Below are 72,089 nucleotides of genomic sequence, written 5' to 3'. Positions count from 1 at the left end.
CGCCGCCGCAAGCCTCTGTAGTCACGAGAAATCAATCTAGGCCCTCTCTGGCACCCTGCCGGAGGGGGCCATCATCACCGGAGGCCATGGAGGAGGATCTCGGAGGGGCCATCATCGCCATGAAGGCCAAGGACCAGAGGGAGAACCTCTCCCCATCTAGGGGGAGGCCATGGAGGAGGAAGCACAAGGGGGAGAACCTCTCCTCCTCTCTCTGGGTGGCGCCGGAGTGCCATCGGGAGGGGAATCATCGCCGCGGTGATCGTCTTCATCAACATCACCATCATCATCACCATCCTCATCTATTTTACGCGGTCCACTCTCCCGCACCCCGCTGTAATCCCTACTTGAACATGGTGCTTTATGCCACATATTATGATCCAATGATGTGTTGCCATCGTATGATGTTTTGAGTAGATATCCTTTGTCTTTGGGTTGATTGATGATCTAGATTGGTATGATTTGTATGTTTTATTTTGGTGTTGTGCTATGGTGCCCTCTGTGTCGCGCAAGCGTGAGGGATTCCCACTGTAGGGTGTTGCAATACGTTTATGATTCGCTTATAGTGGGTTGCTTGAGTGACAGAAGCATAAACCCGAGTAAGGGGGTTGTTGCGTATGGGATAAAGGGGACTTAATGCTTTAATGATATGGTTGGGTTTTACCTTAATGATCTTTAGTAGTTGCGGATGCTTGCTAGAGTTCCAATCATAAGTGCATATGATCCAAGAAGAGAAAGTATGTTAGCTTATGGCTCCCCCTCATATGAAATTGCAATAGTGATTACCGGTCTTGTTAACGATTGCCTAGGATAATTCCGCACACCGACCCATCATTATTCCACACTCGCTATTTATAATATTTAGTAATATATTCTAACTTTATGATAACAGCACCTACTTTTATATTTTAGCTCTCCGATATCATACAAAGTTATCCTCTTCATACCCACAATGTAGTTTTATTTCTCGTTTCTAGTTGGAAGCAAACGTTTGGTGTACGTAGAGTCGTATTAGTGGCAGATAGGGCTTGAGAGAATATTGATCTTACCTTTAGCTCCTTGTGGGTTCGACACTCCATACTTATCACTTCCACCTTTGGAAATTGCTACGATGATTCCCTGCACTTGGGGATTATCAACTCACCATTTACTCGACTGTGCGGAACTTTGCCAGGACTTTGAAGCGGAAACTGGGCGGGTCGAGACGGGTCTCGATCCCATAAATTGCCCAGTCAAAGATGACGTCGCAATGAATGTGCTGCGGCTGGAATCTCGCATGGACAGCGCGGTTGCTTATCTTGCCCACCTGAAGGCGGCGATGACTCGGGTTGATGCTGAACTCTGGCCTCAGACGGAACTGTCTCAAGACCTCGAGTCTCTGATGGCTCGACTGAATCAAATACCTGACCGAGTGCAAGAATGGAAGAAGTCATCTGCTTGCTGCGGCGCTGGTGTCGCCCTGTCCCTGGTCCGAGTGCACTGCAAGGATGTCAAAGAAGACAAGCTGGCGGAGCTCAAGGTTGCTAACACAAAATGGCACACTTTCCAGTCCTTCATGGACAGTTTCCTTGATGCCGCCACTCGCATCACAGACAGCATAGACCTTGACAGTTTCTGCGACCCAGCCAGTCCTTCTCCTAACGAGTGACCAAAAAACATTATACTCCACCTTTATTTGCCTCGGTATGCCGAGTGATTTGTGTAATCGTTAAACTTCTTCGGGCATGATGCTCGAGTACTTTTGATCCGTTTTCCGGAACCTTAGGATTTATCTGAACTTTGTTTATCTCTGAATATGCTTGTGTTTGCCTTCGAGTGGAACTTGTTTTTCACTCGGAATAATCTTTGTACTTGATATGCAGCTCTGAGGAGGAGATTCCAGTCGACCTGCACCTCGTCGACCTTGCGGATCAGGACGGGGCGCACGTTATACTTGTGGCGCGGCTCCGAGGAGAAGGTTGTAGTCGACCTGCACCTCGTCGTCCTTGCGTATAGGGATGGAGCGCACGTTGTATTTGTGGCGTAGCTCCGAAGAGAAGGTTGCAGTCGACCTGCACCTCGTCATCCTTGCGGATAGGGATGGAGCGCACGTTGTATTTGTGGCGTAGCTCCAAAGAGAAGGTTGCAGTCGACCTGCACCTCGTCGTCCTTGCGGACAAGGGTGTGCTTCAAACTTAGGCGAGTGCTGGACTACAGCTAAGCCTCCGAGTGTGAGGGTTGCTCACCACTCGGTAGGATTTTTTAAACTTAGGCAGTGCTGGACTACAGCTAAGCCTCCGAGTGTGAGGGTTGCTCACCACTCGGTAGATTTTTTTTACTTAGGCAAGTACGGGACTGCAGCTAAGCCCCCGAGTGTGAGGGTTGCTCACCACTCGGTAGGAGTTTTTAAACTTAGGCGAGTACGGGACTGCAGCTAAGCCCCCGAGTGTGAGGGTTGCTCACCACTCGGTAGGATTTTTTAAACTTAGGCGAGTACGGGACTGCACCTAAGCCCCCGAGTGTGAGGGTTGCTCACCACTCAGTAGGATTTTTCAATCTTAGGCGAGTACTGGACTGCAGCTAAGCCCCCGAGTGAGAGGCTTTCTCACCACTCGGTAGGATTTTTCAATCTTAGGCGAGTACTGGACTGCAGCTAAGCCTCCGAGTGAGAGGCTTGCTCACCACTCGGTAGGATTTTTCAAACTTAGGCGAGTACTGGACTGCAGCTAAGCCCCCGAGTGAGAGGCTTGCTCACCACTCGGTAGGATTTTTCAAACTTAGGCGAGTACTGGACTGCAGCTAAGCCCCCGAGTGAGAGGCCTGCTCACCACTCGGTAGGATTTTTCAAACTTCGGCGAGTACTGGACCACAGCTAAGCCCCCGAGTGAGAGGCTTGCTCACCACTTGGTAGGATTTTTCAAACTTAGGCGAGTACTGGACTGCAGCTAAGCCCCCGAGTGAGAGGCTTGCTCACCACTCGGTAGGATTTTTTATACTTAGGCGAAACGGATTCGCAGCTAAGCCTCCGAGTGAGAGGCTTGCTCACCACTCGGTAGGATTTTTTATACTTAGGCGAAACGGATGCGCATCTAAGTCTCCGAGTGAGAGGCTTGCTCACCACTCGGTAGGATTTTTTTAAACTTAGGTGAAACGGATTCGCAGCTAAGCCCTCGAGTGAGAGACTTGCTCTTCACTCGACAGGATTCTTTTTTCAAACTTAGGCGAAACGGATTCGCATCTAAGGCACCCACTGGGGGATTTGAAACATACAAAAAAACAACAATCATTTAGGAGACTGTAAAACTGTGTCTTTGATAATCAAATTAGAAGGTATTTCTTATTACATCTCAACGGTCTGAAAGCTTAAGTGTAAAAGGGGCAGAGTAGCTCCGCATTCCAAGCGCGTGGCTCGTCTTTCTTGTGCTCGACATTGTACAGGTGGTACGCTCCGTTGCGGAGCACTCTGGTGACAATGAAGGGGCCTTCCCAAGCAGGAGCAAGCTTGTGTGGTTTCTGCTGATCCACTCGAAGAACCAAATCTCCCTCTTGAAATGCTCAACCCCTCACGTTTCTGGCGTGGAATCGACGCAGGTCTTGCTGATAGATGGTCGACCGGATCAGGGCCATCTCTCTTTCCTCTTCCAGGAGATCAACTGCATCTTGCCATGCCTGTTCTGCTTCATCTTCTGAGAAAAGCTCGACTCGGGGTGCATGGTAAAGCAAGTCAGTCGGAAGTACAGCCTCAGCTCCATAGACCAAGAAGAATGGAGTTCGCCCAGTCGACCGATTGGGAGTTGTCCTCAATCCCCAAAGCACTGATGGAAGTTCATCGACCCAGGCGCCTGCCGCGTGCTTAAGATCACGCATCAGTCGGGGTTTCAATCCTTTGAGAATCAATCTGTTTGCTCTTTGAGCTTGTCCATTCGACTGGGGGTGGGCGACTGAAGCATAGTCGACTCGAGTGCCTTGGGAAGCGCAGAATGCTCTGAACTCATCAGAATCGAAGTTTGGCCCATTTTCAGTGATGATGTTGTGCGGAACACTATATCTGAATGTTAACTCTCTGATAAAGCTGACAACAATACTAGCTTCAAGATTTTTGATAGGCTTGGCTTCAATCCATTTGGTGAACTTGTCGACTGCCACGAGCATGTGAGTGAAGCCGCTCCTACCGGTCCTCAGAGGTCCAACCATATCCAAACCCCAAACAGCAAAGGGCCAGACGAGTGGAATGGTCTTCAGGGCTGATGCAGGCTTGTGAGACATGTTGGAGTAAAACTGGCAACCTTCACATTTGTCGACTATTTCTTTTGCCATCTCATTTGCCCATGGCCAATAAAATCCCGCTCGGTATGCTTTGGCCACAATGGTCCGAGAGGACGCATGATGACCACAGGTCCCCGAGTGGATGTCGTTGAGGATCACTTGACCTTCTTCTGGTGTTATGCATTTCTGGCTGACTCCAGTTACACTTTCTCTGAACAGCTGTCCTCTTATCACAGTAAAGGCTTTGGATCGACGAATGATCTGTCGAGCCTCTTCTTCATCCTCTGGGAGCTCCTTCCTCAGAATGTACGTGATGTACGGCACTGTCCAGTCGGGAGTGATGACCAAAACCTCCATGATCAAGTCGACCACGGCTGGGACTTCGACTTCAGTCAGATCAGTGGCACTCTTTGGTTGTGGGGGCTCTTTAGTGAAAGGACCTTCTTGAACTGAAGGTGTATGAATATGTTCCCTCTTGGAACCTATCTTTGCCAAATCATCGGCTGCTTGATTTTTCAGTCGGGGTATGTGATGGAGCTCTAACCCCTCAAACCTCTTCTCTAACTTTCTCACTGCATTACAATAGCCAGTCATAGCTGGGCTTCTAACGTCCCACTCCTTCATCACTTGATTAACCACTAAATCCGTGTCACCATAGACCATGAGGCGACGGACGCCGAGTGAAATGGCCATACGCAACCCGTACAGAAGTGCTTCATATTCAGCTTCATTGTTGGAGGAGTCAAAATGAATCTGGAGAACATAGCTGAGCTTGTCGCCTCGGGGGGATACTAATACCACCCCAGCACCGGAACCATTCAGCATCTTGGATCCATCGAAGAACATGGTCCAATGCTCCGAGTGAATCTGATTCGGCAGTTGCTGTTCGACCCACTCGGCGAGGAAATCTGCTATTGCTTGGGACTTGATAGCTTTCTTTGCCTCAAACTTGATATCCAAGGGAAGGAGTTCAATCGCCCACTTTGCCACTCGACCAGTTGCATCTCTGTTGTTCAGGATCTCTGACAATGGTGCGTCGCTGACGACTGTAATGGAGTGATCAGAAAAATAGTGTGCAACCTTCTTCGTGGTCATGTAAATCCCATAAACAAGCTTCTGGTAATGTGGATATCTTTGCTTGGATGGAGTCAGAACTTCAGAAACATAGTATACTGGGCGCTGAACTTTATAGGCTTTTCCTTCTTCTTCCCGCTCGACCATGAGTACTGTACTGACAACTTGTCCAGTGGCTGCAATATAAAGCAGTAAAGGCTCTTTGCTGATTGGGGCAGCGAGCACCGGCTGGGTGGAAAGCAGGGCTTTGAGTTCTGCAAACGCTGCATCAGCTTCAGGAGTCCACTCGAACTTACCATATTTCTTCATCAGTCGGTAAAGAGGCAAAGCCTTTTCACCGAGGCGAGAAATGAATCGACTCAAGGCGGCCAAACAACCAGTAAGGTTCTGGACATCATGCACACGCACAGGGCATTTCATCCGGAGTATAGCACCAACTTTCTCTGGGTTAGCGTCGATCCCTCGTTCGGAAATGAGGAAGCCGAGTAACTTTCCGCCAGGAACTCCGAATGTGCACTTTGATGGGTTAAGCTTGATATCATACCTTCTAGTTTGGCAAACGTTTCAGCAAGGTCAGACAGCAGGTCGGAACCCTTACGTGACTTGACCACAATGTCATCCATGTATGCTTCCACATTCTGACTGATTTGAGTGAGCAGACACTTCTGAATCATCCTCATGAATGTGGCTCCGGCATTCTTCAGGCCGAATGGCATGGTGACATAACAGAAGCATCCGAATGGAGTGATGAAAGCCGTTTTTTATCTCATCGGGTCCATACAGTCGGATCTGATGATACCCGGAATAGGCGTCTAGAAAAGACAATCGCTCGCACCCCGCAGTCGAGTCGACGATTTGGTCGATGCGGGGGAGAGGAAAATGATCTTTCGGGCAGGCCCGGTTGATATGCTTGAAGTCAATGCACATGCGAAGTGAGTCGTCCTTCTTGGGGACCATGACAACATTGGCGAGCCACTCAGAGTGGTAAATATCTCGGATGAACTCAGCTACCAGGAGCCGAGCCACTTCCTCACCAATTGCTTTTATCTTCTGTACGGCGGACTGTCGAAGATGTTCCTTGACTAGTTTTAATTTCGGGTCGACTCACAAACGATGCTCAGCCAGTCCCCTGGGTACAGCCGGCATGTCAGAAGGCTTCCATGCAAAGATGTCCCAGTTCTCACGGACGAACTGGATGAGCGCTTCTTCCTATTTGCTGTCGAGTGATGTCGAGATATGAGTAGGAGCAGCATTAGGATCGGTCGGGTGAATATGAATCGGCTTGATTTCACCGGACGACTGAAATGCAGAATCTGTGGCAGGCTTCTTGGAACGCAGCAAATCACTCGGATCTGCATTCTTCCGGTATTCTTGCATTTCAACTGCTGCCATTTGTGCATCGGCAATTTTTGAGCCCTTCTGGAAGCACTCTTCTGCTTTCTGCCAATTGCCAGTGATGGTGATCATTCCTCTGGGACCAGGCATCTTCAATTTGAGGTACACGTAACATGGTCGAGCCATAAAACGTGCATAAGCAGGCCTGCCCAGAATAGCATGATAAGCACTCTGGAAATCCACTACTTCAAATGTCAACTTTTCCTTGCGGTAATTCTTGGAATCACCGAAAACCACATCAAGGGCGATCTGGACGAGTGATTCAGCCTTCTTGCCAGGTATAACGCCATGGAAACTCATGTTGCTTTCACTAAGCTTGGACATCGGAATGCCCATTCCCTTCAAGGTTTCAGCATAAAGGATATTCAGTCCGCTGCCACCATCCATTAGCACTTTGGTCAGTCGAGTGCCCTCAACAGCTGGGTCGACCAGCAACGCTTGCCTCCCAGGGGTGGCTATACGCGCTGGGTGATCTGACTGGTCGAATGTGATGGCAGTCTAAGACCACTTCAAATAACTGGGTGTTGCCGAGGCAACCATGTTCACTTCTCTGTTGATAACTTTCAGTCGACTTTTGCTCTCAACATCAGCAAAAATCATCAGAGTGGAATTGACGTTGGGAAAACCATCATCATCATCTTCCTTATCCTCACCCTTGTCCGACTCCTTCTCCTTCTCATTGGGTAGTTTCTCTCGGAACTGCTGGATCAGGAGTCGACACTGCCGAGTGGTGTGTTTAGGGTAAATGAGATTACCCTCTTCATCTTTCTTGGTATGAATATGTCATGGTAAATCCAACACATCATTTCCGGCTTGATCTTTCACTTTCTTGGGGTTCCAGGGCCCTTTGGGCTTCCCCTTGAACTTTCTTGAGTCACAACTAAAGCCTCACCAGGAGCAGCTGGTTCGGCCTTGCGCTTCTGTTTCCGATTGGAATTCCCTCCTCCAGTTTCCTGGGCGACTGTTTTGTGCTTGCCACTCCGGAGTCGGCCTTCCTCTTCACCATTAGCGTACTTGGTGGCAATCTCCATCATCCGAGTCAGGGACATATCCCCTGTCCGACCGAATTTCAGATTCAACTCTCGATACTTAACACCCTCCTTGAAGGCACAAACTGCTTGGTGATCTGACACATTCTCCACTGTATGGTGCAATGTGATCCATCTCTGGATATAATCTCTCAAGGTCTCATTCGGCTTCTGCACGCAGTGCTGCAATTCTGTTAACCCTGTCGGCCGTTTGCAAGTGCCCTCAAAAGTTCTAACAAACACTCGGGCGAGTTCCTCCCAACTGTATATGCTGCCAGGCGCCAGCTGAGTCAACCATGCTCTGGCCAAGCCTTCCAACATCAGAGGAAGGTGCTTCATAGCCACATCATCATTGCCACCACCGATCTGAATAGCCACTCAGTAATCCTCAAGCCAAGTGTCAGGCTTGGACTCACCAGTGAACTTGCTGACTCCAGTCGCCAACCTGAAGTTGGGAGGAATCACTGCAGCCCTTATGGCTCTGCTGAAGCACTCTAGACCTGAAACATGCACTCTGCTGCCAGTCGGGTGATCTCTGTCATGACCCTCTCTGTGTGCTCTGTTCCTATCAACCAGACCTTGCACGAGAATAGATCTCGCATCAAAGCCCGGCTCCCTTGGGTCGACTGGTACTCTTTGCTCGCCGCTGTGGGGGCGCCTGTCATCATGCCGCCGAGGCACGTATGACCCACTCCTCGGGGGAGGCGTGGGCACTCGACGACGGTTATCGTGGTCGAGTCGGTGATCATACTGCTTGCGGTTTCTGTACTAATCTTGCCGGTATCCACATCCCTCATGCCGCGGGGGTGATCTTGGACTATGAGCCGACTGAACTGTGTCTGCCATCACAGATCTGCTATGAATCCTATTCCGCGACTGAGATACTACTGTGTTCTGCTCTCCTGCTGCCCGGAGTAAAGCCCGGATCAGCATCAAACCTCTGCCAGCTTCCGACTGGGATGGCTGGATCGACTCTGCTATTCGGGCTGCAGCTGTGAGATTTTGAATCGGAGTTCGGTATACCTGAGTTTGAGGCGGAAAAAGCTGTCGTCGACTGGACTCAGGAATCCGCTGCAGAGCACGCTCGTCGAGTGCGTGCTGGAGGTTCTCCAGTCGAGTGCGCTCATCCAAGTTGGCCAGGCGCGCCTCCTCCAAGGCCCGGGCCTCGGGGGTTTCTCCAACGATAGGAGTGTGAAGTGCATCCATATTGCGGCGGCGAAGCTCTTCCCTCTGTTGCGAAGAAAGGGGCTCGGGGCGGTATTCCTCGTGAACACGCGACGGATCGCCGCCGCCATCGCCACCGTTGTCGCGGGGGAAGCCAGGAGGACTGTGTGGTCTGTTGACCATCAAGACTTCCGCCGCGGGATCGCTGCAGTCGCACTCGGATGCGGTCTCAATGGAGCCAGTCGAACATGCCGTAGAGAGTTTCGTCAGGCTGATTTCCGTGACTTGTAGGGTGGCCGACTGACGGGCCACCGTGTGTCTCACCCACCGCTGGAGCCGCGACCGACCGGAATGCTTGCACCGGCGAACAGCGGGGAGCGAGGACACCACAGGAGCCGACCGATACTGGATCGACGGCTGCCGGAGAAGGACGCCGCGGACGCACGCGCGAAAGTGCGTCGCCCCGCCGGGAGCACCTCAACGTCGAGTGGAGCCTCTTGAAGCCAGGCGGAGTCGTCGGCGACGAAGACGAGCGCGCCGAGACGGATCTCGCGGCCCTCAGCCAATCCACCGCCGGAAACCATGATGATGGGAATCGAAAAAATCGCAACTTCACCAAAAAGTCGCTAAGACACCTGCCCCATGGTGGGCGCCAACTGTCGTGGATCTAAGACTGACAGTAGAATGAGGGGTAGGTATGAGGAGGCAAGATCCTAGCTATGGTGAAGTTGTACACACGAGTTTTACGAGTTTAGGCCCTTCGCAGAGGAAGTAATAGCCCTACGTCTCGGTGCCCGGAGGCGGTTGACTGGATTATGCATGTGTGTGTGTGTTACAGGGGGTGCGAACCCTTGTGCCAGAGGAGGAGGGTGGCTTATATAGAGTGCGCCAGGACCCTGGCCATACTCCGTTACCAAGAGTTCAATGTCCATAAAGAGGTGGCGTTACTGGTAACGCCAGCCTTAAATGCCTCAATGGCCTTAAAGACTACAGAGTGGACGCTTGCCCGTTGCTGTTCTAGATGACTCCTGGTCTTCAAACAGGTCGAATGGATTCTTGCATGGTCGAATGATCGAGTGGTCGAGTGACCTAAGGAAGGAGGGGTCTCCGAGTGACTGGTAGGTCGAGTGGATTGCACTCGACACCTTTGTTGGGCCCTCCTTGTTGTCTCTTGAGCTTCTTTGCTTCTAAGATAGTGACCTTGGATAGGACGTATAGGTCAGGCCTGTTACCCTACCCCAGGTCTATGTCCTCATCATCAGCCGCCGTCGTGCCGCCCCCGCTGCACTCTTGCCGCCTCCGCCGCATCTACCCTCTCTCCCCATCTAGGATTAGGAAGCGATGTCGGGGGGCACCCCGTCCGGCCCATCGACCGTGGAGATGATTGGGTCGAATCAGAGGCTGATAATTCATGGATTCCACCTGGGTAAGCATTGTTTTCCTCTCAAATTGATTAGGAGATCCGTAAATTAGGCTATATTTGACCACCGTTGGCGTGAATCAGCGCAATTTATCTGAAATTTTTCTGCCTAACTGCGCCCTCTATCTTATTTCAATCGAATAGGGTTGATCCTGCACTTGCTTTTTGGCTAGCGGTTAGAATGGAAACTAGCGAGCTGCGTGGAACTAAACCGTGTGTGATTTCTGGATTTTTCTATCCTAAAGTGGTAGAAACCAGCGTTTCGTTCAGAGATTTCTGCGAGGCACTCTGTTGTGAGTATCCGTGGAGCCCTGCCGATGCTGTTGAACTGAGATATTACGACAGTACCGAGCAGAGATTTCTCCCAATAACTTGTGATGAGCATCTGGGATTGCTATTTAGTTTGAATGTTGACAGCCGTTTCGGTAAAATCCATATCGGTGTGCTTCAGGCACGCAAACAACGCATCCCGGAGGGTGTTCAGACATCATCTTCTCTACTAATAGCGAGCGTCCTCGCACTCCTTGTAGGTTGAGACCAAGTAAACCTAGTGGTTCTGAAAGCCACAACATGTCGGCTGCCGCTAATTCTGCCACTTCTCCTCTCCCTTCTGCACCTGATGTAGAAGTAGATGCAGAGCCTGACGAGGAAGTGCCTCAACATGATGATGAGGACGAGATTCTATTCCCTGAACTGGTAGATAGAATCACTCAACAGGCAGTGGAAGATGAATATGCAGAGGAGCCTAACAGCCGTGCTAGATTTGATGACACTGATGATGAAGAGAGGGAGGAGAACATCGACTCCTTAGTTTTACAAGAATATGATGGTGAGGACATGCCAACAATTGAGTGGAACAGGGAGAATCCTGACCTTACTCCAGGAACCGTATTCGAATCGATGGTGGACTGTCGTAATGCAGTGACTACATATTGCATTCTCACTAAAAACTCTTATGAGGTTGATAGGAGTGAGCCTGGAAGATTCACTGTCCATTGCCCTTATGATAGGTGTAGGTGGAGGTTGCATGGATCCACTATGCGAAAGAGCAAATTGATTCAGGTATTACAACTGAATATTGTTATCAGATTATTTATCCATTCTATATTCAGATCATGTGTACTGTTTCTTAATTGTATTTGACATCATTTTTCATTTTGTTTCAGATAAAAAGCAACCCACACGAGCACACTTGCCCACCTGGAGGGGGAGGGGGAAAGGACAAATCTAAGCTTGCAAAGACTAGGTGGGTGACAGATGCAATCTTGGACTGGGTGAGGGAAACACCAACAATTGGTCCAACAGCACTCCATGGGAAGCTATTTGAGAAGTACAAGATTAATGTACAATACATGAAGATTTTCTATGCTAAGGAAAGGGCTCTTGATAGGATTAATAGTCCATGGAATGAGAGTTTTCAGTTGCTTTACACCTTCAAAGCTGAAGTGGAGACGGCTAGTCCAGGGAGTGTTGTAGAGATTGACAAGCATACAGTTAAGTACAAATTAAAAGGGAAGGCAATAGAGAAGGAATGCTTCAGGAGGGCTTTTGTTTGTTTCAAGGCTTGCTGGCAGGGGTTTCTGAATGGTTGTAGGCCCTATTTGGCTGTCCATGCGACTGCTTTGAATGGAAGATGGAGAGGCCAGCTAGCAGCAGCTTCTGCAGTTGATGGACACAACTGTCTATTCCCAGATGCATTTGGTGTGTTGGAAGTAGAGAGTGAGGAGAGTTGGGTTTGGTTTCTGCAGCAGTTGCGCAAGATTATAGGTACACCCTCAGGTTTAGTTATACACACAGATGCTTGCAAGGGTTTAGAAACGGCAGTAGAAGTTGTATTCCCTGGAGTGGAACATAGGGAATGTATGCGACACCTAGCGCAGAATTTTAAAAATAAATTCAAAGGAAAAGTTTATGATGAGAATCTATGGCCAGCATCATACACATGCTGCTTGAGGAAGCATGAGCACCATTTGAGAGTGTTGTATGCTCATAATCCTTTGGTGAAGGAGTACATGGATGAACATCATGGAAAGCTATGGTCAAGAAGCAAATTCAATGAAATCTGCAAAGTAGACTATGTGACCAATAACCTCGCTGAGTGTTTCAATGCAAAGTTCAAGTCAGTGAAAGGGTTTTTGTTGTGGCAAGCATTTGATAAGATCAGGCAGATGATCATGGTAAAGATAGATCTTTGTAAAAGAATTGCAGAAACACAATATGTTGGCCATCTTATGCTCCCATCTCTGATTAAGGCATTGCATGCCAAGGTAAGAGGACTAAGAATGAAGGGAGCAATCTTTCCATTTCTTTGCATTTGTTCTCTTTTTTATCGATGGCTAAGCTTATTTTTGTTTAACCCAGCTCTATGATAATTAGAGGCACAAGACAGAAAAGACCTAGAGAGGAAGAAACTTCGGTTGAACCATCATGTGATGTGGAATTTGAAACCATGGCTTACGAAGGTTTTGCAGCTATAAGAGAGGAGGAAGTTATTTTGTCTGAAGTTCCTTTAAAGATTAGTGAGCCTACAGATGACCGTCAATTGGTCATCACTTGCTCGATCAGTCAAAGCTCAACAAAACTGCCACCACCAGAAGTGAAGATCAAAAGCAACAAGACAAAGCTTTCAAAAGCACAAAATATCCCAGCCAGGGAATCCAGAAGCAAGACGGTTAACCCATCCCGGAATACAAGGAGCAAGGCAAAGATTTGAATTTGAACTTGAATGCAAGTCATAACCTTTGAACTTTAAAGATTTGTAATAAGGATTATGTCGTCAATTTGAAGTACTGTGAAAACTTGTAAGGTGTAATAATTCTATATGTAAACTTTGAAATTGAACTACTGAGGCAAATTTTGAATTTTAGGCAAACTTTGAATTTGAACCAACAGTTCAGTCCATTCCACTGTGGTGTGAGTTGCACAGTTTGCTGAACTATTATAAACGTTAGGGTGATCAATCCGATCTCTTCTGCGTCTACAAAACTTGTAGTCATGAGAAATGTGCTCCAAATGAGCTCCCAAGCTAGGGTAAACACCCCCATTTGTAATCAAGTTTTTTTGGACCTACTCCAAATGAGCCAAATATTTTTTTTATTAACACCAAATCAATCTATATAGTGTAGATTCTAAGAATCACTATTTATTGAATTAATCTTTCTATTTTTACATTTTTTTCAAAAAAATATACTTTAATAGAAAAACCATTAAAAACACGTTTACCATATGAAAATGGAAAACTAAGTTGAGATCCTTCTTATTCACTTTGAAATCAAGCTTTGGTGATTTTTTTTTGACTTTTTTAAAAAATTTCAAAAACCGAAGGGAAACCCTACCTCCTCTCCTTGGTCTCTATGAAACATTGTACATGATAGCTCATATGTGTGAAGGTTTTTTCATGAAAATGTCCATAGACAAAGTTTATGATTTTTGGTTGGTAACATGTGACACAAGACAACATTGTGCGCAGGTTTTATATTTTTTTGATTTTTTTAATTAATGGTGCTCATTTTACCTCAATTGTGCTAGCTAGGTTTTTTTTCTCTAAATGTACGTATACCAAGTTTAGTATTTTTCCTCATTAGTGTGTCCTATAAAACGACGAACGGCGAAGGTTTCATATTTTTTATGCTCAGTCAAAGCATTGAAACAGATCAAAACCCCACGGGGTTTCGCCTAACCCTAGCTCCGAACGTCAGCCGTCTGATCATACCCTAGCGCCAAGCAACAGCCCTCAGATGTGGTCTTCTAGAACTAATTCTGAGGGCATGCTGCAACTAGGCTCCGTGCCGTTGGATCACATGGACGGCTCTGCATTGTTGGATCGTGGGGCGATCCGCGAGAGGCGATCCGCGAGAGGCGATCCGTGAGACTTGTTGGTTGTGCCTCCCGTTTCTTCGGGTACCCCCTTTATTCTGGTGCTTATTCTGCAGCGATAAGAGGAGCCACTCCTCCTCTGCTACTTCTTCTCCAGCGACGAGAGGAGCCACTCCTTTGCTTCTTCTTCTCCGGCGACTTTGGGCGATATGTCGAGCTCCACTTCAGCCTCCCGCCCCTCTTGGACGCAGTATGGTCCACTTCCCATGGAGCGATGTCCTGACTGCCCATGCAGTGCGCCACTGATATGGTTGACTTCGAAGGAGGTCAAGAATGGCAACTATGGGCGCGAGTTCGTGAAATGCGAGAGCAAGCCAGAGGGGCAGGTTAGATCTCATGATTTTTCTCTGATTTCTTTTTCTATTTGCTTTAATTATTTTTTGATCTGGGATTTAGGGTTCATTTTTTCGATTCAGATCGTGAAGAAATGCACACATTTTGAATGGCTGGATGACTACGTTAAGCGGATTCAATTCAATGGGGCCCCAACCCGGGAGCTCAATCTGCTGTCAGCAACAATGAATTTGGTCTCTGAAAGTGCTGCTCTGACAATTGGGGATGCAGATCTGAAGGGGGAAATAAAGAAGATGAACAAGAACTTGAAGCAGATGATTCAATTGAACAAGCAGGCGAATCGGATAGCTTTAGGATTTTATCCCTTTTATTTTTGTGTAGTTGCTCTAGGATTTGCTTACTTGCTGGTCATCACTCGTTAGAGATGTTATTAGTGTGGTGTCATGTGCTCTAGGATTTGGTTAAATTTGTGGATCATGTGCTCTACGATTTGCTTAAATTTGTGGATCATGTGCTCTATGCTCTGTGTTGCTTAATTTGTGAATCATGTGCTCTATGCTCCGTGTTGCTTAATTTGTGGATCATGTCAGTTTCGGGTACCCGTCAGTTTTGTACACTTTCAGTTTCTTCAGTTTCGTCAGACAACACCGACCTCAGAAGAAAAAAACCATAGTTCTAGGGCCCAAATTGAAACTAAGCTCTGGTTGGGACGTCTCATTGCGTTGAGTGTCGAAGGCCCACGCGCTGGCTCTGTTTTTTCCCTTGATTACTACCATGGTAAATCCATTTATTGCCATGCCGAACAAAAATAGTGCATGATGGTAAATCGATTTATTGTTGGACTTGCACATGTCAAATTTATTTGTACATATCATGGCAATTTCCTTCTGTATATAGCCTACGACACAACACTTTCATTTTTTGACATGCGGATATTATAAACAAGTTTTTGTTGCAAGAAAAATATTGTATACACGATTTTTTGTTTTTGTTTTTTATTAAGAACATGTCAGACTTAATTATGTAGATCATGATATCCATCTGAAACCACGTCTAAAATAAAGTCCGGTGGCACCATTAGCCAGCATATCCATCTAGAGAGCATGTCTAGGCTCGGCTATGGCACCATATCCATCTAGAGAGCTTGTCTACGGCTCGGCTATGGCACCATATCCATCGACCGATATCTCAGCAAGCATACATCCATAACATAAAAAGTTGCATACTTCTTACACAAAACATAGGGTACCCTAAACCATAGCATAGTCCACAAACTATTCAAACATTAGCTTGTTTTTGTTCATATAATATACGGAATAGGGCCACCAACAATTCAAAAAAATTAACTTTTCTTCTTCTTCTTTTCAACATCAACATGGCTCATTTTTCTAGCTTTTGTTTCCTTTTTGACACTTCAACTACTCCATTATCTCCGCGTGCGAAAACTTGACCCTACTCTAAATGGGCGAAAACTTGACCCTACTCTAAAGGGGCGAAAACTTGCTGGTTTTCATTGAGGAATACTCAATCATTGATTGATTTAGCAGAAGGGCTCGTGTACGGCACCATATCCATCTAGCGATTTATCTCACGTCAAATAAGATAGAAATAGCAAGCAAAAACACTGATAACCAACGACATATCAAATAGGATAACACGACAGAGATTAAAAGTTCATGGTACAATCAACGACATAATTAAGATAGAAATATATAAAAGATAAAAATCCCTAACACCCTAGGGAAAGACAAGCTCATGATCGAGACCGGGACTTCACCCCCATCTCCACTGCTCCCTTTGCATGCCGTCCTGGTCGATGTAGTAGGGGAGGTTGTGCATACCATCGCGGGTGGGGATGATACATTCGAAGTTTGTGAAGATGTTGTGGGTTGTGAATGCGATGAATTCACATCCACACCAAAACACCTTGCCGAGGAGGTAGTACGCATAAAATCTGTTGGTGAAGGTGACGGTGAGCCCTATCGGCGGAGTCCTGGAGTTTGGACGCACTTCCGCCAATCGGAACATCACCGGCGAGCCCGCCGGGAGGTGGGCGAAGCCCGCACGGAGGAACCACTCGGCAAACCCCCTTGCACCCCTCCAGCGTGAGAACGCTCACACGCGGAGCGTCCTCTCCACGACGACGCCAGCCGGATACTGTCTCTCCGGCACGGTCGGTGGGAGCTCGAAGGTGGGGCCGTTGTACTGCATCCTCGCCTCGCTTTGAGAGTGCTCTGGGTTTGGGTGAAGAAGAGAAGGGGGTGGCGCAAATGGATGTGTGGAGAATAGGTGGAGAGGTGGTGGTTTAAATAGGGAAAGGGGAAGGGAAGGGGAATGGCACCGGCCACGCTTTGGATTTGCTATGTTCAAACGAGCCGCGTCGATCGATATGCCACTTTAATTGCCAACAGGTTTTAATTGCCACGTTGAATAGATGCGAGTGGATCAAAAAGTGTGAAACAATGCTCTGCATCGAGGAGACACGCGTGGGAGATGATACGAACCAGCGGCAGCAACCGTCCCTGCGTTTGTGGCGGCTCGCGTGAAAATGAGGCCGGTCAGCGTCCGTGGCGGCTCGCGTGAAAAAGAGGTCGGTCAGCGCGTCATGGCGGCAGGCGGTGGTGCATGCACGTAGGCTAGCTACGTGCATGCATGCAGGCTAGCTGGACATGTCGTGCATGCATAACAGGCTTCTCTCGTTGCAGCACGCGCATAGCCCAAGTCTAACCACGGCCCAACAGGCTAACAGCGGCACCGTCCGCCACGACCCCACTCATCAGGTCCAACGGGCGACACCGTCAGCGCGGCCCCACTCGTCAGAGTTAACGGTCAAAGCACTGACCCGACGACATCCACCGTTTGTGACCAGTTCTGAGGGTTTCGGGCAAGGGAGTGGGGAAAAGTGAGCAAAAGTTAAGAGCGTGGGGATGAATGAGTATGGCTAAGGAATCAGGGGCACAGAAATAAAAATCCCTTTGTTTTATGGTTGTAATTTATTTTGTTGCGATACAAAATTTGTTCTTCACATGCAGCCACCGGCTGAAGAAAACAGTAAGCCATTTTTGTATAGTGTAGGGTGTTCCCTATATTTGCACTGGTGGCGAACTTTGATGCCCAGTGGATGTAATTTGTGCAATCGCCTTAATAGCCTAGCGTTATATTCGGGCTTATTTATTTCCTAGTCTTCTTTTCCCCTGGTTTGCTAGTGGCCGCAACAACCATGGGCCATATACGGACCGTGGTAACCTTGACCCTGCTACAGGCCGTAGGATCCATGGGCCTCCTACGGGCCATCGGATAAATGGGCCTCCAACGGGCTGTAGAATCGGTGGGCCTCCGGCCGTCAGATTAATGGGCCCACATGGGCCATAAACGGACGTAATTGGTATCAGGCCAGCACGATAACGGGCCGTTAACAGGCTGGAAGACAACAAAGGCTTAATCTTGTCACGGGCATAACAGGTCATTAATGGGACAGAATATAGGACGGGCTAGAAATGGCGCAACGAGTTAACAGGCCACAAGCGGGCTTATTCTAACCATGGGCCAAATTTGGCCCATTAGGGGAACAGGCCAGTAACGGGCCGAAAGTAATCGAGGGCCGGAAAGGAGCCCAAGAACATATGGGCCGTCAGTAGGCCGAAAGCTAACACGGGCTGGAAACGGCCCATGTGAATCATGGGTCGTTGATGGGTACAAAGAAATTTACTATTCATTATGGGCTAGAGTCACCGTGGGCCACTAAAGGGCCTAAAGATATGAAAGGCCTCATATGGGCCAAAAGACGTCGTGGGCCATACATGGGATGAAAGTGAGACGGGCTGGTGTTATATTCGACGGCCCACATGACGCTGTTGGGCCGATTTCGGGAAGGCCCTAATGGGCCGTGAGTTACCGGGTCGTCAAATGGGCTATATGCGAACATGGCGTTAACAGGCTTTTCATGGGCCGGCCCGCTAACTTTTGACCAAGTCAAACAGGCCGGCCTTTGTAAGCTAAATGGTCCGGTGTTGGGCCGTCGCACGTGTCGACATATCATAGGCGCCTATCTAACCCAATGACGAGCTGACACGTGTTTCCTTCGGCCAATGAGAATTTTACACGTGGAAAATCCCCATTGGTCCGGGCTGTTAACGGGTTATCGGATCCAAAACCAGACCCGATATCTTAACAGCGACCCGTTATGGTGGATGCCACGTGTCGGCTACCCTTGATGAAAGCACGTCCATGACGTGTCATTTATCATCATGGAAGTGAACACTTCTGTGATGATAATTTTGGTATTGTCATGGAACACTTCTACGACAGCACAGGTATAACTATCTTGACTCTGTCATAAAATCGTCATGGATGTACATACATGACAGAAAAGGTGAGCTACTGTGACAAACACGTATCCACGGAAGTGTATTTTTTTTGTAGTGATGCTATTAATCCTAATATGTCGCAAGTCATTGATGATGTTACTTCTGCCATGAATGATACTCATGATGATGCTAGTACCTTGCTTGATGATAATGTGCCACTAGGTGAATTTCTTGATGAACAACTTGCTAAAGCTAAAATTTTTGAGAATGATGAAACTAATGAAATTATTGAAACTACTGAAGTACTTGAAACTGAAAATCTTGAAACACCTGTTATGCCTAGCACTCCTAGATATGAATTGCCTAAGATACCTGAAGGTTATGTTATGGATGAGGAGACAACTAGAGACTTTCTTGCTTGCAATGATAGGGATGATCTTAAGAAACTATTATGCAAACTGAAGGAAATATCTTTGAATGCTAGAATGAAATTTGATCCTAAGTTTTCTACTTCACCTATCTTTGTTGATGATAAGGATTATGAATTCTCTGCCGACCCATAATTAATTACTTTGGTCGAATCTTATCCTTTCCATGGTTATGAAACTGAAACTGTTGTGGCACACCGTACTAAGCTGAATGATATATCCACCCTTATTGCTCATGAGGATAAAATTCGCTACTATTATATTCTCAAATTATTTCCGTTCTCATTAAAGGGTGATGCTAAGATATGGTACAATAATCTTGCTCTTGGTTGTGTGCGTAGTCCCCAGGATATGATTTACTACTTCTCTAAAAAAATCCTGATCATAAGAAACAAGCTGCCTTATAGGAAATATTTAACTTTGTGCAAATTGGAGAAGAGGGTCTCCCACAAGCTTGGGGGAGGCTTCTCCAATTGCTGAATACTTTGCCTGATCATCCTCTTAAGAAAAATGAAATACTTGATATCTTCTATAATGGACTAACCGATGCTCCTAGGGACTTCCTAGATAGTTGTGATGGTTGTGTTTTCATGGAACGAACCGTTGAACAAGCTGAGGAATTATTGAATAACATATTGAAAAATTAGGATGATTGGACTCATCCTGAACCACCGCCTAAACCCACTCCAAAGGAGAGAGGTATCTTATATTTCAGTCCTGAAGATATGCAAGAGGCAAAGAAATGTATGAAGGAAAAAGGTATTAAAATCGAGGATGTCAAAAAATTACCTCCTATTGAAAAAATACATGGGCTTGATACACCACCACCCAAGGTGGTAGAGGTAAAATCTTTAATGAAATTTGATGAAAATGACGATCCTTATAATATGCATCCTAGTCAATACCTTTATGAGTTTGATAACTACATTATAAAACAAGATCACTTCAATGCAAATGTTATGAAACAATTGAAATACAACTCTGATATGATTGCGCGTTTGAGTGACTTGTTATTCAGAATTGCCAGTGATGTTAGAGGTGTAGGAAAACATGCTTCTATGGTTCAAACTCAACTACAACAAGTTGCTAAATCTCAAAGAGAGTTGCTTGATTAAATGAATAATAATATGAATGATCATGTAGTTAGAGTAATGACTAGAGGATGTAGAATGACTTAGGAACCACTCTATGAGGGTCACCCTAAAATAATTGAACAAGACTCTCAAAGAATTAACACTGATGCACCTAGTCCTTCTAAAAATAAGAAGAAAAAGAAAAATGATAGGACTATGCATACCTCTAGTGAACCTAAGATAGAAAAATCTCCCGAAGCTAATAATGATGTTTCTATCTCTGATGCTGAAACTCAATCTGGTAATGAACATTCATCTAGTGATAATAAAAAGATAATGATGATGTTCATGAAGACACCCAACCAAACAATGATAAAGAATCAGATAATGATGTTGAGATAGAACCTGTTGTTGATCTCGATAACCCACAACCTAAAAATAAAACATATGATAAAAGGGACTTTGTGGCTATGAAACATGGTAAAGAAAGAGAACCCTGGGTTCAGAAACCCATGCTCTTTCCACCCAAATCAACTAAGAAGAAATATGATGAAGAATTTGAACGCTTTGCTGAAATGATTAGGCCAGTCTTTTTGCGTACTCGCTTGACTGATATTTTAAAGATGGCCCCTTATGCAAAATATATGAAAGACATCATCACTAATAAAAGGAAAATACCTGAAGCTGAAATCTTCACCATGCTTGCTAATTATTCTTTTAAGGATGGAGTACCTAAAAAACTTGGAGATCCAGGGATAACAACTATACCTCGCTCCATCAAAAGTAACTATGTGAAAACTGCTTTATGTGATTTAGGAGCTGGTGTTAGTGTTATGCCTTTTGTCGTGGGAAACCACGGCCACCTATGGGGCCATCAGCCCCTTGTGGTTCGGCAGGGGGATGAGCACATTGCACAAAGAGCAGAGGGCGTACCACAACACGACAGAGATCACGCGAGCCGTTTTTACCCAGGTTCAGGCCACCGCGAGGTGTAAAACTGTACTCCTGCTTTGGTGGACTGATGAGGGATTGTGGTGGAGACGCAGCGCTCTAGCCCGGCAAGGTTGCCTGGGGGCGAGAGCAGCTACGTGCGACTGAGTGTACAAGGGTCCGAATCCTTTCTATGGTTGCCATGGCCCTCCTTTTATAGATCAAGGGGTCACCACAATGGTAAATCAGTCATTGTGCACTGATTAGATAGCGAACAGTGCTATCATACCTCACTCCATAGGTAGGTCAGGGTGCATGAAATGCGCCGCTTAGTGTCATATCGTAGCGCAGCCTAGCAAGCCTTGTTGGGCCGTTCGACCACCTTCTCGCTTGCCTGCGTGACACGTCTCTGGACGGGTGTCATTTGGAGGTGATTTCCATAGGTAGTGGCTGCCACGTGCCAAATAATAGCCACTAAGTCACCTTGGGGCTCGTCACCACACCGATCGGTGACTTGCGTTGCTGTGAGGTGGGGCGGTGGAGCTTTGGCGGGGTAGTCCGCCCTCATCGTGCCCGACAGGCCCGCCGGGACGGTCTTGAGACTTGTCTCCGGGGCAACCTCGACCTTACCAGGCTCGCCTGCCCGGCAAGGGAGGTTCTTCCTTAGTGGTATCTTGGTCATCTAGCTTGTCTTGGTCTTCTTGATCCGCCCTTTGATTCTTCAAAGAGCGGATCTCTTCTCGTTTGGTCTGGTCTTAGATGTTGCAACCTTGCTCTTGAGCATGTGTACGGTCTGGGCAACACACCCAGGGTTTGTTGTACCGACAGGAGCCCCGGGGCCTGGCCTGAACGCGTCGGGCCTCGTCGTGGTAGGCCCTATCCAGTGCATAGGCAAGAGGGCGGTAGTGTCTTGTCCTTTGATTTTCTTTGCTTCTTCGTTGATCTGAGATCGAAGAATTTTCTGGTTTTCCCGCGCATCGCGTAACGCCAATCGTAGTGGGGCCATGTCTGTAATGGCCCGTGAATGACTTTAACGCATGGGGGAGTAACTGCCAATTCATCTCATCACGTTCTTATCCTCTTGCCATGTATGCTGCATGCATTGAGTGGGGTAGGTAACGGAGGCGCGTGGTGCGGGAGAGCGTCAGGGCAGGGGCCCGGTCTTCTTGGATTGGTGGAGGAGGATGGCGGTTACCCGCCGAGGGATCAGCTCCCGCCCCAATTGGTCTATAAAAGAGGGGGTGGGGAGGAGCGGGAGTGTTCATCCACACACATCTCCTCCTCATTCCCTGCCTTCTTCTTGTTATGCTGAAAGGGGGAGACCAGGGCTAGGCCCCGGGTTCTAGCTTGGGGTTGATGACGTTGAACGTTCGCGTTGACACCCGGGGAGTGAGTGTGGTCCGGGACCCAAAGGGATGCGGTGGTCGAAAATGTGGGTGTTGAGTCATCCGCAATGTGGGAGGAGTCGCGCTTCTCCAGAATGGAGAAACATTCATCACCCCCACGCGGGATGGTCCTCGGGTGGGGGTGCTAGCCCTCGCTGCCCTGACGACCGGGTTCTTGGAGCTTCTGGCGCCCGTCTGGGATGCAGGGCTCGGGATCATCGGTAATCCCAGCACTGCTCCTTCCAGCAAAACCGGGGTTGATGTGAAGAAGGTGGCGCCTTCCTGCCCGCCAAGGTGGGGAGCGGTGCTCCATGCGCCCCCCGGCTGTCTCGATTGTCGGCCGCCTCTCCGAGGAAGGTGACAGGACGGGGTCCAGTGTCTCCCTGGAGTGGTGGTGATGGAGAAAAAATGAGGGAAGATGGAGAAGGCGGGTGGCATGGCGTCAACTCGGAGTACGATGGCACCGACGCCTTCGTCTCGTATTGCTGGCCCACTGCCTCGTCTTTTCGCTCTTCCCCTCCTACCCTGGCACCATCATCACCGGCCTCTTCGGGACGGTTACCGGGGAGGAGGGCGCTCTCTTGGTGCCTTCGCCTCCTCTAGCAGTCCTCCACCTGAGCCCCGACGGTCTTCCCCGCCGGTGCTTGTGCTGGGGCTTCTTGCTGGCCTTGGGGGTGCTGGCCAGGGCACCGCCGAGCTGCTCCCTCCGTCCTCGTCCTTCGCAGCCTCTCCACTCCCGATCTTGTCAGGCTGCGCTCAACAGGTCCTGACGGGATCGGGGCGGGCATCTACTCAGGCACTCCTTTTGCCCTCTTCACCTTCCACCGTAGTGCCTAGGAGGAGAGGGACAAGAAAGGGGATTACGGGTGACTTATCTTTTTTCAATCTAAAACATGTAGGAACTTTCCAAACTTTAGTCTAAATTATGTAATTTTCTTTACCCATGTTTGTGTTCTGTAAGATCTGTACTTGTTTATCAACATATTAATGAAAAAGACAAGCCTTGCCGGGTACTTGTGCATGTAACGTATCCATGCAGAGGTGAAATGCCTCTATGCATTCAAGTAAACAAGTTTTCCCCGGCAGGCTATCATGCTGGTACCCTCAATCTATTTCCGCGAGGCTAGGCCTGCTGGGCACAAATCACAAAGAGGGACCAGCCCCCCGCTAGACCTTTTCCGCCAAAGGCCACTACAACCGTCCTGACCGAAGCAACGTCCGAGTCAAGGGATGGGAGCTCCTAAGTTTCGAAGGTGGTGAGGTTTTCATATGCACAAATTTCTACTTACAGAACATGTATGGATAATAAAAGGACTTATCTGTTTGGCTTGCCGGGGATCGCAATGTAGGCTTGTCTTCTCTTCTCTCCTTCGGGACCAAGTCCACTGTAAGAGCCCTGCAGCTTAGTGGAGATGAAAATTATGCCACATGCGACCTTATCTACATGATCATGCTATGCTCATGATATGCTTATGCATGCATGCAATCTTCTTTGGGGCCCCCAACGCTTCATTCATTTCTCTGTTGCTCGGGGTCGGCGCTTGGCTTTGTACAAAGGGTTACATGCAACTTCGGCAAAGCTTGTACAAATGGGTGGCTGCTGGGCAGGGCCCGACAGTCGCGCCTTACGGGTAGAGCTTACGAAGATGCTCAATATTCCATGAGTTTTGAAATTGAATGCCATCTCCGGTCTCTAGACGGACTGCGCCGGGTCTGGTGACTCGTACTACCCGGTAAGGGCCTTCCCACTTTGGCGTCAACTTGTTTGTACCCTTGGCAGACTGAACGTGCCTAAGGACAAGGTCGCCTTCCTCAAAACTCTGAGCATGAACCCTGCAGCTGTGATAGCAATGCACGACTTGCTGGTAGCATGCAGCGCTCGTAGCAGCCCAGAGACGGTTCTCCTCAAGTAGCACAGCGTCGTCAGGCTGGTGCTGTTCTTGCGCTACTTCATCGTACGCGAGCACTCAAGGTGACCCGTATATGAGTTCCGTGGGGATAACTGCTTCTACCCCATAGACTAGGGAGAAGGGAGTCTGCCCGGTAGCTCGATTTGGTGTCGTTCTGAGGGACCAAAGAACCACCGGCAGCTCGTCGATCCATCGCCCACCACACTTTTGCAGCTTATCAGATGTTCTTGTCTTGAGTCCTCATAGCACTTCAGTGTTCGCCCTCTCAGCTTGCTCATTGCTCCTTAGATGAGCAACAGAGGCAAATGAGATTTTGCTTCCGAGGGCATGAACATATTGCATGAAGGCGCGGCTCGTGAATTGGGTGCCATTGTCGGTGATGATTCAGGCAGGAATCTCGAAGCGGCACACCAATCAATTCAAGAACTTGATAGCTGACTGTGCAGTCACCTTTCTCACAGGCTCCACTTCCGGCCACTTTGTAAACTTGTCGATTGCAACAAACAAGAATTCAAAGCCCCCGGCAGCACGGGGGTAGGGGCCCAAGATGTCGAGCCCCCAGACCAGAAATGGCCATGATAAAGGGATTGTTTGAAGAGCTTAGGCAGGCTGATGGATATTCTTGGAAGGGAACTGGCAGGCTTCACACTTGGTAACCAGCTTGATGGCGTCTTGAAGGGTTGTGGGCTAGTAGAAACCTTGTCGGAAAGCTTTCCCAACCAAGGCCCTTGATCCAATGTGGGAGCCGCACATACCCTTGTGTATCTCCGCCAGCAGTTTCTTTCCTTCTTCCCAGCAAATGCACTTCAATTTCACACCATTGGGCCTTCTTCTGTACAGCGTGTCATTGACGAACTGATACATACTGGCCCTCCGGGCTACTCTTTCAGCTTCTTCTTGCTCTTCGTGAAGTTCTCCTGTTTGGAGGAAACGGATGATGTGTCGTGCCCAAGTTGGAGCCTGAGGCTCGGCAACAAGGACAAGTGGAACCTCCTCGTTCACGGGAGCGCACTCCTCGACCGCAGAGGTCGGTAGTTTGGCGGGAGGGTGCAGCTTGCCGATCAAAGGGAATTGTTCCTGCCAAGCTCTCTGCCGGGGGCTTCGAGGAGCTCTGCCAGGAGAGGCATGCCGGATTCCAGTTGTCGGGGAACACAAACAGGGGTGTATGTTTTCCCTTGACTCATGCACGGACAGTAAGCCAACAGGCGCAGGAACAAGATTACAATACCAAGATCAGATCGAAGCACAAGAGACCAGTTCATTGAAGATCAAAGTACAGATCAAGAAGACCAAGACTAGCCAGAAAGACAAGATTCCACCACGAGAAGGACCTCCCTTGCCGGATAGGCGAGCCTAGCAAGGTTGGGGTTGCCCCGGAAGCAAGCCGCCAAAGATCACCCCGGCAAGCCTGCCGGGGCTCGCGGAGGCCAACTACTCCACCGCTCCACCCCACGAGCAACGCAGGTCATCGATTAGTGTGGTGTCAAGCCGCAAAGTGACTAAGTGCCTGCTATTTGCCACATGGCAGCCACTTCCTACATAAAATACCTCCAAGTGACACCCGTCCTGAGACGTGTCAAGAATGCAGGCGCGAAGCTGGCAAAACAGCCTGGTAGGGCCTGCCGGGCAAGCTATGATGTGACATTGAGCGGCGCATTTAATGCGCTCTGTCAGCCTGCAAAGTTAGGTATGATAGCACTGTTTGCTATCTAATCAGTATGTAAAGACTGATTTGCCATTGTGGTAACCCCTTGATCTATAAAAGGAGGCCCATGGCAACCGTAGAGGGGATTCGGACCCCCTCACGCTCATACGTACGTAGCCCCTCTCGCCCCGAGGCAACCCTGCAGGGCAAGAGCGTTGTGCGTCTCCACCAGTTTTCCACCATCAATCCACGAAAGCAGGAGTAGGGTTTTACGCCTCACGATAGTCCGAACCTTGGTAAAACTGCCCGTGTGATCTCTGCCGTGTTATGTTACGCTTCTCCGCTCTTTGTGCAACGTGCCCATCCCCCTGTCAGTGTCAAAACCGGAAGATCTCGGGTAGGGGGTCCCGAACTGTGCGTCTGAGGATTGATGGTAACAAGGGACGAGCAGGACACAATGTTTACCCAGGTTCAGGCCCTCTTAATGGAGGTAAAACCCTACGTCCTGCTTGATTGTATTTGATGAGTATAGGGGTTACAAGAGTTGATCTACCTCGAGATCGTAATGGCTAAACCCTAGCTGTCTAGCCTATGAGAATTATCATAGCCTCTACGGACTAAACCCTCTGGTTTATATACACACCGGAGGGGTCTAGGGTTATACAGAATCGGTTCGTGGGGGAAGGAAACATATCCGGACACCAATCTTGCCGTCCACGCATATAGGAGTCCAATCCGGACATGGGGGGAAGCATTCTGCTTGTATCTTCACGGCCCATCAGTCCGGCCCATATCAGATATCCCAGACACCCGAGGACCCCCAAATCCAGGACTCCCTCAGTAGCCCCGAACTTGCCTTCAAATGACGATGTAGTATCCGGCTTCGCGTCTTCGGCTTTGCAAGGTAGGTTCTTCATCATACTTCGGACAAACAACAGTCCGGCCCTGACCTTCACGTTCTGCTTTTATGACTCCTTCCCTGTCGTCGCCTTGATTTCCACACACCGGGCGAATGCGAATGGTCCATAATTATTATTTACCAAAAAACCTGGCCACACAGGGACGTCGCCTATATAAAGAGGCTAGATCCCCAAGTTCCATCTACATCGTGCAGAGAACACAAGACTAGCCACGGAAAACTTCAAAGACATGGCAAGTGCTCCTAGCTCTTCTTCGCGCCCTCATGGCCCTCAAGAGGGTGATTGGCAGAGCTGCTCAGTGTCTCATCTTTAGCTGAGTTGACTCCAGGCGCAGGGATATCTCCCTCTCGCAGATCTAGTCTCTGCGCGAGCGGGTTGGCTTCGATTGGCAACGATGTTCTAGCCGAAAATTTCCCCAACCCCAATAAGGAGGAGAGGGTGTGCTTCGTTTTGTTTCTCTTGCTGGGCTTAGGATTTCCGATCCATCCCTTTCTCAGGGGTCTGTTGGAGTTTTACGAAATCCAGCTGCACAACCTCACCCCAGGTTTGATTCTACATATCTCAGTCTTCGTAGCTCTTTGCGAACTGTTTCTGGGCCGCGAGGCCCATTTCGAACTATGGAGAAAGCTCTTCTGCCTCGCCCCTCGCCATCGAGGGGGCTCCATATTTGAAGTGGGCGGTATCGAAGTACGGCGCATAGCCGGATCAGGCTACCCTATTGGAACTCCCAATGTTCCGACTGCGTTCAACACAACCAAGAAACCTCGAAAACTCGTGTACCTCAGACCTTCAAAAACACTACAGTACCAGTCATGGCAGATCATCTGTGCTATCTCCACCAGTACCGGGGATAAGTCGCAGCACTATTTGCCACCACAAAAAGTATAGAAGCGTTTCCATGTTGTCTTACTCTGGTATTCAGGAACTGAAACGATAGCGAATGTGACAAGAACACCTTGGAGCTCAACTCCCCCGAACACCTCCGAAGATAGGAGGCATCAAGACAAAATTCTGTCACACCAATATTGCAACTATTCCATAAATACCTGCATGATCCTAAAAAAATTTGAGTGACGAGAGTAGCAGAATCAAAACAACTATGCCACAATTCCTCACTAGAGATACGAAGGGGATAAGGAGTAAAAAGAATTCCTACTCTCCGATATATAACTAGACTCAAAATGGTTTTTTCTAGACTCAACATCGGCCAAGTTTCGACCAATCTAGGGGGCTCCAGCGATCGGTAGAGGCTCTGATACCAACTTGTCATGCCCAATATGCGGTCCTATCCTTGAGGAACTTGGAACTCCCGCCAAGGATAGAAGCGCATATCAGAGATGCTTCGCAAGGTGGATCTCATTACAACATACCATGTACTAAATAGATGAGAATACCAGATAAAGGCTTACACTCGCCACAAGCTACAACATGAATACAACAATACATCATACATAGCAATCATCATACAGAAGAGCAGGATCCTACTACAGATGAAATCAAACGAAAATAAGAATGACATCGACCCAGCTAATCCCAGGCTACCTACCAGGAACCCATCCTATGATCAAGGAAGAAGAAGAAACAGAAGAAGAACTCCAAATAGAACAAGCATCGCTCTCACGCCAAAACATCGCTTTAGCTGTACTTGGACATGTTGTTTAGTAATCTGTGAGCTACCGGAACTCAGCAATCTCATTACCATGGGTATCAAAACTAGAAAAGCTTAATGGGTATGGAATGGTTAAGTGGTGAGGTTGTAGCAAGCACTAAGCATTTATATGTGGCTAACTTATGAGTACAAGAATAAGAAGAGTAAACTACGCAAAACGGACGTAAACTAGTAATGATCAAGAAGTGATCCTGAACACCTGCTTATGAGTCATTCATAACCCCACCGTGTTCTCTTCCTGAACATCCCTCAAAAAGAGACGATCACAATTACGCACATGGTTGGTGTATTTTAATTCAGGTTTAGTGTAAAGTTCTCTACAACCGGATATTATAAATTTCCAGGTTGCCACATAACCCCGAAAGCGGCTTTCCGAAGTATATAACCCTACAGGGGTGTCCCAACTTAGTCCATCACAATCAGCTTTGGAAGACATCAACATCTAGATAGCCTGAAGCATCATCGGAATCCTGGTGCACAAGGCACTTTGGCAATGGCAAAACAAAACCAGCAAGACCTCCCGTGTACTAACGATCCCGATAGGAGCCGCACGTATCTCATTCTCAGGGCACACCAGATGGGCAAGACGTCGGGTTGGCTGAGACCCCGGTTTCCCAAGGGGTGCCAGACATTACCTAGTTTGGACCAACACTCATGAGGAGCACTGGCCCGGGTTGTTGATTAATTATCCACGGGGGCTGGCAAGTCCCTATGCAGGTTTTAGTTGTTATTAGGCAAATTTAAAACCAAGGTTGGGCCTTGCTGGAAGAGTTTTATTCCAAGCGAACTGTCAAGGGGGGCATAAACCCCAATCATGTTAGGAATGCTAATCAAGGAACATAGCACCGGTATGATGGAAACTAGGGCGGCATGAATGGAACAAAACACCAAGCAAAAGGCCGAGCCTTCCACACACAACCAAGTATATAGATGCATTAATTAAATAAGAGATATTGTGATATCCCAAGATATCCATGTCCCAAACATGGAACAACTTGCACCTGCAACTAGCAACCCTATAAGAGGGGTTGAGCAAAGTGGTAACATAGCCAAACGACGGTTTGCTAGTACGGTGGAGGTTAGAGGTTGTATCATGACATGTTGGGAGGCTTGGCAAACAAGTGGTAGTTAGTGAGACATAGCAATAGCATCGAGACAACTGGCAAGCAAGGTAGTAGTGATATCCAAGGTAATTGTCATCTTGCCTGGGATCCCGCTAGGAAGAAGATAGAATCCATGAAGTAGTCAATCAAGCGTAGTCGAACAAATCCTCACACTTCGCAATGTTACCGGGAACTATCGAGAAGAATCACAACCAGATTGAAGTAAATGACACGGTAAACACACAAGCATAATCATGGCATGATGCACAATCAAGTATGATGCATGTACGGTTTAATGAGGCATGGCATGGCAAAATGCAACAATCAAATGCTACACATCAAGTGAATATCAATATGCAACGAGTTACATATTGATGAAACTTCACGTTCAATATTCAGTTCCATCCTGTTTATGCTACTCATCAATAGTAAATGGTGTTTAACATGGCAAGAGGGGAAGCATAAGTAAACTACCTATCTAGGCAATTTTAAATGAGGCTAGAAACAACAAATAACAATTCCAAAAAATCACCATATGTAATTTTTGAATTTGGTACTGTTCTGCCTAAAACACAGTTTTAATGTTGTTAAATAGTAAAAGTAAGTGCACCATGTTAATCTACACATTTTCCTAGTCAAATTACATATATAGTTCATTTAATTCAGAGCTAGGGTTATTAAGTTATGAAATAAACTATTTTGACATGTCATTATGCAAATTAATGCAAACATCAATTTAAACATTTTTATCATGTGTGAGAGTTGCATATTATGAATCTACACAAAATTGTAAGAATTTTACATATACATCATTTAAATACATGCACGGTTATTTAGTTACTAAATGCATGAGCTTGAGGGATTTTCTGTAAATCTGCCAAACTGTGGATAATTAGACAAAATCGACAGATAGGAAAAAAACATATACAGGCCGCATCTGGACTTACTGGGTTGAACAGAGTTGAGTGCAACATAAAGAATCGCGCACTGGGCGATGCATAGGGGGGTTGGGCGAGGCTAACAATGGGCTTGGGGTGGTCGGGTCGAGCCGCGCAGAGGCAGGCCAAGGCAGATCTAGGTCTTGTTAGCGCTGGGCCCATACGGCAGTGGTCGACGAACTGGTCAACGCGCATGCGCAACGCCAAAGGTGGTGTGTGCCACTGCGTTCAAAAGCATGCAGATGAGGCAGGTGCGATGTGGGGTTGGGGTTGCTGCTATTCGTCCCAGCCTTGACGTGAGGACATAGGCGAGGTACTTTGCAGGGCGGCGGCTGGGTCCAGCGAGGCTGGCGGTGTCTTGTAGCAGGAGGTGTGCGCGATGACGGTGAGGCAGGGAACCGGCGGAGATGGCTGGATCCGGTCCAGCTTGAGCACATGGGAGGCTCAGGAGGAGCTCTCGATCCAGATCGAGCAGGGCGGCTCGGAATTGTGTGTTAGCTATAGCGAGTTTTGACCGAGGGGAGCTCGGGTGCTGGTTAGTCGGGCGTTGAAAACAAGGGGAGACCAGGTGGCGGCGGCGTGGTGATCTAGAAGGAGCTCGAGGTGGGAGGTGAGGCAGTGTGTGTTCTCGTTGGTTAGGGATGGATCCTGATCTGAGAGAGTGGCGGCGGCGCACCGGGAATGGAGAAGGATTTTAAGGGATTTGGTCTAGGTTATCCAAAAATAGACTAGGGGTTCTTATATATAGGGACGGGAGATGTTTAGGGTTGATTCGGACCCTCCGATCATAATCGGACGATCGAGAATAAGTAGGTTAGGGAGGTCCAAATAAGAAACCGAAGATGTTTGGGGATGTTCGGGTCCGGGGGGAGTTTCGGACGCACACGCGAGGGGGGGTGTGCAATGTGCAGAGATACTCCGGCTTAGGCAAGAGAGAAAACGAAGATCCAGGTTGCAAGTGTGGTTGGTCTCGGAACAGACAACAAAGGCAACGAGGAGAAGCGGGAACTACGAACAGATGCAAGTTTTTGGAAAATGACGATAATGGAATGACGCAGCGATGATGAATGCAATGAACAAATAATTAATGCGGCTATCACGAAAAACGTGGAAGGCATCTGGAGCATCGGTCTCGGGCTGTTACAGTGAGGCAGCTCATGGGAACTTTGTATTGAATCACAAGGGAGAGAAGATGCCATCTAACTACTACTATGGACCCTAAGGTCCTAAAGGAACTACTTGCACATGGTCATGGAGGTCACAGGGTTGATGAAGAAGCCTCCGGTGAGGGATTCCCCCTCCGGCAGGGTGCCGGAATAGGCCTCCAGATTGAATCTCCTCAAAACAAAAACTTGTGACGGTGGGAAAAAACAGAAAAAATGGTACTGAGGATTTTGAGAAATATGGGATTTATAGGCAGGAGAATGGAGCTAAGGCTGGGCACATAGCCTTGGGGCGTGGGTTAGCTCCTGGCCGCGCCCCCGGCTGGCTCCGGTACTTTCTGGACTCTCCATGTTGAGAAACTAAATTGTATTAAATGCCCGTGATGTTTTGGCCCCCGTAGATATTGATTTTCCTGGAAAACTAAACATGTAGAAAACAGCAAGTCGCTCTGGTAACTGAATTAATACGTTAGTCCAGGAAAATAATATAAAATGCTCTAAAAAGTATTCAAAGGTGATATTATAATAGTGTGAAACAATAGAAAATTATAGACGTGTTTGAGACGTATCAAGGAACTAGATACTCTCATGGTCTAAGTAATTGTGCATATGTTGACATCTCTATGGTATATACTATAAACTTGGGACAAAGGATCTCTTGGTATAACATTCAATTTGGGCCAATCCAACACAAGTGTTCTTCTAATGTTGTGTCCTTGTTTCCTCAAAGTTGTAGTCATCCTCATTACACTAACTTGTCCCCGTGATTGGGAAAACGGAACCATCATGTAACATTTGAGCTAGTCTTAGAGGTGAGACGAGGAATATATTTATCATTTATTATTCTAGACATGTCAATTTTTCTCCAAGCCTTGTGATTATTGCAGACTCAAGAACCATTGCAATTATAGCACAGATAATAAACATTAATTGCGAGCATGGAAATAAATAATAACTTTTATTATTGCCTCTTGGGCATATTTCCTTCAGTATCCCACTTGCACTAGAGTCAATAATTTTGTCAATGCTAATGCACTTTATACCTATGGCACACCGGTGTAAAATATGATTCGCTTGTGGTATGGACTTCGTTCAACGGATCTGATAAGTTCAGGTCCATGTGTATCTTTGCGTATCCACGCGCCTTCACGCTTTCGCAAAATTCATAATTTATATGGTACTAGCTTTGTATATTAAGAATCCCTTGATTCTTTAGACTTAACTATGGAGCCACTATCCTCAGTAGTGTTCCATTGGCATAAGCCATCTTGAAACCGCACTAAGTTCAGAAATGAACTATTTGATCCAACACTCTCCATTGCCGCTTCTAAAGTGGCACTATAATTAGCCTTTGTTATAGAATCCGCCACATTAACCTCTTTGGAATAATTCCAGCTTACTGTTATACCATTTCATGTGTAACGCAAAACCCCTTATTCAAATTGAAAATCGCTTGGAGCAATCATGAAGCTTGTATAAAATGTGACTACTTACAATGAGTCTGTATCAATGTAACTACTTACAACGATCTCTTCATTATCTTCATATGCGAGAGACATGCCATTAGTAGTACTTTAGTACTTAACAACATTTTCACTGTTGTCCCATGAGCAACACCATGATCACTTTGGTAACTTAGTTGCACCTTATTTGGAGTACTCGACATATCTGGTTGTTCATAAACCATGATTAATCCAAACACAAATGTGAGTGAAATCTCAGTCATGTATTTTGCTCATTAGTGTTATAGGACACCAGATCTTGTGAAAACTCCTTCCATATGACCTTGGCAAGAATTTGTTTCTTGGTGTTTTCCATACTCAACTACTTTCTTATGCCTAATACTAAGGCTTTCTAGCCTGAGTACTTCATCGAAAAATAATTTTTCAATGAGGTCTTTATTCGTACCAAGAAATTTTAAAAAAATCCAATCAACAATGTGTCAAGAACACAAAGTATTAGAAATATTTTTATGCGCCTACATACTTTCTTGTGAACACAACAATCTTCGCTATCCTCAATGAAAACAAACTCTTTGAGCATTTCATCGAAACAAAAATTCCAACTCCCTTATGCTTGCTTCATTCCATTCTTGGATCTTTGGAGTTTGCACACTTACTACCATCCCCGGGATCAACAGAATACCTTGGACTCTATCATATACATATCCTTAGTTATATTTCTATCTCACGAAAATCCTTTTGGTGCCATATGTAATATGTCATAGTTGAAATATGCGGTAACTGCTAATATTACCCAAAATGACTTTAAGCATTGCTACGGTGAGACAATCTCGTCGTAGTCAACTCCTTGAACTTGTCATAAACTATTTGCAACAAGTCGAGCTCAATGGATAAAACATTTTATCTTTGTCGGTTTATAACTTGACGCTTGGGGTAGAATTCATGGGGATGACCGTAGGGTGCTCCTCACCACCTTCGCCTCCTTCACTGGCTTGTTCTGGTGCACCTAGAACTAGTACTCCACATGCACAAGGTGCAGATTTTCCATCGGAAACCTCGCCATGGCAGCCTCACTCCGCTGGCAAATGTCGCATTGATACAAGACGATTTGTGTCTCCTCCACGACGGTCTTCATATCTATCTCGGGACCGGTGAGCTCCGCGTCTGCCTGAGTTTTGATCTCCGAGAAGTTCAAGTCTCGCTTTGGTCGTCCGAGCCGCAAACACGCTTTGTCGAAGGCGTGGGCGGCGATGTCCGACGAGTCATACGTGCTGAGCCAATACAACACGCCCTACTACATGATCTCGGCTGAGAAATAGCCGGAGTCCCGTCGACGAATGCCGTGGAAGCTGGTGGAGCTCCTTGGTCGGCGAAGCATGGCATGGTGGATCCCGGCAACAGAAGTTCCCGATGGTCGGAGAGAGGAGAGGTGGCGGTCGATTTGCGGCGTGAGGGTCGACGGCGATGGATTTGGTGACGGCGAGGGCGCAGGCGACCGGATTTCATGGCGGTGGAGGCGGCGGGCTGCGAGTTACGTGGTGGCGATGTGAGGGATGCACCAACCGGAGAGAGGCATGGGGTGTTGGATCTGCGACGACGCAGCGTGCCGCGGCAGACGGTGGTCGTAAGCCTGCAAATTTGGCGACGACGATGCCATGACTAAAAGTCAGGAGATTTGGCAAAGACGGCGCGGCGAAAGGGGAAGCAGACACGTACGCGGCTGCGGCTGGAAGTTTCAGCCACGAGGTCGCGGGTCGGCAGCCGGTTTTGTGTTTGGGCACACAACCGCGTGATGCAAATATACATCACTTGGGACTGGTTTTTGGGCAACCCTAAAACGGGACCACATATTTTTGCGTTTAGGACAGCTGTTGGAGCTCATGTGTTTGGGCACGCAATTGGGTGATGCAAATATACATCACTTGCGACTGGTTTTTGGGCAGCCCTAAAATGGGACCACATATTTTTGCGTTTAGGGCAGTCGTTGGAGCTCATATATTGTTCGTCGAAGGATGCAAAAAAATTGTGTTTTTTTCTTTGGGCAACTAGAGATGCTCTTAAGGTACTACAATTCCATCTCAAGATTAGAAAAAAAATAGTCACTTGCTAGGCAATATGTGCACTCATTTCATGTCCATGAGTTGCGTCCAAACCCTACCCAAGTCATGGGTAAGGTTACGAGTATAACATTTTTATCAAGGGCATGCCCTAACATTGACCCAATAAGCTGACTTGTTACGGCAAACTATGGTTTCGTGTTCAAACTATTAAAATCATGCGCTTCAATCGTGTCTGTGTGCTTTGCATGAAGCCCTTTGTTTAAATCATTGAAGCCCTCTGTTTGAACTATCGAAATTCTTTTCTTGACAATGTCATAAAAACTGAGTTTAGCTTCAAATTTTTATTAAAAGATTATTGTTGATTTACATATATTTCAATGAAGACCTACATTCGATGAGGTTACAAATAAATGATAGCACAGTTGTCCAACCCAGCGATAATGTAACTTAGATATACTCACTCCTTTTCGGTTTTTCGGTTTATAGGGCTTATCTCAAAATTCTAGGTTCTCGTTTTGTAAGTCGCAATTTGATTGTTCCTCATAACATGTTCAAATTTTAAGATACATTAATTCATTGCATGCAAAGATTAAGAGAAAATTGACCAATGCATTATTTCATGCATACATGCATTGCAATTAATGCATTAGTAAGCACAATTCTTTAAAGAAAACGAGTACATCAATTAAGTGCTTTTACAAACTACAAAAATTATTACATCACTCATCATCTACCTTGGTTGATGAGATTTTTAAATTGAGCCCTATTAATGAAAAAAAAGGCATGTGACAACATAGCTAGTTACTGTAACATCACACATACCAAGATAAGATGAATCTACAACCTAATAAATGAAGTGTTGCATGACACCACACATATGTTACTTCCTACTATAAAGGTAATAACATAGCCTAGTAATATATGCATGTTACTAGTCTAAATAACTACTTATTATGACTAGTCTAAACCGAAAAGGAGGTAGTAGTTACTGCTCTCTTATATAAGAACGTCTTTGACACTATACTAACATAAAAACGTTCTTACATTATAGGACGAAAAAAGTACTGGTATCGTAAGAGTGAAGCAGGTATCGTAGTAGTATCCCTCATAAAAAAAAGTACAAGTGAAGCATCGGTCGCACCTCCTTTAGTAATGATCTGCTCCCTCCTGTCCATATTAATTATTAATTGACACTGGTTTAGCACAAAGTAGAAATATGGGTCGGAGGAATCTGAATGTTATTCATAGACAGCAAGATGTGTACGGCTCGCTTGCTCTCTTGTCGTCGCCAGCTAGATGTGTACAGCCGCAAAAGTAGCACACTTGTACCATAACTCTTTTTCTACCTATCAATGGAATGATAGGCAATCTTTGCGTATTCATGAAAAAAATAGACAGCAATTTAGGTCAGCAGCCTGAAACCAAACTCATATATCAACATCCCCTCCGGAGCTGGGTGAATCGCCATCACTGCCGTCACTACCACTGGTGCTGCTGCCGCTCCCGCTGCCGCTGCTGCTTCCACTTGAACTAGAGGTGGCCTGCTCCACCTGCCGTCCTTCTGCATTGACTTGAGCTCGCAGCGCCTCAGCTGCATTAAGTCCCTCCTCAGCTTCGTCATTTACATCAACATCAGCAACCTCATCATCCATGTCGAGCTGATTTGGTAAGTTGATGTCAAAACCGTGATAAGACGTCCCTTGTGCTGAGGCCATATTATTGGGTGAGCCATTGTCATCATCGCCGAGTATGTCTAGGTTTTCATCTTGGTCATTGGGATCAGGCGAAGAGGAAAATGGGTCTGTGGTGACTGGTTGATATGTAGAGCTCCTGTTACTGGTTCTTGGTCCTGTCATTAGCAAGGGGCAAATGAAAATTTATTACAATCTTGGCCGGCAAATCAAGAAATTTAGCATATCATAAATAACACAATCTTTGGCAACACTTTAGAGTATAAATGTTTTTTTCTCGTTGCTCCATTTGAATCGGATGGCAAACTTGATTGTAGCATCGGATGCATGGTGAAGAATCACCATGATCACATTATTTAAAAGAAAAGGTCCACTTATCAACGCTCAAGGAAGGCAAAAGTTTACTTTTCAACCCTGAACTCCAAAACCATTTGAAACGCAACATTGAACTATTCAAACAGTCCACATTTGACCTTAGAGTGGTTCCACAAGTGCTTTCGGATGACGTGGATACCACATGGCTGCTATGTCATCGTTGGTACTAATCTATATCTATATCTATACCTATTAATAAAGAGGCTATTGCTTCTTACCACCGTAATTTCGTCCGTTAATTTCATCGGTCCACCTCACCCGGTCGGTTTTTCCTCCTGCAATCTCATAGATTGCACCGGTTTCTGTGGTCCGCATGCACGTCTTCTGTATTATTTTTTTCGTCCAAACGCAGTTTCCTCAACTCAATTTGTGGACCCTGACTTGACTTGGAATCTGTCTTAACTAACGCCTCAGATTTTAGGGCATGTATGATGGTGCTATATCTTAGGTGTGCCACGTAGGATAGATGATGAAGTGGAGGAGAGAGAACTCATAAGAAAAGGCTTGTCTTCTCAGAGACAAGAGATGATCTCTTAGCACAATGTGTCTCACCATATTTTTAGAAATGACTAGTTATTGAAGATAAGACTAAGAGATAACCCATTGTAGACTTTTTTTGTCATCTCTAAATTTGATGCAAGACTTAAGATAAGTATCTTATCAACAACTGTACATGCCCTTAGATAGAGAGGAGGGGACGGGTGAATCCCGCGGGAAGCGGGGGAGCGGCGGACGAGGTCACAATGAGGTGTATGTCAAGGCCTATCCCATCGGGAACTACATCGACCGCCGTCGCCTCTCCTGTGAGCGTCCGGGAGCCCCTCCTCCCACAAAGACATAGCACCGTCTTACGCACGTCCGCCCCTCGCTGCCGCGGATGCTGCAGCTGCTGCCGCCGGCTGGTCGACATCTCCCTCACCGGCATCCCAATGAATCCATCGGCAGCAGCCTTCCTCTCTTCGACCATGACGTCCGTTTCGTACGTCGTCCCATGCCGTACGTCGCGCACCTCTCTTGATCCAGCCCCCTGCTCCCTGACATGGCAAGGAGATGGACGCTGCCAAGGTCAGGTCAGGCACGACAAAGCAGACCAGACCCGATCCAGCCCATCCTCCGTGCTGCGGCAAGGAGACGGGCGCTTCACAGGCGAGGTCGGGCCCAGCGAAGTAGGCTGGATCGATCTGATGCACGACTGAACCCCATCCATGGATGTAAGGTCTCCGTGCTCATCGTCGATGGTTGCACCCTCGCCAAGTCGCTCATCATTCGTCTGGTCTGGTCGGGAGTCGCGTCCCACGCCTTCATCCGGATTCAACACAACCAGAGTACATGGCTGATGCCGACGGGCGGAAGGATTCTACCACCGTGGAGAACATGAACCGCAAGGGCGTCCATGCCATACTACATCCGACACTGTGAGGGGCTGGTGCAGCTGACATGTACGAGGGTGCCGACGGTTGACGGGGACGAGAGCACAGAAGAGGCTGCCGCCATCGAACCCGGTCAGAGCATGCCACGCCGACCCACGGAGCAGGCTGCCATCGTTGAACCTGGCCAGCCACGATAGTGCATGGACAAGGGCGCCGCAATCGAACCCAGTTTGGCAACCGGCATGCTGTGTGAGTGAAGCCATAGAGTATCAAGGTGCAGGTCAGCGTGCATTATGTTCACCCCGGGGGTAAAGTTCACATGGCGATGGGCCGATGGAAGCTGCCACGCTACAAGATGCACGTTGCACATCCGCGTGGCCATCATGCACGAATACACTTTCGTAGCCAGGTACGGTCGCATGAGCTCCTCGGAGGCGTAGATATACAGCGAGCATGCATGTAGTACGCACAAAGCGTCAAAGCATCAGCCTGACTGACAGTTCTTTTGTGGGTAGAGCCTGACAAATAGTTGTAGCTCCTCAACTGATCTATGTCTAAAGTTTCAAAAGCAAGGATCAATATGCAAGTCAAAAAAAAAATCAAGGATCAATATGGCAGCCAGATTACACTGCTAAAATTTCAATTTGCTCTGACCGATGTTGCGTGTTTGTCCAGCTGTTTTGTAGCTATGTACAGACAGACAGGCTTCATGCTTAGGCATTTGACATGAACGATGGAAATTTAATGCAGAAACTCAATGAGATCATGACTAATTACCGTCACATGCAATTACTGGCTACTGCATTCTATTTATCATGCATAGAGCCACAGTGGGAAGCTTCTGTTTCGTGGAAGAACTATGAGTGCAAGTGGACCAAAAACACACAATACAGTGGGCTAACTATTGTCCCGTGGAGGTCCTAGCTGCAGACTGCGTACTCAGCAAGTCAGCAGAGCACTGCATGCTATGGAAGCTCATTGACATCTGCCAAATCTATAATACCTAAGTAGTTCATCCCCACTAAACTAATTCTCTTCACGTGCAGGCCATCCACATCACCAACCTAGCCACATCAGCGTTTCCTCATCGGCTTACAGGTGGAGCCCAGCAGCGTTCAGTTACCACCGCGAAGACCCACCATAGGCTGACCACGGGCATCTTTCTCCCTCACGGGCCGACCCTCACAAATTCTTGGTGGCTCTCTCCCATCGAGGGAAGCGTGCTCCCGGACCCGGACGACACCATGGTGCGCGCCCGTGAGAAGATCGGCTACGACGCCTGCTCACAGGAAGAGCGGCTACGAGTACGGCACCTTCTCGGCGGCAACTCCCTGCGCAACGACGACAGCGTCCCGACCACCATCACCATCACGGTCACGGGGGGCTCGACGACGGGAGGCACCGTCCCTGCCGGCGCAGCCGTGGGTCCCGCGGGGGCCGCCGCCACGGTTGCTCTGAACGTGCTCGCATTGTTCTGATGAAGCCCGTCGACGTCGCTAGCTTCTGGCCAGATCGATGGATCGGCGACGACGGCACTCCACAACACGTCGTTGTTCAAGGCGGGGCCGCAATCTACCTTGGCAAACAGATGGTGTACCTGCAGATGAAGATGTCGCTAGCCATCATGTGCAGGTTCTAGCCCGTGAAGGCCCACCCCGTCAATTACCGCATGATGACCATCTTCTCCATGGCGCACAACCTCAACCTCAAGTTGCAGATTGGGCTACCGACTATTCCAATCTTCTCTAGCATATTGTGTCGATCGTGTTACTTAAGGTAACTCCAGTTCCTCAATTTTGTTAGCAGGATTGCACTGATTTTCTTGAAGATATGTCAAGAAATTAGCTTCCACCAATCTCCTTTGATGGTATGGCTTTGATAATCTATTTTGTCGTTCAACATATCTTCTATTTGTGATTACTGATGTATCTATAGATAATCAAAATAGTGTTTGCACGTTACCTTTATGGGCAATTCTAACCTGCTAGCCACGTATGGTGATACAAATCTCTTTTGATGGTTGTTAAGGTACCGGATCGATCTATTACACTCTCAAGAATTCAACTCAGTTCATACATCGATGGTGTTCTTGCGGGGGAAGGAAGGAAGGGGAAAGTAGGTGAGGAAGAGAGAGCCGCCGTCCTTTGCCTGATCCCTATGGATGCCGATCCAATCGATGCTTCCGGACTAAGTAGCTGGTGGCGACGCGGTCAGCGGGTCCAGCCGGGCCCGATGAACCTTCTGTTGGGCTGAATGATTCTCTTGGGCCTGCTGGACATCCTTCTCGCCATGTAGCCGTCTTGGGCCTGTTTCGCTGCCATGGTAGTGCTCTGGTCTCCTGTCGTCATGGCAGCGGCTCCCTTGCTCTGCTTACTCGTCGTGGCGCTGACATCCCCCCCTCTTTGAGAAGTGGCTTGCCCCCAAGCCAGCAGTGTGGGGTAGCGTTCGCGCGTGGCCTTGGCGTCCTCCCATGTGGCGTCCATGATTGACGGGTCGGACCAGCGCACGAGTAGTTGTTCTCGCCGGCCTTGCGGGGTTTGGCGCCATCTTGTGTCGATGATCTCCACCGGCTTCAATGGCTCGTCTGTGGGTACTGGTAGCACCGTCTCGACCTGGGTGGTGGGGGAGAGAGCTCGGCGAAGTTGAGACACGTGGAAGACGGGGTGGACCTTGGCGCCGGCGGGTAGCTCGAGTTCGTAGGCGACGGGGTTGATGACGCGGATGATCTTGTAGGGGCCGAAGTAGCGGAAGGAGAGCTTGTAGTTGGAGCGGCGTACCACTGTTGTTTGGACGTAAGGTTGTAGCTTGACAAAGACAGAATCGCCCACCTGGAAGGAGCGCTCGGTGCGCTTCTTGTCCGCCTGGGCCTTCATGATATTGCGAGCGCGGTGGAGGTGCTCCGAGATGACCTGTTGCATGTGCTTTCGTTCTTCTAGCCAGTCTTGGAGCTGTGGAATCTTGCAAGTGGAAGCAGCTTCAATTCCCCAATGGCGAGGCTCGTGGCCGTAGAGCGCGACAAAGGGGGAAGTGTTCAGTGCAGAATGGAAGCTGGAGTTGTACCAGAACTCTGCAAGGGCCAAGTACTGATGCCACTTGCGTGGGTTGGCGTGTGTGAAGCACCGGAGATAAATTTCCAAGCACTGGTTGACGCGCTCCGTTTGCCCGTCAGTTTGCGGGTGGTACGGCGTGCTCATGTTGAGTTCGGTGCCAATTGTCTTGAACAGCTCGCGCCAGAAACTACTAGTGAATACTGGATCTCTGTCGGAGACGATAGCTTCAGGTAGCCCATGCAGTTTGTACACATTCTCCAGGTAAGAGTGAGCAACTTTGGCAGCCGTGAAAGGGTGACTGAGGGGCAAGAAGTGCGCGTAGCGCGTGAACTTGGATACAATTGAACTTGCCTGATGATGGTAGTCCGTCGATGAAATCCATGGTTACCACTTTTCATGCGCCGTCTGGAATTGGAAGTGGTTCGAGCAAGCCGGGGTAGCGCACACGCTCTGGTTTGGCCTGCTGGCAGATTGAGCAGGACTGAACGTACCGTCTGGTGTGCTCTTTCATCTTTGGCCAGGCGAAGAGGTGGCGGAGGCGGCGATAGGTAACGGGCACGCCGGAGTGGCCACCCACTGTACTGTCATGGAAGGCCTGGAGCATGCGTTGTTGGAGGGTAGGGGAACCACCCAGCCAGAGCCTGTCTCTGAAATACAGCAGGCCGTCGCGCATGGAGAAGCGCTGCTTAGGGTCCGGTCGTCGCTTGAGATCACTGATAATCTTCTGAACTTGGGGTTGTGTTCATAGCTTGCTGCGATATCATCCAACCACACTGGTTTGCAGACTGAAATTGCTGTCGCTGTTGCATCAGGTGCTCGTCGCGACAGCGCATCTGCAGCTGAGTTCGTAGCGCCTGGGCGATAGCAGATTTTGTAGCGCAAACCAAGGAGCTTAGTGAATGCCTTCTGCTGCCACGGGGTGGAGAGTTGTTGGTCGTCGAGGTGGAATAGACTTCGCTGATCTGTCTGGATTATGAACTCTTCATTCTGCAGGTAGGGGCGCCATTGCTCTATGGCCATAAGAATCGCCATGCATTCTTTTTCGTATGTGGACAGCCCTCTGTTTCTGGGACCGAGGGGTTTGCTCATGTACGCTATGGGGTGACCTTGCTGAAGAACTGCACCCACCCCGTAGGCGCAAGCATCTGTATCGACAATGAAGGTTTTCTTGAAATCTGGTAGTTGCAGTACAGGAGCTGTGATCAATTTTTGCTTCAGAGCATCGAATGCTTGCTGTGTATCACTGGTCCACACAAACTGATGATTTTTCTTGAGCAGATTAAAGAGCGGCCGTGCTATGATTCCAAAATGTTGGACGAACTTTCTGTAGTACCCTGCCAGTCCTAGGAACTCGCGCACCTCCTTGGCGCAAGTGGGTGTTGGCCAGTTCTCAATTGTCTGAATCTTGCTGGGGTCAGTGGAAACGCCATGTTCGTTGATGACGTGTCCAAGGTAAGATATCTATCGCTGTGCGAATGAGCACTTGGATTGCTTCACTTGCCAATGATCTGCTCGAAGCAACTGCAGCACTTGCTTGATGTGCTGAATGTGCTCTTTCATCGTCTTGCTGAAGATGAGAATGTCATCAAAGAATGAGATAGCACAGACACGGTTGACAGGGCGGAGAGTGGTGTTTATGGCGCCGTTGAATGTAGTTGGTCCTTCGGTGACCCCGAATGGCATGACGCGGTACTCCCAATGGCCAGAATGGGTTTGGAATGTTGTTTTGTACTCTTCGCCTTCTGCCATTCTGGTTTGATGGAACCCCGCGCGCAGGTCCAATTTGGAGAACCACTTGGCGCCCGCAAGCTCGTCCAGTAGCTCGTCGATGAGGGGAATTGGGTATTTGCTGGCCACCGTCATGGAATTGAGTCGTCGATAATCGACGCAAAGACGCCAGGTACCGTCTTTCTTTTTGACAAGTAGTGCTGGAGAGGAGAACGGGCTGGAGCTTTTTTGAATGATGCCGGCATCGAGTAGCTCTTGTACCTGCCGCTCGATTTCTGTCTTGAGTTCAGGCTTATATCTGTATGGCCGCAGGTTGACTGGTTGTGCTCCCGCCATCAAGGGAATTCTATGATCACATTCGCGTCGCGGGGGTAGGCATCTTGGATCTTCAAACACATCAGTGAACTGTTCCAGCAAGCGCAAAACTTCAGTTGGTATTGGGGTGTCAGTTTTGCTGCTTCCATCCAGTGAATTCAGGTGTACGACATGGGCGACCGAGCCTTGTTTACAAGCTATGAGCAGTTCTGGAGCTGATATGACGGAGCATTGCGTCTGGTCTGAAGAAATTGCAGTCAGTTTCAGTTGGCCTTCGGGTGTAGTGATTGTCATGTATTGCTCGATCCAGTCAATGTCCATAGGGTTGTGCTTGTGGAGCCAGTCCATACCAAGGATAGCATCGTACGACCCCAGCTTGAGGATTTTGAAATCTGTTTGGAACTCGTGTCCTTGTGTGACCCAGTGACATGCAGGTATGTAACGAGTGCATGGAATGGTAGCTCCATCTGCAACTCGCACGCGGCATGGTCTCGGCAAAGAAGTAGCTCCAGTAAGCTTGGCCGCGAGGGTGCTGTCAACAAAAGATGTTGAACTGTCGGAGTCCACCAACATAAGTATTTCTTGCCCTTGCACCCATGCTTGCAGTTGCAGGACACTGGGGTCTGATGATCCGTCTTCAGCCTGACGTGAGATAGTGCACAGGTTCTCTTCTTCAGAAACGGGCGAATCAGGTGGTGAATCACCAGTTGGATCATCCAGGCTGAACATGGCAAGCAGTTCGTCGACGATGTGCATTTGTACCGTTGGTGGGCACACATGGTCCTTGCCCCAGCGTTCGCCGCATTTGAAACAAAGCCCTTTTGCTCGTCGGATTTGAAGCAGTGCTGCGATCTTGCTTGTTTCAGATGTGGCTCGAGCTGCATCGGTCCCACGCCTATCTTCAGAGCCATCTGCGGGTGTCGCTGGTCGACTGAAGAAGGAGGGTGGGGTCGATCTGACCGCGTGGCTTGGCCTTTGGCTAGTGTTGGAGAAGCGCCTGTAGGGGGCAAGTCGCCGTCGGCCACTTCCTCCTGAAGTAGGGCCAGCGAACAAGCCGTGTCCAGGTCCGGTGGTCGCTGCACAAGCACCACCGCGCGGATGTCCGGTCGCAATCCCTCGACAAAACGTGTCAGGAAAAAATATGGGTGAGTACTTTCAGAATAGGAAATGAGGTGATTCATCAGTGATTCAAATCGCTCGATGAAATCCGCGACAGTAGTATGCTGTTTGATAGCGTAAAACTGACGGATGAGCATCTAGTGTTTGTCACGCCCGAATCAAGTGCAGAGTAGGGATGTGGACGACTCCCAATCTAATCCAATCAGTTTCTTCTGAACTGACTGGAGCCAGATGCCCGCAGGGCCGGAGAAGTTCAAAATTGCCATAGGAACGCGGTATGCATCATGAACGGCGAACATCTGGAAATATTGCTCACAGAGCGTTTTCCAGAGCTACGGGTTCTTGCCGGTGAACAGAGGAAAACTCATGGGGGTGGATTCTACCCCAAATTGGCGAGGAATGATGGAGATATGGGTTCTGGAGGGGCGAGTGTCAGGTGCTGAGACGTACCCGTGACTGGGAGTGCCGCCGGTGACTCGATGGTCACCGACGGGAGCCCCCCGGTGAGATCGACGTCGCCGTGGCCACTGGGCCCGTGGAGTATTCCTCGCGCTTGAAGCAGCGGTGGCGGAGGAACTTGGGTCGTCACTCCACTCGACGAAGGCGGTGCGGCTGGTTGGGGAGGGGTCGCCCGCATCAGGGCGACTGTGTTCTCCAGCTTGGTGAAGCGGGCTTCTAGATCGGGTTTCCAGCGGAGAAGATCTTCGATCTGCGATGTCTGCGCTTGCAGCTGCTTGAGGACGCTTGCGGAGTCGCTCTTCGCGTCCTGATGGAGCTTGTCGAGGTACTCCTTGAGCGTCGGATCCATGGCGGCGAGGAAGACTTGCCGAGCGTGGACGCGTTGACGAGTTTCTAGGATGTCGCGGCGGAGATTGGTGGTGGTGGTGGTCTCTGATACCAGGATGTTAAGGTACCGGATCGATCTATTACACTCTCAAGAATTCAACTCAGTTCATACATCGATGGTGTTCTTGCGGGGGAAGGAAGGAAGGGGGAAGTAGGTGAGGAAGAGAGAGCCGCCGTCCTTTGCCTGATCCCTATGGATGCCGATCCAATCGATGCTTCCGGACTAAGTAGCTGGTGGCGACGCGGTCAGCGGGTCCAGCCGGGCCCGATGAACCTTCTGTTGGGCTGAATGATTCTCTTGGGCCTGCTGGACATCCTTCTCGCCATGTAGCCGTCTTGGGCCTGTTTCACTGCCATGGTAGTGCTCTGGTCTCCTGTCGTCATGGCAGCGGCTCCCTTGCTCTGCTTACTCGTTGTGGCGCTGACAATGGTACAGCTTCCACCCTTTGTAGTTCAACACATAATCTGCTAACCTATGAAGAAATTAGCTTGCACCAATCTCCTTTGATGGTATGATGACTTCCATAATCTTATTTGCCGTTCAACACATAATCTCCTGTGATTACTGATATATGCTGGATGTATGTCTAGATAATCAAAATATTATGTGTTTACAAGGTTTTTAGTTGTTGAAGTTATCCTGCTAGACATGTTATGGTGATCCAACTTATTTTCCATGTCTATGCATCTCTTTTTTTATTGTTGAACAATTATAATTGGACGTTATCTCAATTCAGTCCATGGCTCATACTACTCTATGGTCAAATCTGTCACATTGTCGCAGCAGAGTTAGCCAGAGATTTTTGTCGCTGTTTCCAAGCTCAAGGCGGTCAACTTGGATACTATTTAATTAAGTATCCTTCCTTTGGCTATTTAATCAATTGGGAAATGTTTTTCTCGGTTCATACATCATGTTCATATTGACTTGAAGTTTGTACAGATAGTAGTAGTGGTTCACGTGAGACATCTTCAAGCTCAAGTTACTGAACCTAATTGGTTTGGTGTGTAATTCGTCTTGATATCATATCATGAAACTAAATTTTATTTTTATTTTTGGGCACATTATATCAATATAAACGTGATATTACTTACTCCCGAGGACATAAATTATGCCATTATTATTGGGACCATACCATATGATTTATGTGTCTACATTGATATGTTAGAAGTCACTCATTACTTTTCTGAACCAGAGTCATTTATATTTACAGTACGTGGATGAGATCATACGTTATGTCCTTTCTCTCCAATATTAGAAACTTGGAGAAGTCCGAGGTGATTTGAGAACACATAGATGCATTTTAGTTGTCTAGCTATGTTCAAAGAGGTACCATGTTTAGATCAAATTTTTAGATTTATCACTTTCGTCCTTTAGTTATGTTTTTGCTTGCTGCAAAAAAAAGTTATGTTTTTGTTATTTTGTCATTTCTTTTGCTGATTTGAGTAATTGGTTGTGATGTGATTCTCGTGGTGTTGCCGTAGGAGGATGGGATTGTGATGTTAGTTACTCAACTCAGCTTCAAGACAATTGGTTGTAACATGCTGGTTTCAAAGTATGTTCTGACAAAAAAATTTGTTGCTCTTCAAGAATGGGTGAATTATAATGCATGATTGTGTAGTTTAGTTGGTTAGTGAAGTGAAGGATTCAGAGCAACCATTTATCTGTTTGTTATCAAACTGATGAATTCAGAGCACCATTTATGTGTGCTCCATCTTTGTGAATTGCTCTTTTGTCTCACATAGTGCATTTCTTGTGCTTCTTCGGCTTTAAGATTAGAACAATGAAGACTCCATCTTTGCTTTGTTTGATCAAACCTATATTTTGTGTGCACCCCATCTTTTTGTTTCCAACTGCCTACTTTTCTAGGACAAAAGGGAAAATTACTAGTTACAATGTGATTCAATCAGTGCTGGGACATTCAGCTACCAACTACTCCCTCCGTCTCAAAATAAGTGTCACAACTTTGTACTAAACTTAGTACAAAGTTAAGACACTTATTTTGGGACAGAGGGAGTAATTCGCATTGCCATTCTTTGCAAACATGAACTACTTATAGGTGTATTAATCACCTTAAATAGAAATGCGACTGCCGACTACTTCCATTTATCTCCCATGAATACATGCTTGGTCTCTAAAGGAGTCCTTTTGCTTGATATCTTCTCTGAGCTATGGGTGTTTTCATAGATTTGCGTTTATACTCCTATATTAAGAAGTAAACTCTCTCTATTCATGATGTATTGTACCCTGCCTTGCTTGCTTAACAAGTGTTTCAAATTATTTATATTCCTTTGTCTATATCCATTTTTTTCCTACAATTTCCGCAGCAACGCGCGGGGTATCATCTAGTATGGTAAAATTTTAAGCAGATCCTATTGTTTTACTTTGGTCTTCCTACTCTTCTTTTTCATATATCCTTCTATTCTCGGCCATGATAAAGGAGCACACAATAAAGTTATTCTGATATGCTTTGCTTGACACCTTCTTTGGGTCATCATAGACATGAGTAATTAAGTGTTTAATTTTATCTAATTTGATTTAGAGGACCTGAAACATCCTGCAGTTTTACAACAAAAATTGGACTGGTCTCTCATGCCTAATATTATGTCTTAATTTCTTAAATAAATAGGATATTGCACATAGACAATGCTTTAGTCGACATAACTGCGAATCAACAAAGGAGTGGCGCAGCATGTGTCAAAGCTTTTACTGTTTTTATGTTTCTCAATGTTAGTCCACAAGGAGTATAGATTGATTACGCTCTTGCCTTTTTTTGCATCGAATATAGGAGCTTTATTAACGAAGTATCATACAGTTATAATCCGCCCGTAGGCAAGCAACAAGAAAATCTGGGCTAACATCTAGCCAACTCTCAGTCCCATCAAGTGAACAAGCACGTCAAGCACATGAAAAAGCATCACCTCGAGGGTCAATTCTAGACATGAAAAAGCATCACCTAGAGGGTCTAAAAATTAAGGCAATGTAATTCAAAACTTTCAGTTTAGCATGGAGTTAGTATGTGGTATTATTGACACCTAACAGATAGGAAAATAGATGCCTTGTGTAAGGATCTGAAGGAGAACTGCGGGATGGGATTGGATTTCGAGGATGATTGCCGCTTAGGTTTGTTGTGCATACATGGCTGAGGTGGTGGACGACGATCAAATATAATAATTCATTATTTGTGTAATCTCTGGAAGTAGCATAAATCTGCCATGATTAATCAGCTTGATCAATAAGTTATTCTTTATAGGCCAGTTTCACATCCATACCTAAATAGTACCATTTTTTGATTATTAAGGATTAGCGTCGCATCTTGATAGTGGCATGGCTTCCCAGTAGTTTCAGACAAAGGGAAGTTCAAGCAGAAGCAGACGTGTTGGAACCTACAAATTGATACTGCCGGCAGGTAAACTCTTGATTACCACACGAGTTCTTAAATTTATTTCATACCTGTTGCAACGCACGGGCCTTTTTCCTAGTCTAGTCATAATCAAGTTGTGGATGCTGTACAATAGGCATGAAAAATTAGCTACCCATGCATATGTCAGCAGCTGTAGCTTTTCATTTTGCTGTATACAACTTGCCTAAAGCTTCTAGTCCAGCTATATCACAGCTGCATGGTAGTAAGTGCACTCAGAAGTAAGCTGACTGCTAGTGAAATTCATAGCACAAGCGCCAAACTATCTATTAGTTGTAGAAGAGTAAACAGATAGTTGGGGCTAGGATAGTTTATAAGTCCTACATAAAAGGCTGTGTACCCCCTGGCCTGTGCTACATTGAGAAGATAAATACACAAACATATCAAGACAAAGAGAGGAAGGTGTGTGTGTGTGCATCACATCCTTTAGAAAAAGGAGAGTCCTTGGGCGAGAGCTTGTCTAGCTACTTCTAACATTTGGTATCAGATCAATTTGAAACCTACATGGACCCTCCCTCCCCCGAACTCTCATTTGTGTAGCTGGTCACTGACTTCGGCCCTGTGCTGGACTCTGGCCACCCTCCTTCCTCACTCCCGCTGCCAACCAGAATTTCTTCCTTTCTTTCTTCCGGGCAAATAACGCGGCGGCCATATCCACATTAGCTCTGGTTGTAGTCTCGCTGTTTGTGAAAAGGGAGGACATGTTTTGTAATCTTAGTTTTCTTTCAGGGTCCTTGGTGCGGAGCACCCTTCGGACATCACCATGTCAAGAGCCCCATTGTCAAGACCCGCGCAACATCTACTTCAAAGATATAAAGGTGAATCTTCATACATGTGTCTTCTTGTCCCCTTCGAGGATGGTATACTACTTGATCCTCCTACCTCGTGCATACATAGGTTTGAGCGGAGCTTCACACATGGCAAGGAGTTCATGCGGAAGAGTATGACTACACCATCCATGAGGGAAGCATGGGAACGAAGACGGAAGAACAAGAGAAGGACTGTCCTGCTCAGCCGCCGGACATCCGGACTCAAGCCCGAACATCCAGCCTGCCCACATCCGGACTCAAGCCCGGATATCAGAAGGTTCGGCCCTCAAGCCAGCATCCCCTGCCTGCGTGCAGTTTCGGGCCCGAGGTACATGTATCCCTCTCCCACTTACCCCTTCATGGACTAGCCTATATACATATATATCTCCCCCGCCTACTCATTAGGGTAAGCTAAGAATTGAGAGAAAAGAGAGCTTAGCTCATCTACCTCCCCTATGTGACGCCCCCGATTTGACCGTACACTAATCATGCACGCAAATGTGTACGACCAAGATCAGGGACTCACGGGAAGGTATCACAACACAACTCTAAAACATAAATAAGTCATACAAGCATCATAATACAAGACAGGGGCCTTGAGGGCTCGAATACAAGTGCTCGATCACAGACTAGTCAGCGGAAGCAACAATATCTGAGTACAGACATAAGTTAAACAAGTTTGCCTTAAGAAGGCTAGCACAAACTGGGATACAGATCGAACGAGGCGCAGGCCTCCTGCCTGGGGTCCTCCTAACTACTCCTGGTCGTCGTCAGCGGGCTGCACGTAGTAGTAGGCACCTCCAGTGTCGTAGGTGTGGTCGTCGACGGTGGCGTCTGGCTCCTGGACTCCAACATCTGGTTGCGACAACCAGATAGAAAGGAAAGGGGGAAAAGAGGGAGAGAAGCAACCGTGAGTACTCATCCAAAGTACTCGCAAGCAAGGAGCTACACTACATATGCATGGGTATATGTGTAAAGGGGCATATCAGTGGACTGAACTGCAGAATGCCAGAATAAGGGGGGGATAGCTAATCCTGTCGAAGACTACGCTTCTGGCAGCCTCCATCTTGCAGCATGTAGAAGAGAGTAGATTGAAGTCCTCCAAGTAGCATCGCATAGCATAGTCCTACCCGGCGATCCCCTCCTCGTCGCCCTGTTAGAGAGCGATCACCGGGTTATATCTGGCACTTGGAAGGGTGTGTTTTATCAAGTATCCAGTTCTAGTTGTCATAAGGTCAAGGTACAACTCCGGGTCGTCCTTTTACCGAGGGACACGGCTATTCGAATAGATAAACTTCCCTGCAGGGGTGCACCACATAACCCAACACGCTCGATCCCATTTGGCCAGATACACTTTTCTGGGTCATGCCCGGCCTCGTAAGATCAACACGTCGCAGCCCCACCTAGGCTCAACAGAGAGGTCAGCACGCCGGTCTAAACCTATGCGCGCAGGGGTCTGGGCCCATCGCCCTATGCACACCTGCACGTTGCGTACGCGGCCGGAAGCAGACCTAGCCCCTTAATACAAGCACGAGCTTACGGTCCAATGCGGCGCGCGCCACTCAGTTGCTGACGTCAAAAGAGCTTCGGCTGATACCACGACGTCGGGATACCCATAACTACTCCTGCGTAGATGGTTAGTGCGTATAGACCAAATGGCCAGACTCAGATCAAATACCCAGATCTCGTTAAGCGTGTTAAGTATCTGCGAACGCCGACCAGGGCCAGGCCCACTCTCTCCTAGGTGGTCTCAACCTTCCCTGTCGCTTCGCCATAAAGTAACAGTCGGGGGCCGTCAGGAACCCAGGCCCACCTCTACCGGGATGGAGCCACCTGTCCTTTCAGCCCCCTCATCAGAATCACTTGCGGGTACTCCTCGAGCCGACCCGACTTTAGTCACCACATGTGTCATGTATATAATGTATATAGTATATACCCGTGATCACCTCCCAAAGTGATCACGGCCCAGTAGTATAGCGTGGCAGACGGACAAGAGTGTAGGGCCACTGATGGAACACTAGCATCCTATACTAAGCAGTAGGATAGCAGGTAAGGGTAACAACTGTAGCAACAATGACAGGCTATGCATCAATATAGGATTAACCGAAAGCAGTAACATGCTACACTACTCTAATGCAAGCAGTATAGAGAAGAATAGGCGATATCTGGTGGTCAAGGGGGGGGGCTTGCCTGGTTGCTCTGGCAAGAAGGAGGGGTCGTCAACTCCGTAGTTGAACTGGGCAGCAGCTGTGTCGGTCTCGTAGTCTACCGGAGAGAAGAGGGGGAAGAAACAGTAAATACAATGCAAACATAAACATGACGATGCGTGACATGACAATGAGCAGTGCTAGGTGTGTCCTAACGCGACAGTAGGTGGTACCGGCGAAGGGGGGGAACATCCGGGAAGTATTCCCGATGTTTTGCGTTTTCGGACAGACGGACCGGAGGGGGAAAGTTGCTAGATCGATAGGTTAGGGAGGTGTGGTGGACGAACGGACTGCGTATTCGGATTCGTCTCGTCGTTCTGAGCAACTTTCATGTTGAAAATATTTTAATCCGAGTTACGGATTAAAAGATATGATTTTCTAAAGATTCTATTAATTTCTAGAATTTAATTAATTATTTAACTTAATTCAAAAATGGATTTATGACATCAGCATGATGTCATGCTGACGTCAGCAGTCAACAGGGGTTGACTGGGTCAAACTGCCGCGTGGGTCCAGTGGGACCCACGTGTCATACTCTGTTAGGTTAATTAGGGTTTAATTAAACTAATTCTGTTTAATTAAACTAACAGGTTAATTAGATTAATTCATTAGGATTAATTAACTTTAATTAATTAATATTAACATGATTAAATAAGTTAATTAATTATCTTAATTAATTAATTATTTATTTATTTATTTTTATTATTTATTCTTATTTATATATTTATTAATGTTTATTAATTAATTTATTACTTTTATTATTATTATCTTTTATTTTTATTTATTTATTTTAATTTTTTTATCATTTTTTTCGTTCAGGGGCTAGGCCCACTTGTCATAGGCCCATGGGGCCAACAGGGTTAACGGGCGCGGGGTGTGGCATGGGCGCCCGTGCACCCGAACGGGGCATCAGGGGGGCGCCGGTGGTGGCCATAGCCCGGCGCGGCGGGACGAGGCTGTGGCCTCGGCGAGGCTCGTGGGCCGGTGCGGGAGGAGCGGTGCGGGGCGGCGGTGAGCGAGTGAGGGACGTGGGCCGCGGCGCCGAGTGTGGGCGAGGCGGGGCGGTGAGCATGGCGGGGCACTGGGCGCGGCCAGCGATGGGTGGGGACGAGCGCGAGCGAGGGGCTCGACCACAGGGGCGCGCGAGAGCGCCGACGGGCGCGGGCGCGGCGCGGTGGGGGAGAGAGGAGGAGAGGGAGGCGCTCACAGGGGAGCGGGAGGGGCATGGCAGCGGGCTCGGGGGCGACCCGTGGGGAGGAGGACGGCGACGAGGTCGGTGACGAAGAGGGTGGCGAGGAGGAGGAGGCAAACCGGCGAGGACGCCTTCGGCGACGGTGACGGGGAGCACCGGCGTCGGAGAGAACCGCGGCGATGGCGTCAGACGATGTAGCTTCGGCGACGGCGGGCGCGGTCGATCCGGGCGGCGGGGTGGTTCTCCTTGCGACGGCGGTTGGCGAGGTGACGGCGAAGGTCGCAGCAACGGGGTCGGGGAGCCGTTTCCCTCGATCCAGATCGGGGGAGCAGAGGAGGAGTGGGACGAGGGAGAGGGAGTGCGGGGGGGGGGGGGTTCGTGCGGGAGGAGTTGACCCGATCTAGGTCACGGGGGGGAGTGGGCATTAAGGGGGCGCCGGCTGGGCCTCGGGTTAGTTGGGCCGGTGGCCAGCTGGGCCACTTGGCCCGGGGGGGTTCTTCCTTTTTTTTGCTTTGTTTTATTTCTACTTTTTTTCTTTTCTGCTTTCTTTTATCTATTTAGTAAATTACAGTTTTACAAAAGTAAAACCCGTACCTAAAATAGAGTTACAACTCCAACTACTTTCACAGAAAGTTTTACCCCTGATCAAAATAGTTTAGCAATTTATAATATTCAAAAGGTATTTATTTAATAGTTTTACCTACTATTTTAATCATTTAAGTGTATTTAAACCTTTTATAAAAATGTGGTTTCTCCACAATAATTACCTATGCATTATTTGGCAACACCCCAACATTTTAGTTTTAATATTTGAAAATCTTTACCGTTTGACTTTATTTTTAGTTTGAATTTCGAATCGATTTTGAACTAACAAAAGATTAACAACAGTAATCGTGGTGACATGGCATCATTAACGCGGGATTACTGTAGTCTAATTATCCGGGCGTCACACCCTAGTGGGATTCCTCCATTGGAGATGAAGGCTCCCAAGTGGAGAAGAACCATCCATCGTTGTCAAGGCCTCCTAAGGCCTTGTTCGGTTGCAACAAAATTGAAGGGGATTGAAGTGGATTGGGGTGGATTAAATCCCATACAAGTCAAAATCTCACTCAATCCCCTCCAAACCTCTCCAATCCCCTCTAGGAGAGGTTTAACCGAACAAGGCCTAAGGGAGAAAGGATCCTCTTGTAGATTATCAAGACCCATCTCTCCTATAGATTTGGATGAACTGCCTTTATATCTTTTCCTTTGTTGTTGTTGAATGCTTGAGAACTATCCCTTGGGCTTCTGATCTGAGTATCTTGTGTGTGGATCTTGTCAAAAAGAGTGTTTTCCCCTTGTGCCTTGTTTTTCTCCCCAAATGCACCTCCAATTCATGAAGATCTGGCAAAAGGGCTTGGCCCTACATCATTCCTCTTTGTGGTGTACCGTCATTTTTGATATATGAAGCAGCTTCGGGGACATTCTGGTCCCCTTTCCCGTGTTAAAAAAATATTTGGTATCAAAGCTACGGTGTGTTAGCTCAAGAAAGATATGGAGAAAGGAGTGTTAGAAATAAGCTGAAGTATAGAAGTAGAGGGGAGCTGGGCTGAACACAGGATAGTTTGTACGGCTGCCTTCTGGGTCTACAGAGTACATGGGGAAGTCGGTTCTAATGCTAAACCGACCATGCAGCTCTAGCCGCTGCTAGTACATGCAAAAAACAAAATGACTACTAGTTGTCTAGATGCATATGCATATACTACCTTTTACTGACTAAGGAAGGTACAGCCGACCTGACTACCACTCCCTAGCAAAGTAAATGTAACACAAGGATTACTCCTAACATTCTCCCCCTGATCCTTGTGTGTCTACTTGGCGCTGATCTTGACCATTTCAATCCTTGTGTTAAGCTCATGGAAACGAACCCGCCCTAATGCCTTTGTTAGGATGTCTGCAAGCTGGTCCTTGGTGCCAAAAAAATCAGCAGAGATGCTCCCATTCTCCATGCATTCACGAATGAAATGATACCGGACGTCGATATGCTTGCTCCGCTAGTGGAAAACTGGGTTCATGCTGAGTGCCAGTGTGGACATGCTGTCCAACTTGAGCTTGACGGTGTCAACTTTCTCCCATTCAGATCACCGAGCAACCGTGCTAGCCAAATGGCTTGAGTTAAAGTTTGGATTCAACTGTGGATCAAGCCACGAGTGGTTTCTATGTATAATGGACTAGCACGTTCACCGCTTTGAGATCCAACAAGAAACAGAAGGATTAAGACTTTGCGTGATGCCTCACTTAGGGTATGAGCCCTCTCTCTCTCTCCCCCCCCCCCATCTTAAAAATCCTAACCATAAGAATACATAAGCTACTTATCCCGCAAACATTGGAACCGATGCTACTTGGCATGCCTCGTTTTTTATAACAAAACATTTGAGGTTATCACGAATAGGTATGCCAATATCCCGTAAACGCAAAGACAATGTTCGGAACAAATGCTACTTATCCAAATACTCATGTGCAACTGTTTGGGCTTGGCATGGCTCGTTTTCTTCTACAGAAACATTCAAGGGGCGATAAAAGAAACAACATTGCAGGGCCACAACAAGTTACAGATTTAAATAAGACCAAAGGAGTGAATTAGCCTATCTCAGGAAAGTAAAACCTGAAAAACAGGACTGCAAATTGCAATGACAGACTTACCTACAAGCGTTCAATACAATCCTACAAAATATACTTAAAGGATCTTCTAGAATCAAAGAGGCCCGTATTCAAGGCAGTAAAAGAAACTAAATAACTTAATTTCCACATCATGAACATATACAAGAATAAGCAGATTAAAGCAGTTACCTGGATTTTCAGGTTCACCAATGTCAATGTGCTCAACCTCAAACTGCAGGATAGTCAGAATCATGATTAGATACAAGGGCCTCTTGAAATATCTAGTATTAGACTGAAATTGTACAGCATCAAATCATGAAGGTCGGCTAAGATTCCAGACAATACTTGTATAAACCATGTCCACAGATTCATCATCTGACAATTTTAACTATGAATTTAGGGCGCACACTGATGCACATTTGCAGGTAAATCTAGTCACAAACTCACGATACAATATTGTGTTATAAATATTGTGCAAGTGCAGTTGCTACTTGATGCAGTTTGAATATAAACTCAGTCAAATGAACTAGCGTGCACAGGCCTGTGAGGTGCATCTACGAGAGAAAGGAGGATTTGTGCCACAACATGCAATACAGGAGGACGACTGCGGCATTGTAGGAGGTGAGCGTGAAATGGCACGACAACAAGTAGATGAGGCAGCAATGGTTTTGTGAATAACTGTTGTACTGTAGTGGCAATGGGTGGGAGGCTGGGAATCACTGTTGAACTAACAATACTACCTCTGTTCCAATTAACATGGCGCACACATATTTCGAGGTTCAACTTTGAACATCAATTTGACAAAGGGTGGATTATGTGTCACAAAAATTATACCGTCCAATTTGTAGTAAAATAGTTAGCAATGGTGTAAGTTTTATGACATATAATTCATATAATTAATTATTACTGGTGAAACTGATAGTCAAAGTTCAAACACGAAAAACAAGGGTGCCATGTGAATGGGGACGGAGGGAACCGAAAACACTGATTCGGAAAATACTCAGGAATGGGTAAGGAATCCAGGTGTTAAAACAGAGGAAAAACACAGGGACATAAAAGAAACTGGCGGTTGAAACAGAGGAATACCAACACACAGGAATGGTAAAAGGGTAATTAACTTTGAGCAAAAGAAACAACCATAACATAGATATTCAGGCAGCACCATCTATGCACCAGTGGTCTAACGTTCACCTATTCTTCAGCATGGTCTTTGTGAACCAGCCATCCTATCCCCAAGATCCAATGCAATTGTTGTAGGAGGGCAGCCCATGCACTACCCCCGACTTGCCTAGACACAAGCCATGCACCGGCGCACGTGCACACTACACTCGCACACGCCTCAAACCTGAACCACGCCCATGAGAAACAAAAGTTGCATTTGTGGGATCTGAACTCTATCTTGGTCTTTTGGACTTCCGCAAAACAAGAGCTCGGACCTTAATTCCGGTGAAATTAGAGGGAACCACGTTGTTCCTATGACCTGCAACAGCGTTCCTTTGGATTGATTCCTGCAAAGTGCAAACCAAACAGCACAACAGTACCTATTGCCATGGAATAGAAATTCCTATGCACAATGATGGAGATCTTATATTCCAAATAGGACCCTACGGTTTACACAGCAATCAGCGGGACTGTATTTTCAATAAGCAACTCAAGGTTCAGTTAAAAATGCAACCAATATTTGGGTATGTCATAAAATAGCACGATGAAATGATTTACTTAGCAAATCACAAACATAAGACTTATCTTGTGCAGTTCCAAAGGCTGTTGGCAATCTTTTGAACTGATTAGTATTGAACTAAGGCAAAAGTGTGACTTTTTGTTGGCGCTATTTAAAATGCATCATATAGCCCTATTGTGTTTTAGTGGTTAATGACAAGGCAAATAAGAGGACTAATATTTTATCAAGTCTATATCAGAAAAATAGTACTTGGTAATAAGGGGGAGTTTGGTTCGAAGGCGAGAATGGATGGGCTGAGGGTATCCCTGTCCGCCTGGTTAAGGATAGCCAATTTCATTTGTTGGTTGGAAGGATAAATCGTGGTTGGGGATAACCAGTTTTATGTTTGTTTTGGAAGGATGACAAGTGGATGGGTTGTTCAGTACCTCAGGTGAGAATACGCTGTACAAAAGATGAAAAGAAAGAACTGAGCATGTGGGTGACGACCTTGCATGGTGTCACGTTAGTTTGTTTTTCTTTGCGTAGTAGTAGGGCCGAGTCGTGCTTCTTTTACGACGGGCCAGTAGCTGCATGTGTGGCCTTGATCCATAGGACGTGGGATGGCACGTTCAGAGAGGGCCTGGTGATCGGATCGCACGTCCGTTACGCAAGGAAAACAAGGGAAGGATAACAGCAAAACCGCAAGCAAGTTGCGCGGCGAACTTTTATGTTCGTGAGCTGTTCGTCATGAGTACGTCGATCACTGTCCTCCTCCACGGTTGATCCAAGGAAGAGAGAGAGAGAGACCAGGAAGAGAGGGCACGCAGCACCAGACGCTGCCACCGCTGGCGGATCACCCACACGTCGAGAGAAATGGAAAAGGTAGAGAAGTAGAGGGGCAGCACCTACTTCACCGCGCCGCCACCTGATGCGAAATCGCCGCCGCCGCCTACTTTCCGTTCGCGGGCGAGAAAGAAAGGGAGGGCGAGAGATAAGAAGATAACATTTCGGCAGGTGCCGAGCATGGGTGGCTGCCATCATCCACAAGATTTTCGTGGATGAGGCCAACCAGCTTTTGACAAGAGTATTCTGAAAATCTGGTTATCCCTAGCCACTCTATCCCCTCAACCAAACGCGCGGTACCATCTGAAAATCTGGCTATCCCTCAACCACCTATGGATGGCCAGCAAACCAAACGCCCCTAAGTGGAAACATCGTTGGCGAGTGGCGACCCCTATATTTGTGCTACCAAGTGGTTGCCTCCTAGCTCATGCATGTAATTTAAAGGCTTTTGGTGAACCCAAAATGCACAATGAGTCTAAGGACAACCATACTATCAATAGCGGCACAAGCAAAATAACTAGGTTCGAACTCCAAGCCAAGATCCTCAACCAAAATCCCGAAGTATTCGATTTCTACCACTCAACTTCCTTTGTTTTCCCTATCCCCGTTATTCCGAGTATTTCTATGTGGTACTACATGTTAAAGAGTATTAGTATTGGTCTAGGTCTCCTTACATATCCATATTGGTCCAGATTCCCATATGGTATCATGAACCCAGGTTTCGAGGGGGGGCTGCCGCAACTCAGCCTCCGAATGGAAAAAAATCGGTATCGGCCTCTCCATTTTGATAGAATCTCATCAGCATATCATGTCGTTCACATCTTGAACCACCCTGCTTTGATCTCATTTTCCTCAGTCTCCTCCGACCAATTTCTCTAACCGGTTCCCCAGAACAGTTCTACTGTTGCTTCCCGCCTGCATCACCAATGTATTGTGATTCCTCCCGCCCGCTGCTTCACCCTCGTTCAGATCGGCCATGTACACCCAATGGCTATCTGGCAGAGCTACTCCCAATCAAGCAGCTACGCCTCACTCCCTCTGTTGTGACAATATGTCCTAGTCTTCAGAAGCGATCTAGCCTATCGCTACCTCCCCTAATCGTGCCCTGCATGTAGGGGATCTCACCTGCATATGTATCATGTACAATAATTTAATGAATATATCAAGCACTTCCATATTCCTTTTTGGTAATCAAAGCCACGTTCTCGTCCCCCCTCTCCCATGTCGACCTCCGGCACTGCCGCAGCTGTCGTTTCCTCCCCCCGATCCTACCTCCCAAGCAAGCCACGACCTTGGTGCTGAGCTTGGAGCTGGGAACCTCCCTCCTGCATCTGGTGCCCCTTCGCCTCTGCTGCCCAGCCCCGTGCCTCGGGCACCGATGATGCTCTCCTCGATGGACCTTAGGGGATTCATCCAATTCAAGATGGGCCTCGACGCCTTCAACTTCACCCAATGGCATAGCTCCATCAACTTCCTCCACGCTCGCCACCATGTGCAGGATCATGTTCAGCATGGGCATGCAACCGCCTCACTGATCCCGAAATGGATAACAACATCGTCTTGTGGTCCCTCTACCATCGAGGGGGCCTGATCAACGTCGTCGCTCTGCCGGAATCCTCAGTTTACATGATCTAGGCCCGACTACACGAGTACTTCGACAACCAGGCCGGCCGCACGCTGCACTTGGGCCAAGAGTTCCACGCCACCGTCCTCGGCGACCTCTCCATCAACGATTATTGTTGTTGTCTGCAACACGTCGCCATGGCCCTCCTGGGTTTGGGCAAACCAGTCAGCAACTGCACTCACCCTCCAGATGATCGACGGGCTCGAAAAAAAGCTGAGAGGCCTTCGTGATCCTCCAGTCGACGACGGCGCTGCCCTCATTCACCCAAGTGCGCTCCTGCCTTTTCCTTGCCCGGGCTCCTTGTCCCGGCTCTGGAGATCGTGGTGACTGCGCACCCAATAGTGGTCCTACTGGCCGACCACGGTCACAGAAACCATTGTTTTAAAGGCGTATGTATCTCGTCGCTATAGCAAGGGGGTCAATCGCCATACAGACCCAGGCTCGCAATACCTTTATGGTGTCGCTATATCGTCGCTATAATGCTATAAAGGGGGTCGCTCACCATAAAACGCAATACGCCATTAAAACAATGACGGAAATACAATGGTGGGCTAGACATGGTCACGGAAACGCGCCAGGCGGACACGGCTCCGGGTAGCAGTCATGGCTTGGGTACTTCGCCCCATGGGGAGTTGCACATAAATGAAACTATGGGGATAACCATGGAGTTGCAGTTTGGTTTCTCGTGGAAAATCAATGGTTGTTGTGAAGGCATGCCTTTATTTTGGTGGTTTGTTCAGAATGCATTTTCTACACCATTTTATGAACCTAGAAGGAACGTGCTGCACCTAATGGATTGGTGGTCCACTCTTCCATTTCTACAACCAGCTAATCCTATTTTGATGCTACTCTGCATTTGGGGGCTGCAAAACATTGGGATACCAAGATGCCTAATTATGTTCCTATTAGGGTTTACATCCAAATGGTGGAGCACACTTGCAGCATGTGCATGTGCATGGCATTGTCTTGCACAAATCATTCTGATGCTTGTGCATTATTCTGGACTCATGACACTATTTACAATGATGAAAAAAATTCCCACTACAGAGAGCAGCATCCTCGCCTCCCAGAGCGTATGGTTGTACCCAACATGTGCAGAAACACAGTACAGTTTCACGCTGCAGCTTCCGGCCCACCAGCTGACAACAAAGTGTTGGGATCATGGAACTCTGGTGCAGCTACAGCTACTAAAAATCAGTTTGGAATCAACAACAATTCCTTGATACGATATGATGTTACAGGTACAATGCGATCATGCAACCCACCTCTTTTTGCACTCCATGGAGTTCCCAGGTTTCATCCTTGCCATTTCATGTGGTACAACGAGTGCTTCCTAAGTGGGATGATGGAATCTTATATCTTCATTGTTGGGCACCATTGCAAATGAGGAACGAGTGCCTATATGCAAGTGCAGATAGGCCCATGTTGGAGTTGCCCTTTGGAATAGACCATGGTTGGGACCTGATGCTTCTCGGCCATAATCCACATGGCTTGAGCCTTGAAGGTTGCTTCCTTGACCACCCTGGTGCTTGTGTTCAGATTTTAGAGTGATGGTGTGATGGTGCTACACTGGCTCTTGGATTTTGTCCAGGCATTATTGGTCTACCTGTCCAAACACAATGGGATCCTGGCGGATATGATGTTTCTTGGAACTACGTCCTTGGCTTGAGGACAAGCCGCAATTTAAGAGGGCGAGAATGTCATGCTCCAAGGGTCATGCCCCTATACTCTTCATGGGCCTACTCTTCAGAATGGGCTATTGAAACTTGGGCTTAGCAAGGCTATGCTGCAACATCACCTATATAGAAGGAGAGGCAACTCACCGCATGACAGCGAATGGATGAATCGTCTTCAAACTTCTCGTTCCTCTCCCCCTACTGCTACTGCATCCCATCCTCTGCTTGCTGATTTGTCATCCCAAATCTCCCTTGTATCTCCCGACTTCTATATAAGATTGTTACTGATCCGTCTGTCCGTTCCATCTCTGTACTGGTTGCTGGAGGTCGGACGGAGGTGTTGATAGTCTAATTTGGATCTGGTTTGTATGGTCGCCCAAATTATTTAGTTTTGGTAGTTAAGCTAATTGGTTGACACATTGTTTGAGAATGGCCACAGGATTGCAGCTCTAGAGGCCAGGTGCAGCAGGCTAGATGCAGCAGAACTGTGTGTTGGAGCTCACGTATGAAGAGAAAGCAGGAAAATGATCCGGTTTAGAATACTTGAGATAGAATAGAAATATTTTGCATAATAAGCTGTTCGGCCAGAGCAGAGCTAAGATAGAGGCCGTACTAGTATTTGGCTCAGGCCGATGCTTTTCGAGATCTGGCCAAACTAAGTAAAAAATTAGGAATACCCTCCGTTTTTAGAGTGGACTCTAAAAAAATAAGGGATAGAGGGTAGGTTAGGGAATCTGCTAGAGTGAATTTTCACCCTGAATCCTTTAAAATGGCAGTTTTTTAGATGGGAGGTGGGATTTAGGGAATCTACTAGAGTTGCAAGTACATATAGATGAAGCATCGATGGTGACAATGAACTCTGGACAAAGACACTATGTGCTTTAATATTTGTTAGTTTAGAAAGTACCTATAATTAAATAACGGGATACCTATTGTCTCGTGTCCTCTTCTTCCCAGGTCTAAAAATGAACAAATGATGAAGCAATTACCTAAATTTAGCTAGGGCATGTAACATGCTAACAGAACTTACCGGAACTGAGTGTATAGAAGGTTTGTTCGTTGCAGGCAACTTGCCAACTTTCGCTAATGGAGGAGAATGAGATTCACCCATTCCAGTAGTTGTAGCTGCCAAGGAAGTTGCTACAGACTCTCCCGGAACCCGGACATGCCTTAATCTCTTGACTGCCCGGTGCAATCGTTCCAAGCGAAAGGTCTCACCATCAAAAACAAGACACCATCATTATCCTTGTACTCTTCTTGGCTTCCCTCGAATGCCACCTTTGGCCTGCCAGGCTGATTGTTATGAAATTCCACAGTTACCCGGTTATCTTTGCTCTTCTGCAGAGAGCCAGCTTGAGTCTTGTCAATAGATGTTGGCTTAAATTCATCTGCAAGATCGAACAAACAAAAATGATTTAATGCAAAACAAAACATGATTGATACCGTAAGACAATAAGAACACATGAGCATTGATGGATCAACAAGAGTACTCGGTTCTGTTAGATACTATAGAGGAGGAAGCTTGCCTGCTTCCTAGTCAATGATGAGCTATGCTTACCTTGATAAGTGTGTAGCAAGAAATTCACAGAAGATGCATAAAATATAACTTGAGGAAACATGGAGTTAATAATTGGAAAGATTAAATGTCACTAATTAATGCCTAAACATCACCCCATGGCTCAATACTTAGATCACATGAAGCATGAAAACAGAAGAAGGTTATGTAAGATCAATATGAGGCCCAAAGCATTTCCATGGCACGTGACAATTTTAGAAAGAAAAAAGCATGATACACTACTCGGTTGTGAAAAGTTTGACTGTCACATGGAAAGGAAATTCCTGGAAGACAGGCAACTAAAGCGAAAAAGTGCTTGCACTGGATTCTCAACAAAGCTACGTGACCAAGGACACTGCAGGATGATAAACACATAGGAAAGCAATTTGCTACTCTCGCCACTCTGCAACCCAACAATGGCCGCCATCTCAAGCCATCAAAGAGAGGAAACTTCCTTAGACAAACAATTGCACATAGTATGGGGGACACAAAATTAGACTGTTTAGGTTAATCAATTGAATTATTTCTTGGGGATTTTTGAAAAGAGAAGGTGAAATGTCTTTAATATGGCCTTGTAGTACGAAACAAAAGACGCTACAAAAACTACTGATAAGAGCTCCACTTCAAATTGTTTGTGTAAGAAAATACACAGGAAAAAAGGTGCCCAACCTTACAGAAGCTACAATGCCCAAGACTTATTTTTGTTAAGATCTATGAAAAATAACTTCGATATAATTACAAAAGAGCGGGTTTGAGATAAATCGTAACGCACAGTGATGCCATTTCAGAATCTCCAATTGAAAAGGGGCTACTTCCTACTGAAAATCAGGATATGTATATAAGGGCAAAATTTGGAAATAAAAGAGAGCAGGAAGGAGAAACACTTAAACAATAAATTAACTCCAGGTACTTAGAAAGAGAGTAGAAAGGATAAACCTTTCACCTGTTGTGTACTACCAGTGGGAAGCCCAAACAGAGAAAGAATAAGGATGTGTCTGGTTGAGGTCCTGAGATGGAATATAATGGGCCGGTTCTAGATTTGGAGATTATTCACGTGCTTGGTTGAGGTGGTGGAATGGAATGAGTTGGTTCCTTGAAGCGGGATATTCCATGTAGATGTGGAATGCAGTGGTGGCTCCAAATCGGTCGGACGGACTGTTTCCGGGTAAAAATTCTCGTCATGTGCTCTCATGTGGCCACTATATCTAATTCTCTCTAACATGCAACTATGCCAACTCAACATGTGACCATGCATGAGAAAAGACCCACCTTAGCAGGCACCATGCATGAGAAAAGACCCACCTTAGCATGCACCATGCATGCTACTGATATATGATAAATATTCTACAACTATAAAATCAGCAAATATAACAAATTATATGTATTATAGTTTCAATTCTCATTACTATTCCAAACACTAATGTAGTAATGTTTCATAAAACCAAAGTGCATTGAAATAATTGCAATCAATTCCATCAATAACGGGACAAAGAAATAATGAAATCTTTATACCAGAGCACTGAACCAGAACAATGAAATGCTAAATAAAATAAAGCTGATTTATATATGAATGAATGCAATAAAATGCAACATATTGTTGGCCAAAAGAATCTAAATTGTGAAACTAAATCTTTAGGCCTTGTACAATGCAAGGTGCTTAAGAGAGGTGCTTAGAGAAATAAACCAGATTTTTTTAAGCACCTGTGCTTATTTGTAGAGGGTAGATGCCTAATCAGGCAACCCCTCCTATAGAGATAAGCACCGGTGCTTAAGAAGAACTCGGTTTATTTTACTCAGCACCGTGCATTGTACAAGACCTTGCGGTGCTTCTTTTGCTATTGACATCAAACTACTCCATAATTTCAACAACCGCTATCTGATCAACAAGACAAATTCATCAGATCAAAACATATTAGCAGAAGATAATAATAAGCCCACAAAAGTGATTGGTAGTTCCATTTGCACTAGATTCCTACTTATCTCTTCCCATGTACCTGTGTGTATATTGGTCTTGACCCTATGCAAAAGAGATAAAGTTGTTATTCCTCTAACAAGTTACACGTCTCCACTGTAATCACAACCCAAATATCGTAACAGGACACCCTATGGCAACCGATTCGATGAACTCCAGAACTCGAATACCAAAACAGGCATCACACACCATACCAACAATTGGTTGAAGAAAACCCCTACCTCTCGTCGAACTAAACAACTAATAATATATCGAAATAGGCTTTCACCCCGCTTTATACATAAAGCAACCATCCATACAACGAGTAGCAAGCTGCGAAATAAACAAAGTGAGGAACAGCACAAGCACGCCCAAAGAAAAGCGGAAAAAAGACCACCAAGTGGCCACATCAGCGTGCAGAACTTGGTGGTAAGGGTGGGGTCGCGGTAGGAGGACCCCAATCAAAGGTCGTACCACCGATTCGGTTGCGGCGCCGTGCTCGGCTCGCCGGTGTTGCTGCTCGCCATCCCCACGCCGCTACGGGGCTGTCAGGTCGTAGTCGATCCACCACTCAGGGTGTGTTCGGTAGTTCACCACAGCTGCAAAATCCTCAACTCCGTCGCCCAGATCGAGCAGCCAGCTTCCCACCAACTCCAGGAGTGAGCGATCCGTTCGGTGCTGCAGCTTCTCGTTGCGAGCGATTGACGAGGTAAAAAGGCCAGAAAGTGCCTGCTCGGGGATGGGTGGTCGGGGACGGAGGAGACGGTCCGTGAAGGCGGCGAACCACCGGCGGTGGAGAGCGCGGCTGCCGGCGCTGAAGGTGCAGACCCGCGGTGGAGAGCGCGGCCGCCGGCGCTGTCGGTGCAGAGCGGCGGATGAGGGCGAGCAGGGCGGGGATTGGTGATCGGGGACGAAGGAGACGGTCCGCGACGGCGGCGGACGACCGGAGGTGGAGAGCGCGGCCGCCGGGGCTGAAGGTGCGGAGCGGCGGTGGAAAGCGCGGGCGCCGGCGCTGTCGGTGCAGAGCGGCGGCCAGGGCGGGTGAGGTGGAGGGGCCTCGAGGGAACGGTTGGTGCAATTCATCGATCACTTGGCAGTGGCATACGCCCATAATTGTTGCCGATTCCAGCTTCCCAGTTTTCCACTGAGCCAGCTATTTCCAGCTCCGCGATTTTGCACGTAGCCTCGAGCCAGCTTCTAGGTCAAAAGTTTCGATTTCAATTAGATATTTTTTTGCTTTTTTCAGTAAATTGGCATTTGAACTGGTCGGCGCGACTCCAAAAGTATCAGGTGATACGGGAGTCGCGCCGACCGGTTCAAATGCCAGTTTACTAAAAAAAGAAAAAAAATATCTAATCAAAATCGAAACTCCAGAGGGCTACCGAACACGCCCTCAATTGAGACACGGATTGGAAAGGAAATTGACAGGTATAAGCTGGGAAAAATATCAGGTGATACGGGAGCTAAAATGCTCCCATGCTATGATGTGATCTCGGCCGTTGGATCTCACATCCAACGGCCAATATCTGTGGGTTGTGGATTAGGGCACGGTTATGGGCTTCCCGAACAGCTTTTCTGAAAATATTCTGGGGCTGACCATTGGATGTGAGATCCAATGACGACTACACATTGTAGCATCGTATGAGTAGATCGAGGCCAGGTCCGGCCGTATTTTTCATATACACTAGGTCGTTGATGGGTGCATTGTTGCGCCCGTCCATTTTAAAATAAATATAGATAATATTAAAAAAATGGATGATATATATATACATAAACACTATTCTGATCACGGGATCAGAATAATATTCTGATCACAACCTGAACTGCCTGAGTAACGCGTCTGAACTTCCCTCTGTACGAACCCGACCTTCAGGTTATCTTCACAATCGTGGCTTCCCCCGCGAACTATTCTGTTAGTCGTGTTCTATATGATGTTAGTGTAATCTAGAAACGTTTTTAGCAACTAAATACCGTTTTAAATAGGAATCTCGCTCATTGGCGGATTTTGTTCTCGGGTCGTGATGAAATTGTTTTTTTGCAATTTTATTGTCCGACTTGTTCGACCTGAACTTCTCCCACTTCTAGGTTGAACTTCCGTCAACTTTGCCCAAATGGAGCTTGCGATATACCGTTGGAAAGCTATGGACACCAATATCATGACCCAAGTTAAATTTTTGGCAAAATGTAAGCGGTTTAAGAGCAGTTTTGAAAACCGTTTTTTCTTCATACAAAAAACGTGAATCGTATTTTCGATCGTATTTCTAAACCGTTTACCAGAATGAGGTAAACAATATGGCATTGGAAAGCTGCTGCAAAACCGCTTTTTCCACATGTTAAAAGTTTTCTCTAATTTCCTATGGTTAAAGAGTAATATGGAAAATCGTAAACTTTTGCAAACTGAACAACCGAGTTAGTATTTTCGATGGCATTTCTAAACGGCTAATCCAATTGAGGCAAATGATATGGCGTTGGAAAGCTTATGAAAATGCGCTACTTTCTCTTGTTGAAAGTTTTTCTAATATTGAACGGTTTAAAAGTAATTTAGAAAACGGTACAAGTTCCACCGAGTTCGTATTTTCAAGCTAATTTTTTAACCGTACGTCCGAATGCAGCAAATGATATGGCGTTGGAAAGCTTGAGTAAATGTGAAACTTTTTGGTATATATTATTTCTCCCAGTTCCTTTCTGTTTTAAGTCAATTTTGAAAATGGCTAAAAACGAATTTTCGTTGTAATTTCTACAAACATTACCGGAATGGGGCAAATAATATACCGTTGAAAAGCTACGAAAAATGCGAAAAAAAATTATGTTGATGGTTTTCTCTGATTCCTAACCGTTTTCAAGTAATTTCAAAAACGGCGGGATCATTCGTTCTGCCTTTATTGCGAAGCAGATTCTTCGAATATGCACCTCGTGAAGAACTTGTACTTCTCGGCATGTCTACCTGAAGTTCACTCTGTTTTTCATGTGCTTTTTTGCCCGTAGATCTACATCCACTCACCAAAACACTCACCGGAATTGAGCAAGTGATATACCGGTGTAAAGCTTCTGTAAACATGCAACTTTCCCATGTTGATCGTTCTTTCATACTCGCAACGATTTTAAAAGTTTTTCATCTGAAATCCATCCACTTTAGTAGTTGAACTTCCTGCTGTTTTCAGTTGAACTTCCGTGACGTATTTTCCTTTGTAATTTTCTCATCTATTCATTAGTGTTACACATATGATATTCCTTTTGTACATATCACTCCCACAATAATTTTTTAACTTTCTCCGACGGAGGACTTGAACTTATAACAACAACAAAATTAGCCTTTGCTTTTTTATTCTTTTCTTAATACAAATGCACACCATGTAGTACGTGAACTTCTGGCAGTTATCAATATGAACTTCTCTCGGTTACAGAAAATATCTGAGTTTTTTTATGAATTTTAATATGATTTTCTTAATCCTTTTTATGAAATTTTCAAGTGCTCTATTTTTTAAAAGTTGAACTTCTTGTTATTTTATTTTTGAACTTCTTGTTTCCATTCTTTAATAACGAGGAAAATCTGAGTTTTCTATAATCATCGAACTTCTCAATCTTTTTAATATGGACTTCCTGGTTTATTCGTTAGTAACGGGACAAATTCTATTTTTTAATAAATATCGAACTTCTCTGTTTTTTGGAATTGAACTTCTTTGTTTAATCGTTAGTAACGGGAAAATTTTGAGTTATATTAATATTAATTTGAACTTCTTCTGTTCTTCTTGGTATATAAACATCGAACTACTCTGCTATTTTAATTTGAACTTCTTGATTTATTCATTTAGTAACTAAAGAAATCTTTTTTTTAATTCTTTCGAGTATGTAAATCTTAGGTTTTTATAAAAATCAAACTTCTCTACTTTTTTAATTTGAATTCTTAGTTTTATTTCTTAGGTAAAAAATCAAATTTTAAGAAAACATCGAACAACTTTTCTAAATTGAACTTCATACTTTCATTTTTCCTAGAAACAAGAAGAATTTGAATATTTTGTACATAGAACTCCTCTGTTATGTTAATTTGAACTTCTTAATTTCAATTTTTTGGTAATGATGAAAATATGTTTTTTATAAAAACACCAAACTCCTTAGCTTTTTTATTTGAAGTTCTTGGTTTATTTTGAAAAACATGAGAAATATCGCTTTTTATAAAAAAAATTTAAAATTGTAAAAAACTTGCACATTAAACATTCTTAAAAAAATTCAAACATTTTTTGTTTTCTCGCTAAACCATCAGCTTTTTGTTGAGTGAACTTTTCAAGGTTTCCGTTTTGCGGAATTTTTTAGTTTATGTATTTTTAGTTATATGTCATATTAATGAAACATCCATTTTTTAGGTGATCTCACTTTTTTTATTTTTGAGGATCAAAGGTGATCTCACTTTCTTCATATAGAAGTAGTGGGTTCAATTAAAAAAAACATCAAACAATGTGTTTACTTTATCGTTCTTCTTTGTTTTTCTTTTAGAGAATTTGCAAATCAACAAGAAAGTGTGTGTGTTTGTGCGCGTAGCCATAAGAGCTGCTTTTTTGAGCTGTTGTTGGTGTTTTTCTGGTGGCGGTTTTTGTTTTCACGAGCTCTCCAAATTTTAGAATGTATGCTTTCACTATGAAAAATGTACTTAAACCAGTTTTACTATATATGAACTTATGTTTTTTTTATTTGAACTTCTCACGTGAATTCTTAAGTGAACTTTAGAGAGAGAGAGAGAGAGAGAGAGAGAGAGTGATTGAAAATTTTCTTTCTCATATTAGCTGAAATTAAAGACAACAAAATCACTCAGCTCACCGTCTGCTTTTTTTATTATACGTCTTACATGCATTTTTTAAAATAGGACTCGGTTAGCAAACATATTTCATTGTTTTTGTCCAAGTTTTCTACAGAACACCATAATCATCTGGCCAAAGCATGTTAACATTTTCAAAGAAGAAAAGTCCTTTTTCTATATCTAAACATCATGCAATTTCATATCTGAACTTCCACAGTTGTTGTTTTTCCTGAACTTTTTAAGTTGTAAACATTAGAGATTGCGCATATGCATTTTTGCTAAGTAGGCCCAGAAGTGTGGAATAAAAAATACACAGGAACTAGCAACATTTCATCACATATTCTGCAAATGATTTAGAACACAAGATGCATTCCCTGAACACACAACCTAGGCCACTGTAATAATCTGAAGGTAGGTGGTACAGTAGAGCAATCACTCTGTTATCTGAAGTTAAAATATCTAACATACTGAAGTTCAGTTAACTTCATAGCCATGGGGAGCAGGAAAGGGAGTGGACGGCGCGAGGGGCATCAGGGGTCGTCCACATCGGAGCCCGGGGCGTCGACTGGGGAAGGGGAGATGTTGGGCGGCGCTGGTGGACGGGAGACCCACACCACACGAATTGAGCAAGAGCTCCCCTCCTCTGTCGCCAGCGAGCTCTGGCCAGGAAGCCCACGACAGGTAACCTGCACCAAAGGAAGAAGGGAGGAGGTTGTCGGGTGAGGCCCGGCGAGCCTGTCCCAGCGCTAGCGGCTCTGACATGTGTTCCTCCGTCCTGGAGTGGCCTCGGGCAAGACTGGATCCGCGCGTAGATGGGTGTATCCTAGTGGTGGTGGGGGGCGGCGCGGGATCCTGGTGGTGGTGGGCGGCGGCGCGAGATTCTGGTGGTGGCCAGTGGCAGCGCAAGGTCCTGGTGGTCGCTGGGGCTCGCAGATCCGGGAGAAAGGGGCGGCAGCCCACTAGAGGGTGGGGGCAGGCCAGCGTCGGTGGGTTGGGCGGCGGTGACGGGCGGAGGCGACGGGGATCCACGACGGCGGCGATTGGAGGCGGTGGCGATCCGCGGCGGCTGCGGGTGGAGGCAGGCGTGGGAAGGTTGGGGGAAGGTGCGCCGGTCCGGGGTGTTTTTCTTTTCTCGGGGAGGACCTCGTGGCCCGGGGCACCGTGATCCGAATAGTTATTCTAATCCTGGGATTAAAATAGTGCTACTCATATTTTATAATGAAGGTTAGCCATTAAAAACTACACAAATCATTCCATGAAATTGCACAAGGACAAGGTAGCTACATCCAATTCAAAGGCAAAAATACAGAAAAGAGACCCACCTCTAAGTTATAACACCATTATGGAGTATCTTTTCTCTCAACATAGAAAACATTTACATTCATAATCTCTACAATCTTCTTGGACAACAATATTTTTGTACTTTCTGGCTGAGAAATTCAAGCCATGGATCTGTGAGACAGTTGCTTGGTCGCGTAGGATACAGGTTGTTGTTGGCCGCTCCTGCCGAATATGTTGGAGGTGATGGCAAGTAAATCTGGTTTGACTGCATGTACTACAATCACAAGTTAGGTCACGGCGACATGAGTAGGGACATGCATGTAAATACGTCGAGGGTTCCGGCCGTCCAGACCTCGTCTTGTTCATGGACATTCTCAAGTGATAAGCTGACCTCACCGTGAACACACCGTTTTTAGTAAAGTTCCACTCCAAGAAGTCCTCACAATTTGGCCCTCCAGC

The 72,089-nt window shown here is 46.6% G+C and overlaps 1 pseudogene; it reads right to left on the bottom strand.

Moving 5' to 3' along the window:
• Positions 1 to 36,914: 36,914 nt before the first annotated feature.
• On the bottom strand, positions 36,915 to 66,640 carry LOC123076285 (uncharacterized; annotated as a pseudogene).
• Positions 66,641 to 72,089: the final 5,449 nt, after the last annotated feature.

The sequence above is a fragment of the Triticum aestivum genome, chromosome 3D (assembly GCF_018294505.1).
Source record: "Triticum aestivum cultivar Chinese Spring chromosome 3D, IWGSC CS RefSeq v2.1, whole genome shotgun sequence".
Taxonomy (NCBI): Eukaryota; Viridiplantae; Streptophyta; class Magnoliopsida; order Poales; family Poaceae; genus Triticum; species Triticum aestivum.
Note: the sequence above shows the minus strand (reverse complement) of the source record. Positions and strands in the feature narration are given on the sequence as shown.